Genomic DNA, 72,089 nt, shown 5'->3' on the forward strand with positions numbered 1-72,089 from the left:
AAAAAACAAGAGAATACATTGAGAAAGCATATGAGAATACATTGACAAAGCATAAGAGAATACATTGAGAAAGCATATGTTTATGCTTATGCATAAGCATATGAGCATATGCTCATGCATAAGCATAAGCATAGGCATAGGCATAGGCATATGCTTATGAAAAGAAGAGAAAAAGAGGAAAAAAGAAGAGAAAGAAAGGAGAAGGAAAAGGAGAAGGACATGCATAAGCATAGGCATAGGCATAGGCATATGCTTATGAGCATACGAGCATAAAAGAAAAAGAGAGAAAGCTTAAGCATAGGCAAATACATATGCTTATGAAAAGAGATCGAAAGAGGGGAAAGAGGGGGAGAAAGAGAGAGGAAAAGAGGAGAAGGAGACATATGCTCATGCATAAGCATAGGCATAAGAGAAGGAAGAGGGAAAAAGAGCATAAGCATAAGAGATACGGAAAGAAAGCATATGCTTATGCTTATGCATGAGCATATGAGCATAAAAGAAAAATAGAGAAAGCTTAAGCATAGGCAAATACATATGCTTATGAAAAGAGATCAAAAGAGGGGAAAGAGGGGGAGAAAGAAAGAGGAAAAGAGGAAAAGAGGAGAAGGAGAAGGAGACATATGCTCATGCATAAGCATAAGCATAAGAGAAGGAAGAGGGAAAAAGAGCATAAGCATAAGAGATACGGAAAGAAAGCATATGCTTATGCTTATGCATGTGCATATGAGCATAAAAGAAAAAGAGAGAAAGCTTAAGCATAGGCAAATACATATGCTTATGAAAAGAGATCGAAAGAGGGGAAAGAGGGGGAGAAAGAGAGAGGAAAAGAGGAAAAGAGGAGAAGAGGAGAAGGAGACATATGCTCATGCATAAGCATAAGCATAAGAGAAGGAAGAGGGAAAAAGAGCATAAGCATAAGAGATACGGAAAGAAAGCATATGCTTATGCTTATGCATGAGCATATGAGCATAAAAGAAAAAGAGAGAAAGCTTAAGCATAGGATACATATGCTTATGAAAAGAGATCGAACGAGGAAAGAGAGAGGAAAAGAGGAAAAGAGGAGAAGGACAAAAAAAAGACATATGCTCATGCATAAGCATAAGCATAAGAGAAGGAAGAGGGAAAAAGAGCATAAGCATAAAAGAAAAGGAAAGAAAGGATATGCTTATTCTTATGCATGAGCATATGAGCATAAAAGAAAAAGAGAGAAAGCTTAAGCATAGGCAGGTAAGTCAATGCTATTTGAGTTCGTGGTTAATATTGGATACCATTATGACACGAAACCTTGAGACAAGATCTTATATTTACACGAAATCTTGAAACAGGATGAGGAGAGTGACGAGGGTGTGCATATACCTTCACACTTTGAGCAAGACTATAGTCTCCCAAATGATGACGAGGGTATGGTGGACATGATGGATTCTATTTTTAGGGGCACTACATCACATGTACACGTGATGTCAGAGTCTGAGGTCAAAATGTGAGAGTTGCAATCAACACAGTTGTATGAGGGTGCTAGGATGTCTAAACTACAGGCTTGTCTCTCAATCTTGAATCTGCAAGCAAAGTATGGGTGGTTGGATACAAGTATCTCGGCCTTAATGAGGTTAGCTCCTGCATTAATTTGACTCATTATTTGGATATTGTTTGTTTTGAGAATCATCATGTATGTTTGAGAATCATCATTATTCGAAGCCTTTGTATCCCCACTTTTTCTCTCTTTTATCCCCACTTTTTCTCTTTTCACTTTCTCTCTTTTTCTCTCTTATCTCCTCTCTTTTTCTCTCTTATCTCCTCTCTTTTCTCATTTTTCTCCTCTCTTTTCCCCTCTCTTTCCTCCTCTCTTTTCTCCTCTCTTTCCTCCCACGTGAAGCTTCAATAGCCTACTATTGAGCAAACAGATATAGACTTTTGTCACTCTTATTTAAAGAATGTAGGAGTCTATAAATATTTGCTCAATGTCAGGTTGTAAGATTCTAAGCTTGCTCAATATCTTACAGGGATTCTAAGCTATAGGATTAGTGTACCGAATCATCATTATTCAAAGCCTATGTATGTTTGAATTGTGATAAGTTGCTCCAAAAGATGTTGCCTGCACCAAATACCATGCTCGCATCAAGAGATGAAGCGAAGAAGATGCTAACAACAGTGGGTATGGATTATGATACCATCCATGCTTGCCATAATGACTATATTCTCTTTCGTTGTGAGCATGGATATTTGGCTAGTTGTCCAAAGTGTGGGGAACAATGATATAGAGATGACTTGCAAGGTGAGCAGATACAGGTAAAGGTCTTGAGACACTTTCCCATCATTGCAAAAATACGTCACATGTTCCGATGCAAATCCATAGCAGAGTTGATGACATGGCATGCATCTCATCGGTCCACTGATGACACATTGAGGATTCTCGCAAATTGTGCAGCTTGAAAGCACATAGACAATCAGTCGTCGGACTTTGCGAGGGAGCCACGCAACTTACATCTTGGGCTCGCCATGGACGTAGTGAATCCTTTCGGGTTGCACTCGACATCTTGGTCGACATGGCCCATAGTCTTGGTGAATTATAATATCCCACCATGGCTAACAATAAAGGAGGGTCACCTCATGCTTGCACTACTTGTGCCAGGAAAGTACAAGGCCAAAAATATGAACGTGTACATGGCACCTTTGATAGAGGAGTTACAGATCTTATGGAGAGGAGTGCGGGTCTTTGATATTTCCAGAGCTCCTAGACATACCAATGATATTTTGGTCAGGGGTATCTTGATGTGGACCATGCATGACTACCCAGGATATGGAGAGTGCGCAGGTACGTGGTTGTGTCTTTACATGTATAATATAGGATTATGCTTTTATGACTCTCTTTTGCATGCATGTCTTATACTAATACATTCATGCACGCGTGCAGGACTTATTACAAGTGGGTATGCTTGTCCTGTTTGTGGACCGGATTCGAAATCGCTTGCATGATACTCTAAACATATGAGGAAAAATGTTTATGAAGGTCATGCTCGATACCTTCCGCTGGACCATCTCACGCGTGGAGGTTAGCTTGATCCACCACCACCATATTTGAAGGCAAGTGACTGGATTCACGCTTGGAGGGCGAATAGAGAGGAACCTCCTCCTGGTATGAAGAGGCTATCGATCTTTCACGAGCTTCCTTATTGGGGTCAGTTACAAATCAATCATCTCTTGGATCCCATGCATATCTTCAAGAATGTGGGGGCTACTATTTGGGCACACTTGGTTGGTTCCAAAGACTCGAGAGAAGTGCGAGAAGACTTGCGTGCTATGAATAGGATGTCTCGTTTATGGCCCCAAGTGCATGCTTCGGAAAAAGTTATCCTCTCGAAAGCAACACGGATCCTCTCTACGAGAGAGGAGGTAGCGATCAAGGCGGACATTGCCTCTTTTCAAACACCCATAGGGTACATGCGTTGCTTAAAAGGAGCATTTTCAAAGGACAATAAGATTAGTGGGCTCAAGTCCCATGATTGGCACAAGGTCTTACAGGTATTCTAAGCTGTAGGATTAGTGTACCGATAATCGTGATGCGTTAGCATAATTATGATTATGTTATATTGTTGACATGACTTCTTTGTTGCTTTGATAATCTGTAGACTGATTATGAATATATCTTACATGGGCATGTAAAATAGGTGGATATCTCAAAAAGAGATCTCCATATCGAGCATCAAGAAGGCTAGGGTGGAATCCATTGAAGCTATATGTTTGCTTGAGAAGCACTTTCTCTCAAGCATTATGACAACTCAAGTGCACTTGCTTGTGCACATAGTTGATGACGTAGCCATTACAGGTACCGTTCATAATCGATGGATGTTTTTTCTCGAGCAGTTTATGAAAACTTTGAAGGGATTTGTAAGACAAAGAGCAAGACCAGAAGCAAGCATGGTAGACGGATGGCTTGTGCAAGAGTCATTAGTATATATCATGGATTTTCTTGCATCCACGGATCCCGATATGCCACAAGCTTGGCATAACAAGGATGATGATCGCATCGTTGGCGAGGTTCCCCACGGAAAAGGGATTGAAAGAAAGATGAGCAAAGAGCAAATGGAGAAATTCAATAAGTTTTGTATCCTCAATAGCAAGGAGATGCAGAAGTGGATTGAGAGATATGAAGTGGCCAAAGCAGAAAGAATAAATGCAAGGACAACATTCAGAGTAACGTACAGGCGATTGCAACCATATCCATGGGATCTGGCTCTTTTCCCCACTCCCATGTCACTTAATTGGCTACAACTGGCTCTACGTAAAGTCGAACGCGATGGAGAGACAATAAACGAGTGTGAGCAAGAGTTATCATCTGGATGTATGATGCATGTAAGTTTCTTACTTCTTGACGTAATTAAGTAATTATTTGTGGCAATATACGCTATAAAATAGATGCATCTTCATTGTTTTAATGATGCTCTTTTACAGTACAAAAAGTACAGTGTATTATGGTCATATGGATGACATTTTCACGTGGAACGCATCAATTCAAAGAGAGTCACATATGATTGTGGAGTCATGGCTAACTTCACACAAGATAGCTGAGCAAGTGCTTCAGACACCAATCTTCTCTCCTCACAGTTGGATTATTGTGGAACCATACGCGAAATATATGAAGTTGATTTCAGACGATTCTTGATGTAAAATGGTTTAGAACTATTTACAACGGTCCCCATGCAACAGTGAGAAAAGACAGTAGCAGTTTCTTTGCAATAGACTCCACCAAACTTTGGACCGATGAAAGTGATACTTTTGTTCTTCCCGAGCACTGTGAGCAGGTGCATACTAATGATTTTAATTAATCGAAGCTTTCGTTTTTAAAGATCCATTGATACATGTACTTAAGCATAATTCATATATATAATTGATGGCATTTGGCACCCATCTTTAATATAGGTGGTTTTTTATCCGGATCGTTCTAATCCAAGATGCTGGTACATGATCCAAGTTGCACCACGAAGTAAGCAAAATTTTAAAGATAGAGATGTGGATATGGAGATGCCACTACCAATGCCGGATCCAATTGATCCAGATGAATCTAGCAAACAAGATGAAGATCACAATATGAGCCAAGAGGAAGATGCACATAATGATATTGTACGGGAGGAAGATGGAGATCACGATATTGAGAAAGAAGAAGACGATCATCAAGAATCACCACACTTTATTGAAGAAAATGATCAAGTACTCTTAGGTGAACGTATGATGCTAGAGTATGGTGATGATATAGGAGATCACCTCGGTATAGAGTTAGAGATAGACTTGTTTGGCGCGTTAGACTTGGCTCAGGATGAAACCGTTGATGTAAATGCTCTTCATTGATTTTTTTCATCTCAAACTTGGACATGAATATATGAGCTTCAAAGGCTTGATGTACATGCTCTCGTACTTTTATTCTCTCAAAAGATCAAACATGCATGAAAATTAAAAAAAATGTAATTGGAAAAAAGTATCTTTTAAGGTCGGTATGGGGAAAAAACTCTCTCTGTAAAACATCGCTATAGAAAACTATCTCAGTGTCGCTATATAGCGACCATTACCAATCTGATAAAAGTCGCTATATAGCGACTTTAGCAAACGTCGCTATATAGTGACGTTTGACTAAAGTTGCTATAGAGCGACCCTTAATGAACCCCATTTCCAATACCGATGATTAGTGTCCCATGCACACTAAACGTCGGTACTTAAGCGTCGCAATAGGATCCGTGTGTAGTAGTGAATTTTTCAAAAAGTTTGCCTTTTCAACCAATTTAGAAAAACTTATTATGTGTGCCCTCATTGGTATGCATACAACGACATCATAGTATTAAACACCCCTAAACCATAGCAAAGATTCTCACTTGGCTTTGTCCTTTGGTTTGTGGGAAGCTCACATAGTGCACTTTCAAAGGAACAATTGCTTCCATATATTTGTATAAAAATTATTCAATGTTTTTGAAAATATTTTGGATATCCTATACACTCCAAAATGCATGCTTTATAGACATTCTAGCATTTGTAACAGTTTAATGATCTCATTCGAGATGCCAATTGTATAATTTTTTGATCTTAGATTCAAGTTCAAGTCCAGAATGTGTAGACTAGTTTAGACACCAAGTTTGTCAATTCCATTGAAAAATGCATAAGTTATGTGAATCAAGTAAGTTACCCATGTGCAAAATATTCGTGGAACTTCATAAGCATGTATTGGCCCTATTGGGTCTTTAAGTGCTAAAACTTGTCCAAGAGCTACCAAATTAGACTACACGAATTTCATATATAGACACTAATTGAACCTTAATGTTTAAAGCCATCAACTATATATTGATATTTTTCTCCAATTGAGAAGCCTCTTGAAGGATTGAAAAGGACATGATAATTTGATATTTTTAAAACAAAAGCAATACATAGGAAATCAATCTTGCATATGCATATCAAATCTTCATAATAATCTCATTGTTGAACTATTAGATTTCAATGCTATTTGGTATCAATATATTTTAAATCAAATCATAATATCTTGAAGCAATATTTAATCATTTGTGATAATCAATCCTAATTGTTCCACTTGTAATTTATATGTTTTGTAGTTTTTGTCTCAAATGTGTCATAGTAATCTCTTATAGTGATGAGGCATGATTTGTATAATGTCTTGGGAGGCCCTTTAAAGCATCCCCAAAATGTAATAAAATACCTTGTGGCCCCATGTGCCAATGCATTCTTAATATATGAAGTAACAACTAACCTCTTACAAGTCTTTATGATAAATATATGAAATAATGACTAGCCTCTTACAAGTCTTTGTGATAAAATTAATTTGCATGGTAACGAGACCTTGTGTGAAGTTATGGTGAGTACTAGCATAAGGACGTATTTAAAGCATAATAATTTGTTTTGGTACACACTCAAATCATGAACTTAATAAGGTTGATGGTGCGTCAAGGCAATGAACATTGCAAGTACTTTTTTAAAGTGTGTAGGTGATTAAAAGAACCTCCTTATCCACAACAATCTAATAAAGAAAAGGGAAATAATATCGAGACTCCAACTACACTTGATGTCATATTTGCCTTGAGGGTAGGAGTTTGAGTGTAAGAGAGGTGGAAGGGATAAGACAATGATTTGATAAAGGAGGCATGCTTTGAAGACAAATATGATTGCTTATTGGCTTTGGGGAAAGCAACACATTGAATATTTATGTGAATTGACATAGCATATTGTAGGTAAGAACTAACATCATACAGTTTGTGCTTATTTAAAAAAGTATGAGGGAAAAACTTAATGGAAGCAATGAGCATGTTCTGGCCACAAGAGGCTTGAAAGCAAATGATTAAGAAACCACGGGAGTCCGGAATGCAAAGGTGGAACTTTCAAAAGCAACATAGAAAACGTACTTAAAGGTTTGGAATCTCGACTTAATCTCATGGTTGATTTATACAAATGTTGCAATGTTACTGGGTCAATGAAGAGCATCTACAAAAAGCTATCGACCAAATGTAATTAGGAAGCTCGAATCCTTCTACCAATCCTTGAGCCTAAAGACTATTAAACAAAAGTAAATCCAAAAGAAATCATTCAATTCTACTTGGAAGTAAGGGACTAGAAAATAAGCCTCGTGGTTATTTGAGACGAGAGTTGAGAGATGGAGAAAGAATTTGAGGATTACAGAGATTTCTGTGGCCATCTCAGCCACTCAATGCTGCAGGTTTACGAATGCAGCTGAGAGATGGAGCTTGAGAGATGGAGGTGAACTTCAAATGAATCTAGCTGAGAGATGGAGCTTGAGAGATGGAGGTGAATTTCAAATGAATCTGAGAGATGGATGTGAATTTTAAAAGAATTCGAGGCTTACAGCGATTTATGTGGCCATCTCAGCCACTCAATTGCTACAGGTACTCACGAATGCAGCGTTTTTAGACGAGATAGATGGAGGTGAATTTCAAAAGAATTAGCGGCCTGCAGAGGTTTTTCTGGCCATTTCAGCCACTCAATGCTGCAGGTTCACGAATGCAGCTTAGTAGCTGCACTCCGCAACCTGTGAGAGTAATCAAATCGTGGAGGTTTGGAGAAGAATCACAGACACTTTGCCATGAAACGGAGAGTGGGATTAAGTAAGCTATACACATCACAAAAGCGCATCATTGCAGCTTTCTGCATATGTTTGCAGTAGAGGCGATGCTGTGTGTGCAATGTACACATGTAATGATAGGTGGGAACGTGCCCCCTGCATGAAAAGTAGAACTCAGCATGTGCATCGGTGAAATGCAAGCTTGTTCTGCTGGGCTTGGAAAAGGGCTACAACGGAATAAGATAATGTGGCCGCGAGAGAGCGCGCGAGAGAAGAGAGGTAGGGAGTTGGGCAGCGACGGCAGGATAAAGCTTCCGTCTACGTACTTCAATTGTTTTAGTTAACAGGTTACCCAGCTTGGTAAAGTAGACTCGGGACTCGGGACTCGGGAGGCTCAGGCCGCAGGCTGATCAGACCCTCGCTCGAAAATTGTGTTGTTGTGTTGTGTGAAACCTTTGATCCGTAGCGCGGCGTAGCCTTAACCTATACAGTGTCAAAGCAGTACCGTGTCAAAGCACTGAATGTAGCCTGCGGGTTTGAGGGAGAATCCGTTAAAGCACAAATCGATGCACGTCCGCTTGCAGTAGGCAGCAGATAGGCGGCACTATTTTTTAAGGCGAGAGCTTCAACCAGAATCTTCGATCAGTAGGTCGCAAATAACAAAATAAATAAGCCAGGAAAGTAGATTCGTCCTGTGCTGTTGGGCAATGGAAACATCACAGGTGAATGCCGGCAAAACATGCAACTTGTGGGAGGAAGGGTGAGTGGAGGCTGGAGCTGCGTACGCAAATCGTGAATACGTGAAAAAGGAGGTGCCAGTTCCAACGTACGTGACAAGGGTGAGTTCTGAGTGTCCTGAATCCGACTCCTGAGTTGTGGTGAAGAAAATAGATACTCTTTGGTCAGAGGGGGCAGCTGCATGCCAGGAGGCTCGTTAAAATAACCGATAAAGTAGATCAACGAGTACAACGAGCTGAAGTGACAGTAGATTTCGGCTCACACGGTGATATTTGAGGAGACAAGGAAAACCCAGGAAAGCTACCTGGAAGGAATTCTTGGAAATGGAGACAGAATAGAGAGGCAAGAGAGGGAGAATTCCCAGGGAGGACAACTTAGAAGCATGTTTTAGCAATGACAAGCGGTTTCCAGGAAGGTGAGATCATAGAACAATAGAAGGGCTGTCCAATGTACACTGTACAGGTAAAAGAGAATAGCCAAGGAGAATCGCTGTCAGGACTGGATGGACACATAACACCGAGGCTCTGAGCTTGCCTCATCAGCCTAAACTACGACTCAGTCAGTTATAGGGTGGGAGAGTGGCTCAGTGGGGCTCTCTGACCTGTTGTAGAAAAACAAGACGCTGAGCATGATAGCTCACCCTGATATAATTGTGAAAAGAGGACAAAAACTGTTGCTTAGAAGGAGAAATGGCATGGGCAAGCTTTGTACCAGAGAGAAATTCAATCGGGAAACCTGACCCAGCCGTTGTGAGATGGAAGTTAAAATGGCAGCTTTTGAAGATTGCAGCCTTGCAGGCGAGGAGAGTTGAGATAATGTGGAGAGAATGCCATGTGCACGGGCCAAAGCTTGAGTGAGGGTAAGGGACTGTTCTGGAAAAATAAGCATGGCCGAGCCTTACTATCGTGCAATCTGTAAAACAGAGTTTGCATCTAAAAGCAGGCGTTGCATGGATAAACAGAGTATGTAGGGAAAGACAAAACTGGAATTGGAGATGGATTGATTGGGGGACAAGGGGAGTAAGGTGGGGAGCATTGAGTTGTCCAATGGGGGAGGGAAGCCTTGAGATGATGGAACACTGAAAACAATAAAGAAAGCTGGGAAGAGAAGTTGGGTGATCTTCCAAAGTGATGCATCATACTGATGGTCCTTGGTCCTTTTGGGGAAGGGAGTATAATGTATGTAATGGGGTGGGGGAACAAAATTCAACGTAACGCAGGTGAGCTGGCGCACACAACTTACAAGAAACAAAGAAAAATTGCATGGTTTGTCTGACTTCCTGCTCGTGACTATGCTATGCTGCTCTGAAGCAGTTGCAGAGGTTTTGGCAGAAGAGAAGATGCTGCATTGCTCAATGCTGCTGCCTATTTTAGCTGCTTTTGGCCCCTGCCCTCTCAGCTTTCATGGAGCCTCGTACCTTTTCCCAGCATTTCATGACTTGAGGAAGACACTTCTATACATAGATATGCACATCTTGCAATGTCTCGTCTATGGTTGCATTTTACTCTCCACGTGGTTGCGCTCCCTTATCCAAGATCTTAGCTCATTCCCACGCATTGGAAATACATGAGCTTATTTAGCCTTAGTGAAGGCTTCAGTTTTGAGATGGAAAATTTCAAAAAATCTTAAAGTTTTTATTGTGAATTGTTGATTGGTCCACTTGTGTGTTTTTTGTTTTTTATGATTGATTATCTCCACTTATTCCTCCCTCTTTCTCTCTCTTTCTATTTAAAGGCAAACCCACCCCCTCTCTCTCTCCCCCTCTTCTCCTTCATGCACATTGAGGTAGTCTCTCTCTCTCTCTCTCTCTCTCTCTCTTCCAAGCTACTCATTTGAGGCAGGCCTTTTGAATGCTTTATGAGCATTCATCTTGTTTATTCTCCACAGAACCTCTTCGAGACTATATGGAGGCAATGCGGTTCTTTGAGACTATATGGAGGCAATGCAAAATGCTTTTTAAAAAATATCTCCATGTAAAACAACATTGTATTAAGCAAAAAAGAATAGTGGTCAGAAAGTCGTTACAGTTTTCGTTGTAATGTAATCACAAAGGTTGTATATACTCAAGTATTTTAGTGGTAACACATGTAAGGAGCTACGAAGTGCTTATCGAGCTCTCTCTGATGCACTTGAAGACTATGGGGTGTTGTGATCCTCCTCTTGTATCTTTTATTAGCACTGCCGCCTTAGAGGCAGTGTTATAGTGAAGGATTGAAACTCTTTTGTGAATTTCCTCATGTAATTTTAAGAAAAAAGTAATTAAATTATATGTTTCAAAATGCCATCTATACAAAAATTGCCTTTTAATAGCCCAATTCCCTTTATAAAATCGGTCGCCTTCTCACTTACATCCAAAGCGCTTGCTTTAACACTATATTAGGAGGTAGTGCCTACATGCACTTGTGAACTCTTATTTTATTATTAATAAAATATTTCTTTTCCTTGCAAAAAGAAAAAGGGTCTCATGCACATACCTAGCTCTCTCAAAGTTGATATAGGAGGTGAAAGTTCCTCTACTATCATCATAGATTCGCTCGATTTTAAACACAAACATAAGGAGAGTTGATTTTCGAGCATCTCCCTTCGATCTCAGCAATAGAGGCTTTGTTAGAAGCTCAAATTGGCTGATTTGAGGAACTGGATGCAAATGGTGCAATTCGTGTGATTGTTGGCGAGAGTTTGACTACCTTAAAAGTCATCAACAATGTCCCTAACATGGGAACACACTCTAACCAACACAAGGTTGGTTTACCTAGTGAGAGGCCTATTATAAATATATGAACATTTATTTCTCTTTAAAATATTAATATTTTCTCAAGAAAAATGGTTGAGTTCATCAAAGGCCTCTTATGGACTCCTTTATGAGTAGACAACGGCTTAATCCTTTATCAAACATATCACTTTTGATACCTAGTGTCATAAATGTCATAATATACGCTCATGTAAGATGTAGTTCATAATTGGATAAAAGGCACTGATCCTATCATTGTGCCATCTCATGTGCTCTACACAATGTCGATGAACCATTGGCATTGATTGTACCACTTTCGAATGATCCAAGGACATCCACAGTGTTCCACCAACAACTAAAATTGAGTTGAATTTTGAACCCAGTAATAAACAAATTACTAATTTTCTTCCATTCCCTCTCAATCACAAGTGGAGAGAATGTGTCCTCATAGGATCGAGCTTTCCTACGGGTTTTGACAAGTAGTAAATTTGTCGAGGTTGTAGCAAATAGCAACGTTATACGTTACCAAGTATGGGGTGCTTGGAAAAAATTGTACTCTCTTTTCCTCGATCTTGAGTATTGTAGCTTGTAGCACTATGCTTGACCTTGCCAATGTGCTTAAAATTTTTTGGTCTTAAACAAGATGAATGATATGTATCATTCAATAGGCTTGCCCAAGAGGAGGAACAAAGAGAGAGAAAGGAAGAGAGGGAGTCCGGACTCGGAGGGAGGGGGGCAAGGAGAGAGAGAGACGAGAGGAGAGGGGGGGGCTAAAAATGTGGAGAGATAGGAGATCTCTAGATTTCTACCAAGTGTCGCCAATTCCACCAGAAAATGAGCTTTCAAGAGCCCCATTGGGTTTACTTAGGCCTCCACCTGTGGTAGGCCAAAAAGTGCTCTATCTTTTTGCATTTTTGGAGTCATAATCTCTCTCTCTCTCTCTCTCTCTCTCTCTCTCTCTCTCAAATAGGAGACCTTTCTTGGACACGAATCGGCAAATCCTATTTTCAAGGCTAACATCAAGCTTTTCGGCGAAGTTGGTTAGAATTTTAGTGTCATCTCCACCTATGAAACGTGGAGTGTGAACTTGAGATTGCCAAAGGAGATGGCGAGGACTTATGGAGGATCCCAGCGAGCCTTGTTCCCATGTCTGCTACTGTTTTCCAGCCGAGTATGGAAGATTCCAGCGAGCCTTGTTCCCACATCTGCTATTGTTTTCCAACCGAGTATGGAGGATCCCAGCGAGCCTTGTTCCCATGTCTACTATTGTTTTCTAGCCGAGTAACTCTATAACAAGTACTCATGATTTTATGGGGGGGAAAATAGATACAGTAATTTGAGAAACGTGTATAATACGATGGTTTTTGCGTGAAAAAAGAGGTAATTTTTATTACTCAAGGAATCTATATAACCGGAGCTTATCAAGGTGTCTGTATAATACGATGGTTTTGGGGAAGTTGGACCCAAATTCGGAAAAGAGTGTGCAAGACTTCAGGCAAGATGGCGGCAAATGTCTATCTTGGGATAATTCAGTCCAATCATATGGATTATGCATGCATGCACACGAGTGACACGACCTTAAAACGAGGATTTGTCCAAGTTTTAAGATAGTCTCTGCGCCAGATTTGTGTCCATGTCCAGCGTCACTCACCTGATCCCACTAATTTTGTGAATGGCCATCCTTTGACTACCCTTCTCACAGTCTGCTAATTTTGTGAATGGCCATACCTTGCATTGACTCCAGTTTGCCGACCATTCCATACTTACTAGGCCTATTGCAATCACATGTAATTGTGGCGGTTGTTATATGAGCTGAGGAACGGATCGGACAAGCTAGTTGAGCTGATTTCATTTCTTTGTAGGATTATATTTCACTTCAATTCATCAATGCATTATGCATTTTTTTTGGGGGGGTCTTTTTTGCATTGAGTGATCCGCCATCTTAAATTGGCACTTAGATTCCCATAAAACCCTCCCGAGTTTCAGCTAAAGTTTAAACGGTGAGGAGAAGGGTTTTGATGAGTCTCGGAGTTGCAGACCCACCATGTGTTTCACATTTTTTTTTTTGGGGGGCGTAAGTGTGGGTTGCGTGAGAAAGATGATGGTCTGGCAATGACACAAGGGCCCAATTCTGTTGCTGGATTGCAATAGCCCATCGACCGTCTTCTCCGTTGGTGAAAGGGGATTTTCTATTTGCAATAAAGCAGCTGGCAGAGGGGTGGTGGTGCTGTCAGAGCTAATGGATAGACAAGAACAACAGCAATACAGGAGGATTTTACAATTTGAAGTATTGACAAATTGTGCCGAGAGAACAAGACAGGAGATTGCCGGTCTCAATTACGTGTTGAGATCAGATTCTACGTTCTACTGCGAGATCAAGACAGGAGATTTCCATTGTGTTGATCCAAGACCGGAGATTTTACTTTTCCAAGGAGAGAAGTTTGATCAGGACAGTAGATTTCAGAGTTTGATCCAAGACAGGAAATCTCCATTCGACAGTCTCCTGGTTTTTTTTTTTTCCCCAATTCTGATCCAAGACAGGAAAACTACATTCTACTAAACTCGGACATATCTGTTTTCAGAGATCAAATTGATGAGGACAGGAGATTTCAGAGACAGGAAAACTACATTCTACTGTCTCTTTTTTTTCTTTTCAATTCTCCTCAGAGTTAATCCAAGGCAGAGAAACTACAATCTACTGGTGATGCTGACATCACCGTCATGAAAACAGACCCGAGAATCATCCCGCAAATCTACCTCAAATAGGTTACTTTTTTAAATCTGATCTATTCAAACAGATTAGAGAGTGCCCCGTTTGGTCTGGACGCTGGAGTCAAACAAGCAAGCTAATCATCAGGTCAGAGATTGATGATGGGTCATGGCGGGAAGCGAGCCATCTCACTCATGCACAGCAAGAAAGGTGGAGAGAGAGAGAGGATCCGATGTGGGAGATGGTGCAAAGCTCAAGGAGCAGGGCAGAGGAAAAAAGCTTCTTGTGATGAGAGCAGGAGCTATTGAGAGAGCAATCAAGCAGCCATTGATTGAGATTCGGATGGAGCTGGAGCCAATTGTGCAGAAAAGCCATAGCCAAAACTACGTAGAAGCCATTGATCTGTTTGTGCAATCTGTGCATCTTCATCCCTCTCTGTCCCTCTTTCTCATGATGATCATGTTTGATAACACAGTTTCCTTTCATTCATCTCTGTTGCTTTTCTCGTCACCTCTGTTTCTCCCTCCCTCTCAATGTCTCTGTCTCTCTGGCTATGGTAGCCGTCCTTCCTTGACAATCTCACCATAGCCATTCTAAATTCCCCTCTCCCTCTCCTTCATGATTCATCTCTGTTGATTCTAGCCATCTCAATGTCCCTCAGAGCTCGGTAGCTTTCACCCCTCCCTCCCTGTCTGCTTGTCTCTCTCTCTCTCTCTCTCTCTCTCGCACGACTCTTGCCAGAGATATCGTCGCACATCTCCCTCTCATCGTACCATTGCAATGTGGGTGACAATTCTCTAGTCCACATTCATCTTCCTCGCCTCACATCACCTACCTTCGAGCATCCCACGATCGGTTGCCCGCAGCTTGCTTCCCTGGGACACTCTCCCACCTCACCCACCCATCCTGCAGCATTCCTCAGCTCTCATCGGATCTGCCCATCTTTGCCCGCCGCATTGTACCAGTATTTGCACTGTGCAATCTCTTTCGTAACGTGCTGCAGGAACAACGACGAAGGTGGAGGAGAAGAAGTCGACCTCCCCCTTTCTCTCCTAGCCCCCACACATCTCAACCTCCCCACGATCCTCGCTTTCCTTCTAAGTGACAGGACTAGCTTGTGTGTCGTCGTCAACCCCTCGTTTGATCGCAGCTGGGCCGAGTATGTCCAACGAGAGAAGCTCCTGTTTCTGTGAAGGGACGGTGAGTGGGGCTTCGAGCAGGTGAGAAGCCATGGTAGCAGTAGGAGCTGCAGCATCACCACCAGCATTAGGAGAAGGGGAAACGAAGCTTTGCTGGTCATCTGGCTGAACGAAGACGACGAGGAAGAAGACGATAAAAACGTAGCAACGCCATAGAAGAAGAAGCACGGGTCTGCATCAAGTCAATGCGAAGCCTCCTCTCGCTGGCGCCAATCCATCGCCAGCAGCTCGAGCTGTAGCTCAAACAACGCAACTCACTGCATCATGCCTCGCGAATTGTCCGCGAGCTCGCAGCATTTCGGTCATCAGGCATATTGCCCGCATTGCTGGATCCCAATAACCACGTTAGCTTGCCCATCCCTGTTCCTGCTCGCGCTCACTGCCGCCTCTACAGCTCGTCGTTGATCGCTGCTTTGGCTCCACGCCCTGCGGACCCGGTTGCATGGATTTGCGAGCTTGATGTGCGTGGAGATGAAAGCGTCACAGATTGCGGAAGTTGTAGCTTCGTCGTGAGCTCATCTCTAACAGCTGTGAAGAGGATACCGTGCATGCTTGCGTGCAGCGAGCCGCATTGCCTGCGAGCTCCCGAACCCCTCGCCAGATTGCTTTCGCTAACGTGCAATTGTAGCTCGTGCGTTGAGATCATCTCCGACAGTCCGCATTGTTAAGGCAGAGGAGGCGGAAGTAGATTCTGTTGCTGTACGAGGAATGGAGGAAACATTTGCGCTTCCTCGCCGAAGCAGGCCAGTCCGACATTATGCAGTGGAGCTGGTGCGCAAGTGCGTCCAGCATAGTGTGGATTTCGCGCTGGAGTGAGCTGCGTCGCACTTGTGCGCTTCGTTCTGCCCATTCCATCGACGAAAGCCCAGTTTCGCTGTGAGCTTGTGAGGCGATGAGGAACCAAAGCCCTCGTCGCTCCTCGGGCACGGGGCAGCTCAATTGGGGACGCAACGCGGAAAGCTGGCTCCGAGAGAGCAGAGAGGAGGACCTGGCGTTGTTTCAGGACGTGCGGAAGCGGGAGCGGAAGGACTTCTTGCATCCGTCGAACGACGACATCGAAGCGTCTTTGTGTGAGTTTTCTGGAATTGTGTTGTGTGCGGAAGGCGAGTGTGAAAGAGGGAAAGCTTCGGCATAGAGGAGATGCAATTGTCGCGAGTTGATGCACAGAAAGAGAAAGAGAGAATGTGTGTAATTTGTGGGTGAGGAAGAGACACTAAACTCGGAAGGATTTTGCGGTTGCAGCAAGCAAATTTGGAGGACTGACTGGGTATCGCCTCCCTTCCTCAACACCCCCACGGAAAGGCCAGAACGATCTCCTCACAGTCGACGCAGAGAAAAACGATTACGACTGGTACTTCTTCCGAACCTCCTCGATTTTCCTGTCATTCTGTGTAATTGCAATTGCTCCTAGCTCCATCTCTGAAATTTGCAATTGCTCCCTGCCTTCATCCTGCTTTTCTTCGCTTCAATTCATGCCATCACCTCCTGTCCAAATCCGCACGCTAGCCGATCCATTTTGGTACTTCTTCCCAGATGTTTGGTTTGTGGGCAGATCCTTCTTTCGTTGCTTTAAATCTACCCAATTTGCAGAGCTCGCTTCGTTACCGATCATAGAGTGTTTTGCTATTTATGTAAACAAATCGTTACAGCCTCTCTCCACGCCTGAGATTGTTTGTATTGCTTATTTTTGTAGAAGTGCGTCCCGTCTTGGACAGATTTCGAAGGTTTCATGTATGATTTAGGATCACTTACCCAATCCCCTGTGAAATGTAAATTCTTAAGCGCTTGCTGTTTAAATTTGACCTACCATGTTGGCTTTTGTTACAGGCTCCTTACTCCACCAGGAACACCCCTCTTCCCATCCCTGGACCACGATACATCACTTACACAGTTGGACCCGGTCCGGAGTGCCTTTGGGCAACCACATTCTACATCTAGAGTGAGTAATTACTGTTTGTAGCTTATGATGTATTGTCAAGCTTTTGGGAGCCAAGGAAAGGGGGGGGGGGGGGCGCGGTGTGACAGCTTCGACTCACAGCTATACTTCTTCCAGGGCAATAGAAACTATCAGATAAGGGTGGCTATCATGAGACTTAATGCATTGACACTTCTTTTCTTTTGTACAAGCCCTTGCTGTTGTGTGAAGGGTTGCTGACATTGATGCCATGCGAGAATATGAATCGATATTTCTTTTCTGTGGCCAACCCCTTGCATTTGTGTAAATGGTTCGGTTTCCAATTTCAAAATGCGCCACTCCTGTAATATTTTTTATTGAAAATGTGTGGAAGCCTTTGGTTACTCTATCTCCATTGCATGTGCAGTTACCATCAGGTGCTAGGGAAACCCATGGTAAAACTATACGTGGAAGCCCAAGTCCTCGCAGGCCCATTGCAGCCTCATCTAGCAGCACCACAAACAGTTTTGCGAGGGGGAGAACATCATCTCCTTCACGGATAAGCTCAAGTCCTACTCCCAGACCCTCAACTCCCTCACGAACACTCGGAAGGGCATCAACAATGCTGAACCGGGCATCTACGAGGTCTTCCCCACCAACATTGAGAAGGTTGAATACATCTCCAACTGTACGAGCATCTTCCACAGAAAGAAGTGGCTCTTCGAAAACAAGGAGTCGAGGAACCTCAGTATCCCCCAAACTGCAAGCTTGGCAGCCACCAGTATTGGATCTTTCCTTAGAACCACCCCCTAATCTTCGCACTTCCATTTCTGACCACCCAGTGCCCACTTCCAGGAGTACTACTTCAGGATCAAGACATGGAATGGCCGTCGAGGCTAGGCACTCCTATTCTGAGCCAGCAGACACTACACGATATAAGTGGCGTAATGCCTCCTCATCTGGTTCTAGAAGCTCGATTTCGTCAATCAGTCAAGATCGCTGGAGCAGTAAAGGTTCTATTATTTCTTCCTCAGATGATGGCATGGAACTCATTCAGCCACCTTTTCTAGACTGTACAACTGTGAGCCCAAGTTCCTCACTCGGGGATCTTAAGGTGCGGTCCAGGTTGGAGGATGGAATAAGCAGCAAGTACAACCCACAAGGAAAGCGTCAGATCAGATCAACATCCACATCAGTAGAGACTTCTGCCTTCTCATTTGCTATGACAAGGAAGTCACTGGAACCCTCCTTGCGGCAAGTGGTATGTAATTGAACTGGTGCTTCTATCTGATCATTCATTGTGATTTCATGCATTAATCTGTGATAATCATGGTGATCTACCTGTTGTGTGCAGGACCATCGCCACATTCCAGAGAATAGGTTTCGACCTCTGCTGTCAAGTGCGCCTGTGTCTTCCTTTTATAACAGAGGGAACCTGATCTTACAGAACAGGCCAGCAAGCCCCATACCAGCACCTTCCATCACAGCTAGTAGCAATGCAAGCTCAGAGCAGGGCGTGAGGATTGTTCCTGGAGATGAGAGCAGTGATGAAGGGGACATAGAAAATGGGAGTGAATGGGACAGGAGCTTGTCTCCTGGGGCTGCAATGAACAAACTTGCAGTAGAAGAAGTTGACATGACTAATCAAGAATGTATTGATAGTGTAATCGGTGAGTATGCCAGACATGATTATACTGACTATTTTGACCAGGATGGTGACAGTCATTCAAGCACAATGGATACAAGTCATTTCAGCAGGGATGATGGATTCGAAGTGCACACAGGCATGGTTGGCAACACTCCTGATTGGAATGGGCAGGAAAGATTTGTTGAAAGAAGCTGGAAAAGTTCTAAAGAAGGTGATCATGATAGGGGCAACTCTCCAGTCGCTACCAAATTCCCAATTGCAGAGTTTGATTATGGTTCTGTGGATGATGATTCAGTGTGTCTTGATTCCCAAAGAGACGTCGCTTTTTCTCCGCACAGTGAAGAAACAACAGATCAATTCTTTGTGGACATCCAAGAAGACATTTCTGTGCTACATCATGGTGCCAAATTACAGGATTCTGTCTGTAGCCTGCAGCATGAGTCTTGTTACGGTCCGCCTGGGTCCGAGACATCACATATCAGCCAGGGCTCAAAGACATCCTGTAATTTGGACCTGGAAATGGCTAAAGAGGAAACCCCTGCAGCAGAATATGAGTCAGTCATCTTGTCTCCTCGGGGACAGATCGGTTCATTGTTGCAAAAGGAATTAGAGAATCTCTCTAAGAGTAAACGAAGCCAATCATTCAACATTGGCACAGTCCATCCAATAGACCCGCTTGTACAGGGAAGTAACCCCCATAGTCATATGAATGAAGAGTATACTGACTGCATGCAGTCTGAGTCAACAGCTCAGTCAAAGAAGTGGTCCAAACCTTGTGTAACGATGGGTGGGACCAGACTCTTAGAAGGAAGAGATCTGGAAGAGGTTAGTGAAGACACATTCCCCGTTTTGGGCCTTGCCAAGGAACCAAATCTTCCCATACAGAGAAGAGTGGATGGTCTGCTTTTAGAGGCAAGACCACTAGCAAGAGGGGAGCCTGCCACTGGAAGCATGGGTTCCTCACCAACACTCTCACGCCCTGAAGGAATGAGTGGAAGCGCTTTTGTTGCTTCTCCCAGAACAGAAAACATAGAAAGGATTCTTCACAAGGAAGCAGATCCTGATGGATACAATGATTTGGAATCTTTGGTTAAGAGGGATCATGGGGATTTCACACCAAGCACACAAAGACAAGAAGGCTTGCTCAATCAACCTGAGCTTAACTCCGAGGAAAGTTGTCGTGAATATTTTATTGATATCATAGAAACTGCAGAGAACTCAGTGTCCCAAGTTTCAGAAACCACTGGATCTAGTGGGCCACCTGGGGAACTCTTGCTCGCTGACATGGATATGGCTGCCCATACATGGAACCCTGTTTCCATCGAGAAAAGTGAAAATGCTAAAGATAATGACTGCATTAACTCAGACTGGGAGGTATTGGAACATCCCTCAGAGGTTCAAGTGGTAAAGGAGGAGAAAGATTGTCACAAAGCAGAAAATATTGCAGACTCTGAACTTTTGTTATTGGATACAAATCGCATACAAAAGGATGTGTCAGTGACGTGCAGAGATCATGTGGATGAAGCTGATTCGATACTTGGAAACTCCATGGTTGAGAAAGCTGCCTCAGAAATTTCTGATGCAGGGTTGAAGGAAGAAGAGTTAGAGCCTAACACATATTTGGACTCCAGAAAAACAGATGGAGAGTCAGAGGGGATTCTCCTTGACTCTGGGGAGATGAAAGAATTCAGCAGCTTTGAATCTAATCTGTCTAACGTGCAGAGCATGCCTGCAAAACATACAACAGATGGAGGTCAGGAAGACAAAACTGAACATATAGGTGTACCATTGCTTGGAGATGTCAAGGAGCAACCTGATTTCAAAGGTAGGATAATTCTGACAATATATTGCACGTTCTTTACTCTGCTTGCATACGTGAAAGCCTAAACACAACCACTTTTCAGATCAAAATTTATCAAGGGGACTATTGATAGATCAAAATTTATCAAGGGGACTATTGATAAGCAATCAGTCTAAGCTTTCAATAGCTTTGTAAGTTAGATTGTTGCCTTTTTTCAACCAGTTGGAATTGCAATGCATTGTTTTATATCATCAAGATTGGTGAGAAAAAGATCTATTTTCTGATGTTTTAGTTACAGACACTGAAGTTAGGGTGGACAAAGTAGAGAGCTATCGTAGATTAGGAGAGGATAAGATGACTAATCGTATGCCAGCAGCCAAATCATGAATCGGGCTGAGGCATATGTAGTCCTTCATCACATCCTCCTTTGCACCCTTCTCTTGCGAAGATGACTGCAGTGCTAAGCCCACTGAATGACCTTATTTTCTCCCTTCCCTACACTCCCTTCCAAAAGAAAATTCCCTGAGAATCATACATGGTGACTATCCAGCAAAGAGAGACTGTGGTATTGAATGCTCTCATCGAACAATCTGCCAAAAGGTGGGGGTGCTCTTGCATGATGCTCCTTGGCTGCCATGGTTTCTCATCGTGTAGGTCCTTCCTCCTCATGCTTAGGTGCATTTCGAAAATGACTTAATATTCTGACCAACACACTTTTTGGGAAAGAGAGATGGAAAAAGCGGGGGGGGGGAGGAGAGAGAGAGAGAGAGAGAGAGAGAGAGAGAGAGTTGATATGATATGATTGTATTAACGTCCTCGTGAGACCCTTCAGGATCTATGGGACAGTGATCACTATCAACAAGTAGTGAATGTTTACATCCATTGAAAGAAAATAGCATTTAATAAAAGCATAAATGTGCTATGCAGTGAGTACTTGTTGTGCTAGCCTATGTGCTAGACCAAGTACTTTGTTGCGATATTCTACAATTTCCTTTATGTAGTTGCCTAGCTCTTTGGCTGGCCACTCCGATTTGCGCATATGCTCGACATGTTAGGAGTACATGCTGCTCATTTTGTACTTCTCCTGGGGGGCAGATTTTACATACTCTTTCCTCTCTTGGTACCCTGGGTCTTGCCCATCTTCCCCTCTCCACCTCAAGATCATGTGAGCTGGTTCTGATTTTGCAGATTAAATATTGATATGTCTTCCCCAAGGTATTTCCATAGCTGTCCATTGGATTGATTTCCTGCTTATAAAACTGCATTTTTTCCCCGGTTCTTGCCATAGCTTATGTAGCATTCTCTGCGTCACTAACTCCCTGATTTCCCATTCATCTTCGGGGATATCAGCAGCGGTTATACCCCATAATTCCATCCATTTCAGCCCCTCTTTGTGCCATCCAGTGATTTGCCTAGCTTCCATTGCTTTGTGTGGTATCCTATCGGCATCCATCTTTCCCAGTTTGTTGAGGTATGCCATGAATTGGCACAATGCCTCTCCTTCGAGAGGTATCATACCTGTCTCAGCCAACAAGATGGGATATGGTGTTTGTGCCTTCACCCCTAACTCCCCTATGAGAAATCGTTTATGTAAAGTCTCTATTCGGTTCTAGTAGGCCCTAGAGAGCCCAGGTGCCTAGGCTGGACACCCGTAAAGGACCACTGTTTGTACGAGCATGGTATTACTTTCTCATTTCCCAGTTCCATAAGTGTGCCTTTCTGCACTTGTTTGGGAAGCTATTTAAAGCTTTCAAACCACATGCATTCCACTTGTAAGTGTCTGCAAATTCCAGCCCCAAATATTTGTATGTAGTGACACTGTCCAGAGGCTCCCCCTCAAAAGTGAAATCAACCTGTTTATTCCGAGTCTTGGATATGTTGACTTGCATTCGTGAGTGTTTGCAGAATTTTCCCAGTGTATCCAAATGTGTTTGCATCTCTTTCTTGCTTTTTGTGAAGAAGACTACATCATCTACGTAAATAAGCAATAAGAGGGCATAGCCTGCAATCTGGACACCTTCGCTGCTGTGTGTTCTCATCCACTCTTCCAATTCATCGCTGAACAGACCAAAGAGAGTTGGTGAGAGGGGGCAGCCTTACTTGACTCCTATGTCACTGCTTAGATGTCACATCTAAAGTCCCTACAAAAGTGGTGGGTTAGACAAATGTTGGAGGGGTAAGGAGAGTAAGAGGATAGCTTAGATGTCACATCTAATTTGCAATCTCTTGTTGTCTAGGGCCAAGTCGCGGTTGGGTCTCATGAGTCTAGACCTGAGTCGGGTGGCCATCTCTGGTTTGACTAATCAATGACTCGGCCCACCTATGGCAAAAGCCAGTGATAGCTCCCTTTGGATGTCGTAGTTCTGGGGCATCGCATCAGAACATGCTCTTCTGACTCCACTTCATGTGTGTCACAAAGAGTACAAAGCCTCACATCTCCATAATGTCATGGCAAAAATCTTATCTCGCTCAATCTGGAATCTATGGGCTAAAGTATTGAGCTGGCCCCTGGTGATCCGTATTGCATGGGAAAGTTGAATCTGTAGGTACCCTGGCTCCTATATGTGTGTGTGTGTGTGTGTGTGTGTGAGAGAGAGAGAGAGAGAGAGAGAGAGAGAGAGAGTCATACTAACGTCCGCGGGAGGCCTCACGGGCCTATGGGACAAAAAGCAAAATGTCAAAATGACTTACAACATCTGGATAAACCAAAGAGTCAAGGAGTGCACATGGCATCTCAGCTCGAGGTTATTATAGCATATATCTAAATTCTAGTCCTATCATAAATGGCCTATATTACACCAATTTGCATGAGAGAGAGAGAGAGAGAGAGAGAGAGAGAGAGAACATTGAGGTTGGACGAGGAGTCAAGGTAGATTTATGATGAGTCGTCAAATCAATACATCTCTACAAATGAGTGATGTGGGGCTTTTAAACTCCTCCAACCTTCTCCTACTTGGTCCTTTCACTAATTTTCTTTTGTGTTAGCCCCGCCCTAACTTAGCCTAATTTGCCCCTTCATTATAGCCATTCTTTCCCAAAAAAATTTGCCCTAAAAACTAAATGTAATGGCTGTCCATAATGAGCATCTAGGATACCAAATGCTGCTCATCAATCAGCCAAGAGGTGAGGGTGCTCCTGCACAATACTTGAGGACTTGGTCCCTAAAACCCATAATACGTTCTAGGATGTGGAGGATGTGGTGCTCTCCGGTTAGCTTCAATTGATAGGCTAATTCTCCAGCTTTGCAGAAGATTCTGTAACATCCATAATACATACGAGCCAGTTTGGTGCTAGTGGTGCCCTTCAAGGAGGCATATCTTTTTTTTTGGAGTTATAAGTGAACCAGATCCCCTTTTTTAACTCTAGGCAGCTCCTACCTTCACTGGCATTACTCTTTTGCTATGCATGAGCATCCTGCATGTTTTTTCTGGCGAATTGCAAAAGAGCATCCATCCTTACCAGATCATCCCTTGCTTGCTGATTTTTCACAGCCATGTCTTACGTCCACACATTGCCTCAAATGGGAAGATCCAATATTTTTCTTGGTGCTATTGCATGAGAAATCAGCAAGATCAAGCCATTTATCCCAAGACCTTTATATGTCATGGCACAAGTGCCTCAAATACTCCTCCCCCCATGTATTCACCCTTTAAATTTGGCCACCATCAGTTTCGAGACTGGTATGTTGTATTGGCAGTGCATAGCAAAACTTGTTGCAGCCCCTACCCATCTCAGAAGGCAAATGGACACACATAATCATAGCTTTTATTACTGGGCTGTCTTCTATAGACTGGGTGTCGGACAGCATTTATGTTGTGGTTGGCATGCTTACCAAATAGGCCCACTTCATCCCCACCGAGACACAATATTCAGCAACTTAGGTTGTTTGGACTCCTGATAATCTTTAGTGAAAAGATATGAAGTTTATGGGTCATTCTTGGTTGGAATTATTTATAGCGATGGGCACCATAGCGTTGCAAGCATTCATTTATACACTTCACCGCATTTCCAATAGAAACTCTACTGCATCTTATCATAGGTCTTTGTGATCCCTATATAACCTGCCATAGGAGCAAAATGCATCTTCTTAAGATCAACATCCTATATTGTGAGTTTGGAATAAAGAAAGTTATGTTCTAGGGCAAACCCACGTTCTGGACAAGGCATCCACCACCCCATTTTCTTTGGTCCGAGTCACATGACTGCACTGAAGCCAACCACATCGTTTGCTTGGCTGACAAGTCGGGCTGCATCAGAAAGTGTACGAGTATCCTGTGGTCATCAACTTTGATCTTGCTCCCATACAGACAGTGTGCCACAATTTGAAGGCATGCAGGATTGCCAACATATCCTGCTCATGAACATCGATGTGAACTCTCGTCATTGAACTTTCTGCTTTTAAAGTCTATTATTCTATGCTCTTGCCTTAAAACAGCCCTCAATCCTTTTCCATTGGGAATCTACCTTCATAATGAATGACCGTGAGAAATCCATGCATACCAACACTGGGGCATGAGTCAATGCAAATTTCAAATCTGTCCTGCACTTCTTTTGATCACTCAAAGGGATCTTCTGTGAGAGGGGCTGCCCTTATGTATGAACCTCCTACGGAATGAAGCAACGTCCAAAGACCCTCTCAGCTGAGTGGGATTGTGTGGCCGGGCATTCCCTCAGACATTTCACCTTTGAGGGGTCCACTCAGATCCAATTCCTGCCCTAATATGCCCAAAATATTTGATCTCTTATGCCTTAGCATAGAGCTGATGCAGCCTCAAGATTTCCAGTACTCGTTTGACATGCTCTATGTGATCCTGCTTGCTCTGTGTAAGTGAGGATACCATTAAAAAAGACCAGCACATGTAGGACAAGAGGTGACTGCAACATGTTTTTCATCATTGCCTAAAAGGTGACTGGTGCATTAGTCAATCCAAACAGTACAGCCCTAAACTCATGTGAATGGATTTCTTGTGCTCATCAGCCTTTCTCACCCTAATTGAGTGGTCTTCTCACCTCATATCTGTATTACCGTTGTTTTCACCCTTTAAGTAACAATCCTAGGGACTGGAAAAGGCGCAACTGCTATGAGAAATGGAGTTCTTCAGCAGCTTCTTTACCCGCTGTGCTAGTTACGTCCTATACCACCTTAGAGAGACGATATGGGACCTTGTTGATGGGCTTGCTGCCAGGATCCAAGACTATGGCATGGCATTCATCTGTCTTCACAGATGATGGACTCAGTATATCAGATAATTCTAAGAGCTATTGCTGCATATCAGCATCTCCATAAGTGGACACCTCCTATCTGTGGCTCGGTCATCTGCGACACTTTCGTTTTTGAGTTCTGTAGCCAATTGCTTCACTAAAATCAGCTACATTTTTGGGTTGTCAGACCCTGCAACACCATGATTTTGCCTGTGTGTGCAAAGTGGAGAGTACTGGCATTCAAATGGATACTCGAATGACTTCATCCAATCATGTTTGAGAATAAGGACCCATATCCAAGGCAAAGGGATGTCCTGTAAGGCTGTAATCATGTGGGAGTTGGATCCATGCATCCTTGCAACATAGTCTGCTAATCATGTGTTGTCCGTTGGGAACCTCAACTCTCAATCCATGGTCTAAATCCATGGCTAGAAGCCTTATTTTTTGCACATAAACATACGAGCAATCCTACCATCAATGTCACCTCTCAACCTGAATGCCTTGGCATTTTTAACACCCATAAAAGCATCAAGGGATATTCAATACAGCTTGACTGGCATCCCAATGCGGCTCCTTATCCACTATAATATTGCCTTCAGCCTCATTTCGTGCGTGGAATCACAAAGCTTGTGGTGCGTGGCTGATGCGAGTTAAGCCTCTCATGGTCCTTGATCCCATGTGTGTTGTGTGCATACACACCTAGTTATGTGGTACTACTACCTTGGTCAAAGGGGAAAAGGATCCATCCTCTTGAGTTTGCTCTACATCTTTAGTACCATCTGTTTCCTCGTGAGTCACATCAAGATCTCAGGAGCATCCACAAGCTCCCTCACAATCATGTTGATGAGCATGGCTATCCTACTGTTCCTCACTTTGCATACATCCTGAGTCCATTCCTCATCAGATTTGAAGCATGAATTGACCCGCCTTTTACTGTCCGTCACCTGTGATGGCCTTCAAATGCTTCTTAATTTCTGTTTTTCTTGTTCAGCCTTTCACTTGGCTGCAAATCAGAAGCATTTCTGTTTGTTCTGGTTCAGCATTCACTTGGCTGCAAGTCTGGCAGTTGGCGGGTGATATGGCTTGAAGGTGTTCTAGACTCTAGTGCATGTTACCATCAGATACTTGGAAATGGGGCTATGAAAACCTTTCTATCATGCTGCTCAAGCATTTTGGGCTTCTCCTCAGTCTCCAATGCATGCCAAAGCGCTGGCCCCAGTTTACTTGTATTTGCTAGTATGCTCTGGCTCAAAGACCTTAGCAAGCTTGGCATCTCCCTGCATAGATTAAGGAATGTATTGCAAGCCACTTCATCCAACAGATTGAATTTTATGCTTTGGCGGGTGTTGATTTGCAAATTATCAACCAAAGATAGAATTGCCAAGTGGAAGGATATTTCACCAATATGCTCCTTCTGCAATGTTTGTTTTTAGAATTACTTTCATTTGTTCTAGGATTGTTTGGTGATTAGATCCAGATCTGAGAGTGGTTACTCAAAGCACTCATTCTCATCCCAACAAGATCAGAATGCACGCTCTTAGGTGACAAGGGAAGTCTTAACGACATTGAGTTTCGACTTTGGAGTCTTATCAGGGCAGAGGTCATTTATTTGATCTGGAGATATAGGAATTTGGTGGTGTTTAAAAGATTCAAGATCCCAAGCGACTTTACTCAGATAGTGAAGTTGGAAGCCTTTAATATTGTGACTTTCTTTGCCAAGAAAGATCGGCACCTTCCATTTGCAGTTAGGGTTTTTAGTGATGCTTTGTATAAGTTTGGAGCTGATCAAACTGTAATTTTTTCTCCTTTAATTTAATCTTCTTTTTTGCTCGCCCAAAAAAAAAAAAAAAACCTTGGCAGCTCGCTCGATGGTTTGGGGCTCATGGGCCCTCACATCAAATACTAGGAAAGGTTGCAATCTCTAAATAAATGGCCGCAATTTTCCAGTCTCTGATATGTCATACACAAAAAAGGATAGTTTCTAGAACTTCTTTATATATACTCTTGAGATAATGCACAGAAATCATCCAAGAACTGCTCCAAGTTGAGCGAGGAAACAAAGTGGTGATCATCAAGGGCTTAAATTGTTCCCACATGGTGGGTCTATTAGGATAATCTCACATGTAATGCCATCAAGTCTAGGCATAATCATATCAATGCCTACTTGCAAAGTTGCTTATCATCCTTGGGATAGAAGTGGAAATAGTCTTCCAGCTTCATGATCCAGTGCTTGGGGTCATTGAGGGTTTAAGTATGCCCTTTAGGTTTATGCATGGTGAGCTTATTCTTGTCATCCTTCACAACATAATTCCTAGATTGACCTTATCCAACACCTTTGGGCATGATCCTTCGTAACCCAGTTCCTAGATTAACCCCCTCCAAACACCTTGGGCATCATCCCTCACATAACGGTGAAATGGCATCTCATAGACCACAAAATGCCCAGGGAGCGGACAGCATGTCATCAATGTCAGGCTTGCCACTTGTGCCTTTTCCTTTCTAGAACATTGAGCCTCCCGTTTGAAGCACGGTCTGTATCTAGCTATGAGTGCTCACCTATGATAGGATAGGGGCTTGCATAGTCTTGCTAAACGTATCATGATGCAGAAATTGTGAGACCAAGGCTGCGAGGAGGATTGTCATTTCTCCTACTACCACGGATTTTCGCAAGAACTCAATGTCTCTCTAAGCATCCTAATTGGTGAGGTGAAAAGACCAATGGTGCTAATGGCAAGACTCATTGGCATTCCCATGCCAAATGAAAGATGCACACCAGTTGGTTGATCAAGAACAGATAGCTCAATGTGCAAGGGTGTAGAAAGTTTGTACACTAGATGGTTGCCTCATGTCTGCCATGGAATATCTTAAGAGGTGTAGAAAATGCACCATCAGCGCCAAGGTATTCCCATATTCGGTGTAGATTGCTCCAAAAATGATTCACTTCGCAATCGATTTGCCTGTTGTCCCATATGCAAAATGCCTTTTAAAATTGGATATAAAGCGGGCCTCTATGAGCAGCCTCTTCCTGTGTATCACTGCCCAGCAAAGAATCACCTGACAACGAGGTGCACTTTTCAGTGCCATAGTATCGTGTCAAGAAGGATGCCAATGTGTGGCTAGGTATTCCCAAGTTGAGTCTCCTAAAATGACCGACACAGCTCCCCACAGTACAATCAAGATGCAAGAGAATAGATGCAGATAAAATGCTAAATCAAGTTTAAGGGTTTGCTATGTATACACATTTGGTAGTTACATGCGATTTAAAACCTCCAATCGATGAGAGAGGAAGCCCAATAGCTTCCTTAAGAATGTCAAATACGAACCAAAGTTGCTTCCGAAAGTGGTCTTAGATCAGCAATGACACGTAGGACACCTAAGACACCCAAGACATTCAAGACTCTTGGGACTGAGGTTTTAGCTAAGGCAACTAGGATACCAAAGGCCGGTTGTTACACCTTGGTGAATAAGAGGGAATTTTAAGTCTAGGAATTGCAAAGTGAATTCAAGCCCGAATCCATTTTCATTATAGAAAAGAAAGGAAAGCTTATCCTACGTCCTTACCCTTCATTGGGGCATGCTGTCTATGTTTCATTGGTCTGCTGCTTTGCCATTCCTTTTCTGTTTATTAGGGGACATGAAATTAATATCTTTTTTGTAACATTTTGAACAGGTAGATCATGTTAATTTTCACTTGACATTCTGATAAGGCAGTGCTGTTCAATATTGTTCCGAAAAGTGATTTAATTCAATCATGACAAGCCAAGTTTTTTTTGACAATGCATGTCTTGATGTTTGATATTGTGTGATGCAGATTCGTCTCAGAAAGCCAAAGAGATTTCAGGTCGGAAACCTGTCACTCGCAGCTTTACATTGGAAGAAGCAACAAGCACGATTCTTTTTTGCAGCTCTATTGTTCATGACGTTGTGTACAGAGCTGCATCCATAGCTGCAGAGAAGGAAGCATCTGTTCTAGCAACATTGTCGCACCCCGTAGGAGCACAGTTGAAATCTGGATTCTCAAGTGCAGATCATAGGAGAAGCTCTATCACAGGGAAAGTACCAAAATCGAGAAACTGGAAAGGGCGGCCAAGGGAAGATACCTCTGCTATTCGCAAATCTCTGGGCCACCAACAAAATAAGGACGAAAAGATCAACGAAATTCCAGCTATCACAGTACATCCAGTCCCTATCGATGGAATGAAAAGTGATGAGAGGGAGGACGGAAAGTCATCGATTAATGCGGCTAAAATAAAAGATGAGAAGACCCAAGTGAAGTTCTCAGTAAATTCCAATTGTCAGTGCAGTATTATGTGAGGTAAGGTATTGGGTTTTTACCCTACCGCTGTAGCGGCATTGTTCCAGTAACGGGCCACTCCTGCTTGTAGCCCCCATGCATTCATGAATTCATGATGTTGTGCAATACTTAGTGTGTGTTCCTTAGAATCACATTGGTTTATGTACAGTATTGGATGACTTGTTTGACGAACAGTCACTCACTGAAATCCAGTATACAACTTTCCCTTTCAGAGTATCGCTACATGATTTCTGATTTAGGACCACTCTAGGCGGTAATGGGTGTGTGGGATGATCTTTGTTGCTCATAGGCTGATCATGTGTGTGCCTCAAACTAGTATGCTTGGCCAGGATTAGTGAGTAAGAGATAACCAGCCAAACCGTGCATAGATGTGGATATTGTAAGTACGATACGTGAAAGCACTTGTAACGAATTTATGGGAGACTTACGGAATCGAACTCGTTAGTTTCGTGAAGAGTCAAGTAGTTTTCAAATTCTAGAGCCCATAGGTTGATCATGTGTTTGTGTAAAAACATCGAAATAATAATCATGGCACTATTGTGGAGCACATCATGTGCTCTCTTGTCTATTTCCCCCTCACACACAAACACACTCACACATACATGGCCTTATCTACGAGGGGTAACATCGGCGGAGTATATTGATATAGGATGATGATGCTTTGGGAGAGGGAGAGGGGGAGAGGGAGGGAGGGAGAGAGAGTACTCATGCCAAAAATGGTTGGATGGCATGGCAAAAAATATTTGCAAGACAGTTTTTTGCAAAAGTGAAGGTAGAGCGCTACCTAGCTAAGGCAGTGCTAAAAAGATTCTTGGGAGCCCTAAAATATTAAGTCTCTAATTTGTCAAGTTTAATATAGCTTTCATAGGCGAGTTTTTTAGCTTTTCATAGGAGAATTCTCTATTGACTAGCTACTGACCTACCCACTAGTCTTAACCTTCTTGAATTCCTTAATATCTCTAAAGAGCATGTTCTACGGTATCACCACACTTTGCTTATGATTGTTACAACAATATGGCCCAATGGAAAGGACCACTATGGCTTAGTTGGACACCACCCTAAGGTAAGGAAAATTAAGAAAATCATGCATGGTTACAAGAGACTCATGACTGACCGAGATGAAAGTAGCCTATAGATCATCATTTGGTTTGTACCCCCCAGGTTGGTTAGCACTAAATAAGGTATTAGGACCTCCAATTGTTTCGTTTAGAAATGCTTCATTGAAATGTTTGAAATGATGCACCTGTAAATGAAGCATCTAGGGACCTCACACCTAGAAACTATTAGCAAGCTTCTTTTCACCGGTTGTTTTCAACTCTAGTTTGCTCCTGCTAAAAATCATACAAAGAGAGGCATGAATAACAAGGTCAAAGTAATCTATGGATCATAATTTGGTTTGTATCCTTCGGGTTGGTTAACACTAAAGAAGGTCTTAAGGCCTCTAGTCATTTCAGCACAGTTCCGATCTTTGAAACCTTAACTCAAACTCCCACAATCAAAACTCAGCTTTCATCTGAATTTGCAACTTAGGAAGACGTGGCCAGAACTAGTTGGAAACCAAATCATAGCAAGGAAAGTCAATTCATAGCCCCCCCCTCGCGGGTCTTTATTGCAATAGACATCTATTGTACAAGGTCGCTCACGAGGGAGCAAGAGTCTTGAGTACAAAATCTCAACATGAGTTGAGAGCTCAAAGGCTCTTTTTTTATTAGACTAGGATAGACAATTAGAAAGTTGTGCTTTCCAAGAGTTGGCCTGCTTTCTTAAGTGGAATAGATAGCTTTCCCATAAATGTGAGGTTTTTAAAAAAGCAAGCACTTTAATAGGCTTTCTCCAAAAATAGGTAATTTCTCCTAAAAGTGGGACGCCTATTATGGTTTTAGCTCCGGTGGGCTCTTTATTAAATAAGGCACCACTTGTCTTGTGCTTTCCCCTTAAAAGTGGGGGAATTAAGCACTCTCCAAATTCTTGCACCTTACACAAAGAATATCCAACACTTTAACCCATTACAGGTTAGCCAAATGCATGCAATCTAGTTCTTGGAATAATTCTAGTCCCTTGTGTGCATCTCCATAGTGTTCTTTAACCAATGCAATGCAAAGGAAAATGAAGTTTGTTCTATTTAACTGAAGTCAACTTTCTTTCAATATAAAAGATTTCTCTTTATTTGTTGGGAGAAGTACAAATCCCTGACATCCCCTTGGCTTCTAAAGAGTTGTACAGAATTGAAATGCTTCTTGATATAACTGTAGAACTTGGGAGTACTCAAAGAAAAACTCCTCATCCACCCACTTGGCATCAAGTGCCAAGTGATTCTTGAACTTGACAAGGTGTGTGTGGGTAATGTTTCCTCTAGTTCCTTTCTTCTGAGTCTGATACACGATTTGCTTTGGTTGAGGATCTCCTTCGTTTCTTCCACCTTTGGTGGCTCTTCTTGAATTGGTTTTGTGGGTTTTGGTCCTTTATATGTCTTTAGTGGAAAGCATTGTGGATCTTCAATTCTCTGGTAATGCTAGTCAATAACCAAGTTCATTTATTGGCTCACTGACCCGAAAAGGTCCATAATATGTGATCAACAGCTTTGGATATCCCTTTTCTTTTCCTTTCATTTTTTTGAGTCGGGAATCCTCGAATTTGAGGAGTACCCAATCCCCTTCTTGGAGATCCATCTCCCTTCTATGTTTATTAGTTGTCTTTTGTGCTTCTTTCTTGATCTTTCTATGGCTGTCCAAACCTTAAAAAAGTTGTTTGGAGGTCTCGAACATACTAGTTAGTAGCAAAAATCTCATCCTTGATCCTGAGAATGGGTAGTAGAATCACCTTCCCATAGATCGCTTCAAAATGAGTTTTGTTGTGGAACTGTGGTGGTGTTGTACGCAAACTCCACTAAAGGAAGGTACCTTCCCCATTCCCCTTTTTGCTCAGACACATATCATTTTAGGAGACCTAGGAATGTGTAATTCGCAATCTCACTTTGACTGTCCTTTGGATCTTCCAAATCACTGATGTCCCTCCACAATTTGACTAGTTCTTAGATTGTTGCCACCAAAGAAATCGGCAAGCTTCGCTCTAATATCACTAAATCCTTAACCTAACATTAACTCAAACTCCCACAATCAAAAAACACCTTTCTAGCGAATTTACAGCTTGGGAAAATGAGACTAGAATTAGATGGAAACCAAATTGTCAACAAGGAATGCCTTTGCAGTAGCCTAGAGTGAATCATAATTATAGAAGGGAATTGGTTTGGACCCTGGGAACTCCGAACAACAAATTGGAAACCCAAAAACGGGGCTGTAAAATAAATCAGTGTAGAGAGAAAATGTGGGAGAAGGAGGGGGGGAGACAGAAAATAGCACTAAGGACCAAAAATAAGGTCTGCTCTTCCTCCCCCCCCCCCAAAAGGTCTTTTATTGCAATAGAAATTTATGTACATGATAGCTCACAAAGGAGCAAGAGTCTGAGTAAAACTGGCCTGCTTTCTTGAATTGAATAGGTGGGTTTCCCAAAAAGCTGGGATTTCTCCAAAAGGAAGTGCTTTCATGGGATTTTTCAAAAAATAGGTGATTCTCCTTAAAGTGGGATGCCTTTATGCTTTTAGCTCAAGTGGACCCTTCATGAAATGAGGCATCACTTGTCTTGTGCGTTCCCTTTAAAAGTGGAAGAATTAATCACTCTCCAAAGTTCCAACACTCAACCCATTAGAGGTTAGCCAAATGTATGCATTGTAATTCTTGGACTAATCTTGCTACCCTGTGGGCAACCCCACATTGTTTTTTAACCAATGCAACACAAAGGAAAATTAAACTTGTTATAGTTGACCAAATTATGCTTTATTTGGCCAAAGTCTAGCTTCTCTAAGTCCAATGTGGCTGTTTGAACTTGGACATCCACTTTCTTTAAGCTTCACATCTCAACCCGCCTATATTTTTCACTCTTTCTCCTCCTACTCTCTATATAATTGACAGGATTTATATATTACTAAATTGTGTATACATTATTTTACATATTATTACTATTATTATTTATTTTATATATGTAAACAGAAGGATTTCTTGGTGAAACTCCTATCAAAACTACAAAATGTTTCTTTCAAAAGCTACTAGACTCGTGTGTTCTTGCTCCTTCCTAAAAGCCCATTCTACAAAAGTAGCATCCATCTCTAGAGACTACTTCTTCATTTTCTTGAATGCCTCTTGAGTCTCAGAGAATTCCATGGCCATCCCCCAATCTATGATAGTATTCACCATGTAGACTTTTTTGTGAATTTGAGTAGGATGTTGTTGGGATACAAGTCTATGTGTATCCATCTTGCCAAGTGCAATCTTACTAGTCCATGCACAAATGATATGCTTGGTAGAAGGCATTGATCTTGGGCACCTATTCCTTTTGAGGGCATATTGGAATCCACCACTTGTTGTGGCTATGAGATCTAACCCTCCCCTTAGAATCTGGTGTACACAATGTGTGAGCACATGGAATGAACAAGTACTGTAGGTGATGAAGATACATCAATGTTTCTCCCCTTGCCTTGGAACTTGGTGCACATATTATGTGAGAACATGGAATGAGAAAGCATTATAGGTGACAGAACCATATCAATGCTTCTATCCTTGCCTCCCATGTGTGAGTTCTAATGTTGCCCTTGAATTATTTTCTAGTAGAGTCCAAGTTATGTAGCAAACTTTTAAAAACACACTCATATGTATGTAATCCTACTTTCTCGCCAACCTATATCTTGTTTGCAATGACATACATTAAACAAAACATTGCTACTTTTGGTAACTTGGTGTTGGACCCTTTGCAAATCATTTCCCTTCAATGGCTAAGGATATCTCCAGTAGCTACATGTCCTTCTTCGACTAGTAAGCAATGTGATGGTAGCTCATTGGTTTGATTTAAGGAACTTATGCCTATTGTTAGCCCACACAAAGGTCCACAAAATTAGCTTTTCTACAATAAATTCTTGAGCAAGAGTTGGGTCTCTACCTTACATAGTAGTTCTTGGCATTTCCTACGAAGCTACCCATTTAAAGGATCTTGTCGTTCTCCCACTACACAACATTGATGAGGTACTCATGGGCTTCAAATCTCAAAATGTATTTGGAATTCTCAAGCGTCTGCCTCTTCTTACTATTGACTGCATATTACCTTTTCTCATGTCCGATACCCTCCCAAATAGTCTTCATAACCAACTTATGTTATGTTTTAGTTAACCTTTTTCTTGCTTTTGAATTGGTCCCAATCACAATAAAAGTCGTCATGTGCATGTAGAAATTTGGAGTGTAGGTGTTAAATGCAAAGAACTGCATCTGTCAAGCCATAATATATACATGTCAGTTCATTACAGCGTGTGTATGCTCTACATTTACTTTTCTTAGATTGAAGACACATGCATGCACTTAAAGTAGACAACAAAAAATGGATGGGAAATGCTTGGAGGTTTCAAGAAGAAATATGTAAATGGCATGTGCATTCAATAGAAGCGGATTTTGGAGATTTACAAAAATTATACATATTTAAAAGGGTTTTGAATTCAAAAAGTGAAAGTTTCCATATAGAAGAGGTACTTTTATCATCTAAAAATTATAGAAGGGTGTATATAAATCCATAGATAGGGGTTTTCTTAAATACTTCTTGAACGCACATGCTATATGGGGTTTTAACATAGTGAATTCCTTGAGGGAAAATGCAATGTAAAAAATGACAAAAATAATCTTCCATTGGATAACACATGGATCCATCATGCCACAAATGCAGCAAAAAAAAAAAGGCAAAATAACCACTCCTCATCGAATTGACATATGAAATAGCTAATTTTGATGGAGATGAGAGATCAAGTCGATTTGATTTGTGTAGCGATAGGACAGTCAAGGGAAATGAATGTCCTCCTTTATCCTTATTGAAAGTGAGACTTCCAATTCACCTAGATCTTAAAAAAGGGCAAAATAGTCCCTTGTTGAAATTGAGACATCCAAGGGACCTAAATCTAGATTGTGGCCCCTACTAGTCCCATGTCTTAAGAGTACATGACCTAAAAATAGGTACCACTCCTCGGACCCCAACCCCTTGGCCTTGGAGAGTATGGGTATTTAACACTTTTCAATCCCTTTGCGGTAAGAATGGGCATTAGTAAGTTTTAGTATTAGCATTAGCATGATGCCTACTCAAGGGGTGCACCAATAAGAAACCCTATCTATCACGTGCGTTCAAGAGTGATTTTAGAGACCCCTCAACTAAAATTTTCCCCCAATAAAAACACCCCTCTTTACTTATGAACTAATGATTTTTTTGTAAAGTTGAATTAAAGAACCCCTCTTGTTATTGTAATCTTGTTAAGTTTTTTCAAAAAGTTGAATTAAAGAACCCCTCTTGTTATTGTAATCCTGTTAAGTTTTTTCAAAAAGTTGAATTAAAATACCCCTCCTTTTCAATGCTTGTGGTACACTAAAATTTTGTAAGGTGAACCACCCAAGGATGCCTATTACTACTCATAAATGTTTTTTCCAAACTACTAATAGTAATTGTTAGTACAATTAGTAAATACTTGACATTAGTTTTGGTGTTACCATCGATAATATTGCTATTATTGTTGATAATGCTAAGAGCACCATTGGTATTTGACTTGTTGTAGGTTAGCACCATTGGACAATGCACATGCATGATTGGGTCAATGATCGTGTGAACGGGGTATTAGTCATGGTATGTGATCATTAAAAGAACGTGTGATTACATAAATATGCAATCCCTAGTGTGCTCTATTATTTTAGGTTTGTATTCTAGTCTCTTCACTTTTTCATTCACATTGCCAAAAAATTTATTCATTTCAAAGATGTTCACAAGCTTGAACTTCCATAATTGTTGTCATCAACTTACTATTTTGCTCAAGGAAGATACTATCATCATGCTCTTTTACCATAACTTCGTAGTTGATCTACAAATCATCCACTCCATGCTTTTGAGGCATTGAAAATGTAAATTTTACTGTGTGAAATCGGCTTATGAAGAGAGAATTAAATTATGTTAAAGGATGGCGAAGATATGTCTAAATTAGTGAAATAGAGTGTAGAATTTCTACAATCACTTTAGAGTGATGGAAAAAATGATGATACTTCCTTGAAAAATGTGCCAAACTGTTACATTTTACTCCTTAAAGTGTGGTTGATAATTGAGCAATTTTGAATCCAAAATGAGAAAAACGTGGTCTCTAAAAAATACTTGAAAATAGAGCTAATTTTTATCTTTAAGGCTTAAGGAAATGTGTAACTGCAATTAAGAATAAGTTCCTTAGGTAAATAACCTTAGACTTACAGTTTACTTAGGTGTTATTAGACCTAACTAGACTATTTTGATCTCCTTACCCTTTGGTAATTTGGTTAGTTACTCAAGGTCGAACTAAGATTAAGGATCATCAATGTTTTAACCTAGGTTAAGTTAGTCTTAGGTCAACCAATGTTGACATGGCTCTTGACTCCATCAAGCAATGAAATGAGGGAGAACTAGCACTAATAAGGATTTGGTATATAGTAATGAATTTGTATGTGTTTGATCCCTTTCCTGATTTACTTTGTTTTCTTGTTTGAGCAATAGCAGGATTCTCCAGTACAACTTCTTCATCTGAATCATTAGGTTTTTTTGTGAGGATGGAGCACTCAAGCCATGCCCTCCCAAGGGTGCACTTAAACCATGAGAGCCTGAATAAGAAGGGACTCTAAATCCATGTGAACTAGAAGAAACAAGATCTCTTAATTCATGACTGCTTGTGCCAAATTTTTCAACTTCATGAATAGAATATCCTTTTCCTTTTGACATGGAAGACCCCACTCCTTTGATTGGGGATGTTGCAGTATCCTCTTCAAAATCCTCCTCATGCTCCTTTGAAGAACTCCTAGAAGTAGATACCTCCATCTCTTCAATTGTCTCATCCACCTCCACAATTTGATTAGTCAAGTGGTGAATAAGATCTTGAACACACAAAGAATTAAATTGAATCACTCACTATTCTAAAGGAAATCTACACAAAAAGAAGAAATAGATAATTAGGTTTGGAAAATAGCTAACCTTTCCTTCTGCCTTGACTTTTTTCAAATTTTCTCCTATAGTAGGTGGAGTTACAGCTTTGTAAGAAAACTTGTCCTCCAAGATGACACAAACAAGAGGTCTCCTGTTGTTATCAAGCCCTAGCATTTCAACTTCTCCAATATTTGACTCACTTTCGGCTATGTCTTTGATCTTTATAAATTGCTTGAAAATAGATCTTCCATTGGGACGTGTCTTTGGAAGCATCAATGTCATCTCTTCTGTATCGGGATCAACTTTGATGGACCATTTCAAATCTTGAACTTTTTGTACTTCAACATTGTCCCATATAAGAAAACTTTAATATGAAAAAGCAACTCATGTTGCTCATTATTAGAATATGAATTTAAATTCCCATTTAAAATAATTTGAAATAAGTTTCTACACCTAATGATTTTGGTCAAATTTAAATTCCTATTTGAAAATTTTTGAAATATGTTTCTAAACCTAATGGTTTTAGTTAAAATTAAACAACAAATCGCAAAATATGGCAAAAACACAAAATATTTAGATTAAAAAACCTAAATTGCAATACAACGAATATGGAAAAAACTACAAGTTTTAAGGTTTAACTCTGATTAAACCTAACAAAAATTCTTCTAAAAGCTTGCAAATTCTACCCTTATAGAGGTAAAATTTCCCAATTTTTCATGTTGGGAATATTTTGGAGCTACCTAAGGCGGCTAAGGATTGTTAGAGCTAAGGCGGCTAAGGCATATGCTTTTGCATGCAAGTAGGCTAGCTAAGGTGGCTAAGGCTAGAGCTACCTTAGGCAGCTAAGGAACATGCTTTTGCATGCAAGCGAGAAGTGACTAAGAGCAAGCGACAACGAGCTAGCATGGGTGAGACAAGCAAGCAAGCAAGTGGTAATGAGCAACGAGCTAGCATGGGCAAAGCAAGTAAGCAAGCAAGGGGCATCAACCAAGCGAGCAACAAGCAAGCATGGAGCAAGCAACGAGCAACCATGCACCTTGCATGGCTTAGCAAAAGAAAGTCGGTTGATGATATCATCGACCCACCACTCGCTAGGTCGATGATATCATCAAATGGATAAAGAGAGGAGCTTGAGCATGCAAGCTAGTCGATGATATCATCGACCCGGCGCTCGCCAACTTGATGATATCATCGATTGGCTTAAGAGAGGAGCTCATGCATGCAAGCTGGTCAATGATATCATTGATTCGGTGCTCGCTAGTTTGATGATATCATCGACTGGATTATTCTAGGGGCCTTTGTTGTTGCCATGCTTTGCATGCTCTTGCATGCAAGCCGATTGATGATATCATCGACCTGACGCTCGCCACATTGATATATCATCGACTGACTAAGCCATAGAGCCACCTTGGCTCTAAAAAGTGAGCCACCTTGCAACTCCATGGCTCTAAATAGCGAGCCACCTTTGCATGGCTGTAAAGCAAGGAGCCAGTCGGCTCTAAAGAAGCTGCTCTAAGTCTCTAAAAGGTGAGCCACCTTTGCATGGAGCAAGGTGACAAAAGAAAAAGTATAATATATAAGTTTTTAACTATTTTACTTAAAGCACAATGCTTTTTCAAATACATTCATTACTATTTTTGGTATGTTGCTATCATTATTCATGATAACAATGTTTTCTCCATAAATCGAACACACCTAATTAGAAAACTTATAAAAAATTCTTGGAGCACGCCATAAATTGTAATTTCTTGAATGAATTCAAAATATTAGACACTAAACCATTAGAAAATGCTACATACCAGGAGACTTCTTGAACTCGTTGGCGCAATCCACAAACAATGAGAATACAATGTTGGGGCCTCATATTTATAGGAAAAAACTTACTATTTATAGGAAGTCATCTTTGGTAAAAAAACCTAATCACAACCCTAAGTCTTGTAGTGTGGCATATAATATGATCTTTTCATTCTTGCATGGGACTTTTGGGATGTCATCGTCATTGAGGTTGAACAGATCAGCATGGTAGGCTTGTTTGACACTACTTCTATCTCAATTTCATCTTGTCATAGTTCTAGTGGCACTTCCTTTGCTACAGTGGATGTATCTTGTACTAGTGCCAAAACCTCTTTTGCGACCTTGGATGTGTCTCCCACTCCTTCACCTGAGCATGATGATCATGGACACATAATCCCAAGAACTTGTTTCCATGCCCCGGACGTTCCCATTGAAGATAATGAAATAATGGATGCCATTGCTTCAAACTACACCTCGGCAACAAGCAAGAGAGGTCAACACTGTGCCAGCTGGTATGTGGTCCATGTGTAATTACATTTATTGGTTCCCTTTATTTTAGTTTTGAAGATGAAAATTGTTTTTAACAATGGACTTCTAATCCAGATGGTTCATGACTGTCTTGGATTTCACATGGAAAGTGAAACTCAATCTCATCTATTGAGGATAGACTTATGGGAAGACCAACAATGAATGTGGACCTCTAAAATTCTAGCTACACAAGAGGGATATCTCTCACAATGCTAGACACTCAACATCTTAAAGAGACCTTCAATACTCTTTGTTGTAGCAGAATGTGCTTGGTCACATTTGGGGTTGCAAAATTACAATAGTTATGTAAAAAATATGTTCAAATGAATAAAGATGATCAAAACTTCTATTTAGCATGGTCCGTAAGACCAAGGGCAAACAAGATGAAAAAAACTAATGTTTGAGTACTCATCTAGTTCAAGGATAGTTTGTCACAAAGCATATAGACTCGCACTGAATAAAGATGATCAAAACTTCTATTTAGCATGGTCCGTAAGACCAAGGGCAAACAAGATGAAAAAAACTAATGTTTGAGTACTCATATGGTTCAAGGATAGTTTGTCACAAAGCATATAGACTCGCACATTGTCTTGGAAATGAGAGGCTGAGAAGATTACAGGCCCACCTCCATAAAGACCCCCGCATTTGTACAACAGGACAAATGAGAGTGCTTGGACCACATGGCAACATGTTATGTTCTTGGTTGCAAGAATTTGTGGAGAAACATGCCTATGCTCTTCCCAATAGTGACCAATTGCACTTACCAAATAATTTCTCTAAACGTGAGATCCATTCCATGTATAAGGAGGCCATGGTTCATGCATGTGATGAGTACGTGACCTACTAGCACTTGTGCAGGATTTGGAAGAATGAGTTCAACAATGTGAAGATACCAAAGCTTTGTCGATTTGGTATGTGTGCCACATGCGAGGACTTGAAGGCCTTATGTAATCAAAGTCAAGGGCAAGAGAGAGGTGCGTATAATGACGTCATGGACCTTTGTTCTTCTTCTCGAAAATAGTTTGCTTTCAAGCTAACATTATTACATATTTGCACAAGAAGCAATTCCAGAGTTGCAAAAGCATCGAGATATGCAAGCTTAGAAAGAAAGAAGTTAGCAAAGCATCGCAAGAAGAGCTATCAAGAGCTCGATAAATACCCAATCATCATCATTGATGGGATGGATCAAAAGAAGACCAACCTTCCTCACTTCAAGTGAGTGCCCAAGGATTTGAAAGAGGAGAACTTCATGACATATCACGTGGTTTGTTGCATGATCTACCACGGTGAATTAATCCCCAAGGTTTATTTGACAACACCAAATGTAAGAAATGATCCTAGTCTCACACTCCCAATTTTAAATCATGCATTGATGAATTAAACAAAACCTCTTTCGAAAGTGTTGTATGTCCAGCTTGACAACACATCAAGAGAGAATAAGAATCAAGTTGTGTTAGCATAGCCAATTCTTAGTAAAGGTTAGAAGGAAAAATCATGGGATGGAGATGCAATGATCCGCATTTTATAGGATGCATATGTGCCAAAACCAATAATTGCAAACATTAAAAAAAAAAAAAGATTTCAGACGCTTTGTGTTTGGTGACCACGTTGGTACTGATCGATGTATTGAGAAGCTGAATGAGCTAAGTTTTTCGAATGAAGAAAGATCTACAAGGCACGACATTCTTGTGGGGTAAGTTCTATTCCACATCACCAGCTTGGGTTCCATCCGAAGGATTGAAGTCCTTGAAGTGTGTTCTAGAGCGTGAGTTGTATGTTGCACCCTTACAACCTTTACAATCATTGAAGGAGGTGCAACGAGCCACAAAGGAGGGAAGAGATGTAAACCCATTAAGTTTTGTCAATGAGATTAGAGACACAATCTAGCATGTTGTAACACATTTTAAAGATGTGGTGTGGACATGGGGGAATCCATTCTTTGCAGCCCAATATTTCATCAATGACCTCATGAACGAGCCTCAAGGTATATCAGATTTTAGTTGGGGCCACAATGCACTGAAGAAACTTTTGTAAATGCACGTATGAATGCCCCAGCAAGTGCACATTTGCTTGCACTACCAAACAAGAATTGCCATGGGGAGGAGACAGAAATGTACCTTAGAGCAAGAAAGTCCAAAAAAGCCAGGGAAAGGGTTCAAGAAATGTGGAGTGGTAGTGTTGAGAACTTGGCAGTGGGTATGATGGTTGTTGTGCTAGCAATAGATGATCCTAGTGGATTTCCTTTTTGGATTGCTAAAGTATTGAAAGTCCAAAAAGAGGTTTCACAAAATAAGTCAATAGAAGTGCATTGGTTTTTCAACAAGTCCAAAGATGCTTTCACAAGTCGATACAACCTAGAGATGGTGTGGTAACAAAGAAGCGTGGCCAAAAAGGGAAGAGGGCGACAAAGAATTGTCCAAGACTTGATACTCTACAATTGGATGAGGTAGATATTTTGGTATATATGTTTGAATTAACACAAGCCGGTAATTTGCCAAAGGGGACACAGCACATTATATTCCAAAATATTCCAAAGACAATGATTGGATGCAGTACACAAATGGAAGCCAAGACACGACTTGCAAAAATGAGGGTTGTGGGGCTGAACTTGCCCAGGTTGACTCAGAGAATGTTCTAGAGGACGGCTCCACAACTTCTACCCCACAAAGATTTGGCTCTAGTACATTGAAGTACATTGAAGGTGTAGGATCTGAGGATAAGTATTATTCTTTGTAGGATCAATGGCATGCATGTTTGTGCAGCAATTTAATATGTAGCTTTTAAGGATTTTGAAATGTGCTTTGCCATGGCCCTTTTATTCGCATTGGATGCATAGGACCATACTGTAATGGTTTGAGAAATCAATGTATTTTATGCAATTTTTGTATTCTAGATGAAGGTTTTTCTTCTTGTTTGCCAAAAAAGATTGCTAGCAAAATTTCCAAAAAAACATGGTTTTTAAGTATTTTTTCAAATGCCATCGCGCAAAATGGTCATCTTTTTCTAAAAACTATAAAATTCACATGAAAATAAGGGAATCTTTAAAAGATTACCATAGAGTTCTCTTTTTTAGGTTATAGTTCTCAAATTAGAGGTTACATTGTTTAATGTGTGTATGATGTGCTCATCATACTTCTTGTGTCCCCTCCACACCCCACATATGTCCTTATTAGAGAAACTCTTGTGCTATTGTGGTAAAGAAATATAAATGCTAGAGATATGACTTCTTTAGTTAGGATTTCTCTCCTTTCTAGCATTATGGCTTGTCACATTGGGTTATCCTTCTAATGAAAAACATCTTTGACAGAGTTCACCCAAGCCAGCTCTTATTTATTTTAGGGAAAAATAGCATAGTGAATGTCATCCTCCTTATATCTATCTGGTCTAAGCTGCTATGCACCCCTTCATGTTACCAAGGCCATCTCTCAAGCTAGTCTAGAGTATGGTCTCTTGGGTTTTAAAGATAAAAAATAGAAGAGTATGTACACCAAGTTTGTGTGGTTCGGTGGTGACTCACATGTTGTGGGGATCTTGAATGAATTCCATTGGAGCCTCCTACTTGATGCTACTTTTGGTGGGAGCAATGCAAGCACATATGATCCATAACTGTCATGCAAATGGCTCTCAAAGTTGTTGCATTATGACAAGGAAGCAATGTATGTTCCATAAGTGTTACACAAATGGCTCTCAAAGTTGTTGCAAAGTGAAGCCTCATGAGAAGAAGGGGGAGGGGAGAGGGTGACAAAATATGAAGAGGGGAGAGCAGAAGAGTGGAGATGAGGAGAGAGGGCACAGATAGAGTGTACACCACAAATGACTAACTGTACACTAGATTTAGTTGAAAATGTAGAGAATATACAAACCCATTTAGGGTTGGGGTTAGGCCATCTAACCCTTTCCTTTATAGCACTCTATAAGTGTTAGTGCTATGCACATATAATCACAGGAGGATGTTGAGCATGATCTCTCAACACCCTCCCTCAAGATCAACATCATGAAGTAGGCCTTCCCTCAAGATGATGATTCTGGGGAATCGAAGAGGGCCTGAACATTACATTCCATCACACCCCTTTAATGGGAACGTCCTTCCTCTACGTCAAACCAAGAGCTTAACCTCTTTACCGAGTGGTTTGGAAAGGATGTTTGCAACATTCTCTTTGCTATCACAATGCTGCAGTGTGATGTCACCAAGTAACACTCTTTCTTTCATGAAGTGCTCTCTGACATCAATGTGCTTTGTCCTGGAGTGATATACTAGATTCTTGGCCAATGCTGATTGATTATCACAATATATTGTTGTTGGCTTTGAGTCATCAAGGTAATCTGTTTCTGACAATAGTCTTCTGAGCCATATAGCCTCACATGCACCTCTAGTGAGTGCCCTATATTCTGCTTCAGTTGAAGACAAAGAAACAGTTGGTTGTTTGTTTTACAACCATGATATAGCACCTTGACCAAGGAAAAATGCATATCCCTATGTGGATCTCCTAGTCTCATGATCTCTGGCATAGTCATTGTCACAGTTTCCATGCAACTGTGGATGACTTCCTCTGTATTCTATCCCAGACTATCTTGTACCTTTGATGTATCTCAATACTCTTTTGGCTGCATTCCAATGAGACTGTTTTGGATTTGCCATAAACTGTGCTAGTGAATTTACTCCATAACAAATATCTGGCCGTGTGATAGTCAGATATATAAGAAATTCGATGAGCTTTCTGTAGTACTTGTCATTGATTGTAGGCTTTTTTGAATCTTTAGTAAGTTTCAAACTCTGTTCCATGGGAGTGGCTACAATCTTGCAATCTGGCATATGAAACTTCTTCAGGAGACTGCCAATATATTTGAGCTGACTCATAAAGGTGCTTTTCTGAATCTCTCTAGAACTCAATTCCAAGACAATAGTGCATAAGTCCAAGATCTTTCATGTCAAACTCTGTAGATAAGTCTTGTTTTAGCTTTCTGATGAAGCTATCCTTACTTCTGGTCATAATCAGATCATCTACGTACAAAAGTGCAATAGTAATGTCTTCCCCTTGAACTTTGTAGTAGAGAGTATGATATGCATTGGACTTCATGTATCCCAGATCAGAAAATGCTTGTCGATTTTGCCGTACCAACTTTTGGTTGCTTGCTTTAAGCCATAGAAACTTTTGTTAAGACTCCTTTCCTGGTTCAACATAGCTTGTTGGTTGTTGCATGGAGACTTCCTCGTCTAGGTAACCATTGAGAAATGCATTCTTGACATCGAGCTGATACACATTCCATCTAATGAGTGTGGCTAGTGATATCAAGAACTATATGGAATCCATCTTTGCTACTGGAGCATGTCTCATCATATTCTTGACCATAATGCTATGCAAATCCTTTTGCAACTAGTCTGGCTTTGTATCTTTGAATACTTCCATCTGGATTGTACTTCACTTTGTATACCCATTTGTTTGCTATGGCCTTCTTTCGTGGTGGAAGGGCCCATAATTCCCAATTATTATTTTTGTACAAAGCTTCCATTTCTTCATTCATAGCAGTTTGCCATTCGGGCTTGTCTACTACATCTTCAAAGTACACTGGCTCTTTTGTAGCCATGATGGTAGTCATAAGAGCATAGTTGGTGGTTTCAACCTAAATTGCTCTGCCTTTCTGAGCATATGTCAATCTGGCTGGTGGTCTTCTTTCCCTAATAGATCATCTGAGTTGCTGTGGCTCTGCTTGGGGTGTTTCTGGGCAGCAATTCTAGCTCTTCTTCATCAACCTTTTTTGTAGATGATTGTGAAATCGGTGTGTCTATCTCCTATGTATTTGAGGTTTTCCATTATGATTCCTCATCAAAGATTACATCTCCGGAGATAATGACCTTGCAGTTGATGGGATCATACAACTTGTATGCTTTGCTTTCTTCATTGTAGCCAACCATGATGCATTTATGTGACTTCACATCCAATTTCTTGTGATGGTCATCATGTATGTGGGCATATGCTATGCAACCAAATATGTGGAGATGCCCAATGTGTGGCTTATGTCCAATGAATGCTCCATAAGGTGTCATAGCTTGAATCGGTTCTGTAGGAAGTTGATTAAGCAAATAGTTTGCAGTGGCTATTGCTTTTTCCCAATATTGATTCGGAAGATACTTCTCACTAAACATTGCTCTAGCACTATCTGCTAAAGTACCATTCTTCCTTTAGCTCTTGCATTTTGCCGAGGAGTATCTACACGTGAATTGTCTTTAAATGCCGTGACTTTTGCAAAAGTTCATGAATGCTAAAGACATGTATTCACATCCTCTTTTTTATCTCATGTCTTTGATCTTTCTACCTGTCTGGCTTTGAATTCTTGAAATCTGGAGAACACTTCATATTTCTCCTTCATAAAGTAGACCCAACAATATTTGTTGTAGTTGTCGATGAAAGTCAAGCAGTAAAGTGAACCATTGATGCTGTGGGTCTAGGCATAACCCCATACATCTGTGTGAATTAAATCAAGGATACCTTGTGCTCAAGAGGTACTTCTACCGAAGTCGGTTTGCTTTTGTTTGCTGAAGTAGCATGCTTCGCAAACTTTTCCCAAGAAACTATAGCTTAGGAATCCCGATTACCATATCCGGATTCCTGAGATCTAGCAAGCTCTTGAAATTGACATGACCATATCTCTTGTGCCATTTTGTGAATAGTGGCATCTGTTGTGGTTGAGCTGACATGGCATGCAAATATGGTATTGTAGCTAGCATTCTTTGCAAGCGTCCTTCCTTCACTCCTTTTCCTACTAGAGCTGAAATCTTTTGGATTTGTCTCTGATAGTGCATTCATCTCCGTCAAAGATAACTCGGTAGTTGTGTTCCGTCATTTGACCTACTGATAAGAGGTTCTTACTAAGCTTCAGAACGTAGAGTACATCTTTCACCAATCCTTTCATACTAGTGAAATTGTTCATAGGGATAATGCATGTCCCTTCAACTGAATTTGGTGTATTATCTACTATGTAGATGACATTCTTTTGACCTTCTAATGGTTTCAACTCTGTGAACCATTCCTAATGATCTATCATGTGAGATGATGCACCTCTATCGATTTACCAAGGATCCTGACCTGATTGGTTGACTTGATAGATGAAATCCTCTTTTGAATTGCAATTAGTGTCTAGTACACTGTATCAATCTTCTGCATTTCCTCATTTGCAAGAAACATATCCCCATGTTCATTTGCAAAATGACTGTGACTAGAATGTCCACCATGATGATTTCCTCTTCCGCGAAAATTCCCTCGATTGCTGTTGGGGATTGACCACCTTGGTCGTACTGCTTCTTGCGGCAATCTCTTTTATAGTGTCCAAACCTATGACAGTAGTTGCACTGGATGTTTGACACATTGGTGGATGCATTCCCTCATCCTTTAAATCTTCCTCCATTGGAATGATTTCCTCTTTGCTGATGCTGATGTTGCTGAGGATGATGCTGATGCTGATGACTTTGTTGCTGATGATGACCACTTCTTTGGAATGAGAAACAAGACAGAGAAAGGTGGATGAGAGCCATTCACAAAGGCAAGAGCAAGAAGAACATAAACAACACTCTTAAAAGAAGAGAGGGCTTGTATTCCTCAAAGTTGCAAGTAATAACTAAAGAGCGAGCTTGTATTCCTCAAACTTGCAAGTACTAACTAAAGACCAAAGTTTGAATTTTGTCCTTTTATACAAGTCAGCTTTTGAAGGGAGGGCCAACCCTATTTATAGTGCATGGAATTTCTTTGCAAGACTGTGGTCAGAGGGCTTTTGCCCATGACAAGGAACATTGGAGCGATTTTATTATTTAATATATGTAATCTTGCTCCCCCACCGTGGGTGGTGATTGGATGGACAATTTCAGGTGGATCTTTACCTCAGTGGTCATGTCATAAAGTACAAGAACAACATTCTTGTGAGGTACATTGGCCATGTCATAAGGAACTAGAATTTTGATGACCTCGATCCAGGCTGATTCAAAGTAAGGCAAGAACACATGTAGATCAAGGTTCTATGCTTGCTTAGATGTAGCCATTTTTGGTGAGGTCCAGGGCATTTGTTGTATAAAAGTATCTTGCCTAACCCATAACGCTCAATAGAATTTGACATACTTTGTCTTCAACTTGTAGTAAAAATTGCAATATTAAACACGAGACCAAAAAAACATGAAATAAAGATTTGGAATGAGACCATTAAAGCATTACAAGTGCTATGTTGCATGTGAAACATGCAACATGAAGCGTATGGGATATAACAATTTCTTCAAAGACATCAAAATTTATTCTGCACATACATGCAACCAAGTAATCATGCAAAAGTACATTACATGAGCTTTGTCTCAACCCAAGGACACACCTAATTGAGAAACTTAAGTATGGTTTAAGGGTCCTCCAATGTTGTGCTAAAATTATGCACACCCATTCGAGGGCACACTCCATAACTTTTTCTTGATTTGTTGAAAACCAAAATGGTCGAGAATTTGGTTTACATCTTTTACTCAAAATTCAAAAGAAAAAATATAAAAAAGGATTGCATCATATCAATATTGTGAAACTAAAAAAATGGGCTTCATAAACTTTTGCCAATATTTTATATTAATATATAGGCATAGCTTCGATAAAAACATCCATGGAGAGTGCCCTTTGAATAGTCAACACTTGTGGGATCCTCTAATCCACATCTCTCCTTGTGGATATCCTTGATCCACATCTTCACATCACGTAGTCCACATCCTAGTGTGGCTACTTTAATTATTTCCTTATCACATACCTTTGCCTCTAATTCATGTGCACATGGCACCATGTAAGAGATAGAAGACTGAGAGTGGAAGACGTAATGTGATGTTCTTGTAGAAGCTTATCTGATGATGAATACAATTCCAACTGCTATGTATCCTGCACATTATGTTTCCATTACTATTTCTCTAAGTGTAATGTTCTATCTATTTCCTTTTTTCCCACTTTAAACAATGTAGGAGAGAAGCATATTATGTCCTGTAGTGATAATATCTTGAATAACTTGTAGATCTTAGTTCTCTCCTTTAGCAATGCACAATTAGTGTAGTTCTCTGTTTTTAAACCCCCTCACCTGTAATTTAAGCCACAGGTTTGCAAGATATGTGATATAAAATTTATAACATTTTGAGCAAAGACTAATTTGGAAGGCGACAATTTACATACCTCAAATGAGCCCAACCACCATACGTGCTTTTTCGATTGGACACTGAAGTACTTTGAGCTGGACTTTGTGATCGATTGATCAAGTGCTCGATTCATCAAAGTGATAGAAGCTCTCTCTATCTTTTTTTCCTTGACAATTTCACACTCATCAAGCTTCACTACGAACTTCAAAACTCCTTTACATTCTTTAAATGTGATATTGTAGAACTCAACCATTAGTGTTTGCAAATGTTTAAGATCTACAAAAATATTATTCCATGCATTATATGTAGTGCTTCCCTTTTCACTTTTATGTACACTTTCAATATGAAAGTACTGTCTAATGAACTTATCAATTTCTTGGTTGAGATGACCTCGTTCCTTCCACACTTGTGTTGGTGTTGGTAACAACACACGTTTTATCCGTTGATCTTTTAATGTTGATGACACAACTTTAAATATTGAAACATATCCCTTTCTGCTCACTTCGCTCACATCAAGAGCCTCTTCAATTTTCGTGGCATCAGCTTTACTTTCCGATACAAAGTCTTCAAGAACTTCACATTTTACCTTCTTAAACTTTTTTTCTTCCATCATGTTCTTTGCAACAACAATGGAGACTAAACCCTTCATTTGTTTGACGAGAATTAAATTAGGATCAACATTTTCTTTTTGAGGTCTCAAAATTTCCCTGCAACAAGTACACTTTGCAATATCACAGATTTGATTGGAAGAAAGACACACATATACAAATACAATGGCTAAACAAGATGTGCTCTTACCTTGCTTTCTGTACTTTGCGCTTACATCCTCTAGTGCTAGCTTTCAACTCTGCAATGTTTTGAATTCTCTTGCTTCGTTGTCTATCTCCAAGAACCGTTCTCTTCATTCTTGCTCTTCATAGCTCATTCTTTGTCTTTGAATGCTCCTCAATTTCCCTTTGTATAGCTGCTCTTTCAAGTCTGCATTTATCGACATTTCTTGCGCCTTCTCCATTCCTTCTTGACATACAATGTCTTGTACACTTCCACAGTTGAATGTTGAGCCAAAATGTATCCATACATTCCATTGTTCTCGTCACCTACAAACCTTAATAGCATTGTCATATTAGAAAATGGAGGGCTTGAATTTCTCAATGGACATTTTGGGTAAATCTGTCCATTGCACCATAAGTCAATATGCTGGGAGCCTGCTCTTCTCATGTTTTCCTTTTGCTCAGTATTTACAAGCAAAACCTTTCCTCTTTTCTATAGTGCCGCATATTGTTTTTTTAAATCAATGTGCAAATGGGGTAGTCGCTTCTTTTGAGGGTCTTCTTTAGTAGTATGGTTGACGTAGCCATTTCATGAGGGTTGGTTCTTCATCTCGTCTACTTTTTATAAAACTCATCGTTAATCTTTTGCGGTAACCATTCCAATATTTGAAAAAAGAGAGATTAGTGATGGGTTCTTTATGAGAGGCCATCGGAACGCCGTCGAAAGATATGCGGAATCTATATGCAGAGTTTAATGCAACGTCTTCTCAATTATTTGAAAGGACTTCTTTATTCCTTCTTGGACTGACACACCTATAGTCCTGAACTAACATATATCCGTATTTTATTGATTTCTCCACGTTTTAGAAGAGAGATAAAAGAGAAAGTAATGAATTTCTCATAGCGACCCAAAATGAGCACCCTTTTTTCCTAATGCTTTCATGGTGCATCTGTCTTTGCCACACAGTTTCGGCAATTCTGCATGACCAACCACCACCTTATTTTTAAGTGAGTTGTAGGATCAGAGTAATTGTAGTTCTTGCAAAGTTGACCTATAGGTCTTTGAATTCGAAATGGAACCTGCATAATAGGCTCTGAGTTGTTGAAGCGACCTGGTTATTTACTAATCTATGGGTGCCGTTGATTAGCTTTACAAGCTCTCTCAGTTGTTAAAAAATCTCATTGTTTGCTAACTTGTCGATGCTGCTGATGGACTTTACCACCTTATGTATTGACTTCTGAATAAGAAGTAGCCCTCATTGTGATTAAAATGCATGGAGGCCCGAGGAGTTTATTTTTGTCTATCATAATCTACCCTCAACGGCTGAGACAGTCCACTTAGCCTCCTTGCCTATATAGTATACCATACACACAACTTTCATTGATTAGCTCCCAGCTCCCAACTACCCAATGTTCATAGAAAACCTTTTTCTTTAGAGCTACATTTAAAAAAAAACTAAAATCACTTGAAATTTGCAAGTTTAAAACCTTCTATTTTCAAATTTAAAGGCTAATTTCCAAAATTTGCCATTGACTAGATAAAAACCCTCCAGAAACTTTAGTGAACATTGAACTAGCATCATTGTGCTCTTACTTGAAGTTGAATCGATAACATCATGCTCCCTATTGTTTTTCCCCCTTTTCATTAATAAGTTGCAAACTCACACATACCACACTCGCACCTATAAGAGGGGGGGGTCAACAAAAGCAAGCTATTGTTGATCTATGAGTCTTGATATAAAAAAGAAAGCATTTGTAATATGTTCCATGATAAACAAAAGTGAAATTCCTTTAATAGCATCACTTGGGGATAGTAAGGCAAGGACAAAAGAAAGGTATAGAGGGGTAAAAGGCAAGCTCATTAATGGAAGTGGGGTGGTGTGAATGCAAGTAATGGGTTAGGCTCCCAAAGATGATACTCAGCCACTACTTGAAAACTCAGAACCAAAAATTCCAAAGGAACTCTTGCTTCTAGACCAAAAGCCATATGGGAAGGTGTAAGGTTGCTTGATAAGCCCAAAGTACAGTTGGATCCTAATCGAAAATTATGGTTATTAAAACACACTATTCTAAAATTTTGGACTTGCGTACATTCCAATTTCAAAACTGGACTAAACAAAAGTCCAAAAATCATGAATACACTACTAATGCTATTTTGAAAGCTAACTTTTAAAACCAAAGTTTAGTGGAAATTGCTAATATTATGTAAATACTTCATATGGTGAATATTGTGCTAATGATGAATAGTGTGATATTGCTATTTTTAAAGATAACTTTCAATACCAAAATTTAGTGAAATAACCTAATACTTGTTGAGATTACTAAAAATTCAACACTATATTCTTTTAAGATTAACCAAATATTTCCTAAGATTAATCCTGGGAGGCCTAGGTACTGCCAATCCAATGCATCTATGAATGCAACAAAATCTAGTAATCCAACAGAACCAGGTAATTCCACTAAATGTGATTGGATCACAAAATTTGAGAATACAACAAAATTCGGTGATTCAACAAAACTCGATAATTCCACTAAATTTGACTGAAGGACAAAATGCAGGAATATAGGAGAATTTGAGAGGCCCAAGTATTGTACCACTAGCCAATCCAATTAATACTAATGCAACTAGTTTGAAGTGCAAGTTCATTGAATATAAGGGTCACAAGAAATATGATTTGGACAACCACATTGCACAATTTGAGATGTGATGGAAGGCAAGTGGCTTGGATGCCATGTTCGGGGATGTGGAAAGGCTCCAAAAATTTGTGGGTACCCTGGTTGGCAAGGGCATGATCTAGTTCAACCCATATGTGGTGGCTCACTTTACCAACTATGCAGATCTCAAGGTGGCATTCTTGGACCAGTTCTAGAAGAAGAAGACCTCGAATAATCCTCATTTGAACTCAATAAGAATAGTAATGTTGAGAGAGTAGCTTTACTTTTGACCATTCAGGTGACCACTTCATCCAAGTGGCTATGTTTTCTCTTCTTTAAAAAAGAAGCAATCATGAAATTAAGGATCAGTTGGCAGATGTCCTTTGTCATTTTCCAAAACATACCTTCATGGTCTCCACCAAATAGCATACATTTGTTTTATTGTTGTTTCTTTTGACATACTGTATGCTCTCCAGTGCCTTGTAGGATATCTTCCAAGTTTCATTTTCTTTACAAACATTCATGGTATACTCAAAATTTTAATTCTCATGAAAGCCAATGAAAGTATAATCCCTATAGCTAGGGAAAGAGATATTGCCGACCCTCAACTCACCATTGCCCAGTTAGGTTCTGACAAGTTGCTTCTAGAGCCACCAACTTAAACACTAAATCTAGGATCAGAGTAGTTCAAACCTAAAATAGTAGTCAGTAGTACTTATGTGGTTGATGATTACCACACTAAAGTTAAGAATCTATTCATGCAATATAAATATGTTTTTTCATGGATCTATATGGATCTGAAGGGAATTCCTGGAGAAAAGTTTCAACATAGAATGGGACTTTAGTCCCTGATGCCAAACCCATCAGACAACAGAGGTGTAGAATGAACCCAAACTATGCAAAGCAAGTCAAAGTTGAGTTGGACAAGATCATTCAAAGTAGGTTTCATTTATTCAATTGAAGGAGTGATTGGCTTTTTCCTATTGTGGTATTTCCTAAGAAAAATGGAAAACTCCAAGTTTGTGTGGATTATAGAAAGTCAAATTCTCCAGACCCTTTTCCTTTTCCATTCACAAATGGTATTTTGGATGAAGTTGTAGGACACCTCAGGGGGTGCACTACTAAGAAACCATATGTATCATGTGCATTCAACGGGTATTTAAAAAACCCCTCAACTAAAAATTTTACCCCAATAAAAACAACCCTCTTTACTTATGAACTAAGTGATTTTTTAATAATGTTGAATTAAAAAACCTCTCTTGTTATTGTATTCTTGTTAAAATTTTCCAAAAAATTGAATTAAAATACCCCTCCTTTTAAATGCACGTGGTATACTAAAATTTTCTAAGGTGACCCCCCCTGAGAAAGACACAAGGTGTAGTCATTCATGGATGGCTATAATGGATATAATCAAAATTTTCTTGAACCAAAAGATCATACCAAAACCACTTTTTTGACAAAATGAGGTGTGTATGCCACTAAGGTTATGCCTTTCAGCCTCAAGAACACATCTTTTACTTTCTAGAGAGTTATGGTGGTAACTTTCAAGGATTATTTTAACAAGTTTATTGCCATTTATTTGGATGATTTTCATGTTTTCTCGGATATCACTACTCATTTGCATTATTTGAGTAAGGTATTTGATAGATGTAGACAAGTCGGTATTTCTCTGAATCTAGCCAAAAGTTTTTTCTATGTCTGAGTTGGTGTACTACTTGGCCATCTCACCTCCAAAGATGGAATCAAGGATGAACTTGATAAGATCAAAGCCATTGAGCCTTATGCTTGAACCAACCAGTTTGACTTTGCATTGATATTTTGTTGGCGTCATCATATTTAACAAGTGTTTTATTCAAAATTTTGATAAATTGCTGCCCCAATATATGACCTCACAAGAAAGTTTGTTAAATTCCAATGGACTCCCAAGTTGTCCAAAGTTTTTCATGAGCTGAAATGAAAGGATTTGAGACACCAATTCTTAGACAACCAACATGGGATGTAATATTCCCTATGCATGTGAATGATTTTGGTTATTCTATTGGAATCATCTTAGCTCATCCCAATGGTACGATGGTTTATCATGTTTACAATGCTAGCAGACTCATGACCGAGCCTCGATGCAATTATAGCACCACTGAAAGAGAAGCTTTGGGAATTGTTTATAGTGTTTAAGAATTTCATCACTATTTATTGAGAAATTAGTTCATTTTCTATGTGGATCATCAGGCTTTATTATATCTTATCAATAAAGCTGTCATTCAAGGCAGGTTGGTGAGATGGATTCTTTTGATAAAGGTGTTTAACTTAAAAATTATACACAAGCCTAGTAAATCACACGCAAGAGCATATTTTTTATCTCATCTTGCATAGCAAACATCCGAGTTAGGAGTTACTATCTACCTTGATGCCAATTGATTTGTTGTTGATTTCAGAAAAACTGAGTATGATGACTTGCTCCAATATTTGTCTCAGGATACTTTTCCTGAGAAAATGCCCAAGGATAAGTGCATGCTGATTGCTATTAAATCCTAGAAATACAATATGATCCTAATGTCCTAATGGTATTAGGCCGCCGTTGGGTGTGTAGCGTTATAATGCACAAACGCTATGGGAAATAGAGATAAAATGATACATGCAACATCTACAAATAGAATACAAAGAATGCGAATAGAGAAACAAAACACTGTAGAAGTTTGTATTCCAGAGCAAGAGCTCTCTCAACAACTTCGTAAAGAACAGAGTCAGAATGCTAGTAATAGCATGCGTAGAAGAACCAACTATCGGTTAGAGACCGTTGAACCGCTTGGAGGATTGAACTACCAATCATTGTGGCTAACCTACTCTCACACACCCCTCATAGTCACTGCTGCTAACCCGCATGGTTATGCAATAACACATGGCACTCATGGTGGAATGTGTGAATCCACAACAGATACCCATCCCTTATGATAGATACAAATAGGGTATGTGCATTAGTGCAACAATCATTTTGGGCATAGCCTCGGCAAAGAACTAGGTGCAGTAAGTGTATCTCAATCCTTCACTTAATACACCTGAACAGAAGCATCTCTTTTTCGAATCTATCCAAAATCGAAAAGAAAGAAAGAAAAAAATCAAACTGTCATCAGTTATTATTAATGCCTTTTTGAATGTCCTATGTTGTCATTACTTGCTTGTGCAATAGCACACAGCACTCTGGGTACTTTTACCCTACCTGTGCAATAGCACACCGCACTCTGGGTGCCTGTAAGGCCACCCAAAAGCCATCGCCAGATCTCTACTCTTCATCCGAACTGGAAATGAACTGATCAAGTGCATCGGTTACTCCCACCTTGCTCGGGGTCCCACACCACTACTTTCATGACACTCCTTTCACAACTGCTTTGCTAGTTCTGCTCTACTTAGACTTGCACCAGCACTTTCCAACTGCCTCCTCCGCAACCAAAGCTTCAACCTTCGATCCTACTCCATATTCATCAGCCATTGCAAAGGATGCGGCTTTGACCAATCCACCGATTGATGCTTAGGCCATTGTTCAGTGGGCAGCACCTCCTCCATGCACCCTATGGCAATTGTTGTTGCTAGCCTTCCTCTTGTGTGGCTGGCCACTGAATTACCGTAGGCTCATATGAAGGAGGATTAGGTAACGCATGAAATGAATTGTGATTATTATAAAACTTCTCCAAAAAACGATTTGCTTCATTCCACCAAGGAGGGCGAGGAGGCAATGAAAAACTCAAAGAATGGGCACGCAGTTCTAACAAAAAACACAGAGAACACCGTTGCCGCTTTAGCACCTCAACTCTTTTGCCAGAGCGAACAATAGATTCCACAATGCCTTCAGCCAACTCTTCATACTTTGCATGCCAATCCGCCCCAGTAGGTACTGACTCCACTACCACTCATTTCCCCTTATCCGCACTACCTCTCCCACTTGCGGAATTACTGGAACGCATCGGCCCAGACACTATTTGCAGCTATGGAACACTTTGCGGTCTAGACCCCACACCAACACCCACATCCCCATCCATTCTAGGTTGGCGTTGTTGCAGAACCATCTCTCGACATGTTTGCAGAACCACACCAACACGCCAGCATGCAAATTGTCTGTCCCATTCCGCACATACATCCCCTTGAAGAGCATCAAGGAGCAAACCCATTTGCTCCATATTAACACTGATATTACTAGGAAAAGCCCGCAAATACTCAACTAGTCCATCGGTAGTACATTGGCATAACAATTCCTCCTGAATGCCAAAAACATACTTCGAATGTAACTGCTACTGAGTGGTCTCCAAGTGTGCTTCCACAACCTACACCTGTGCTTCTAGAACCGCAACTCTATCTTCCAGTTGCTGCACTCGTGCCTACTGAATCTGCAGGGATTTATTATCACTCCGCAATTAAATGACCTCAGATTCCAAACTGGTCACTCTTGATGGATCGCTCCTCGTCGCAGAACACTGCGTTGCAAGACAAGCGAGTAACTGCGCACAAAACTACAACTGCACATTCATTGGCTGCAATAGAAAAGACACTCTGGTCGAGGGCATCAAAGACACCACCCCAAGCTTAGAGACCACCGCCAGTTCTTATGCTGTGGACACTCGCACTACTTCAAACACTGCCACCACCATAGTAGAGGTTGCCACAGTGGTCGTTGCTGTGCGGTACTGAAGCTGCTCCAACCATCTTTGAGTGTCCCCCCACCAGCAGACTGCCTCTAGAACCCCCCATCTTAGTTGTCACAGGTGCTACCGACACCTTCACCCTTTCTGCCATGACCGGTGGTGAAGGTGGAGGCATAACACTGATCTAAGTTGAAGCTACTCCACTATAAAACAAACTCTCTGTCCCACCTACATGAGAAGGAGTAAGGGGTGCAAGAGAAGAAACCACTCCCTGAGTGATACAAGGCCCTTGACATTTCTACTTCTTGGGCGCCCAACCAGCTAAACCTTCAGCCTCCTCCTACAAAGGTCCTTTAGGCTCAAGTTAAGAATTAAGGCCGTATTCTGTCGAGGCGCAATAGACTCACTCTGTAAAGGAAATAAAATCTCAAGAATCAGACCAATATTTGAGTTCATAGCCTGCTTCTTATCAACTGTCGATGCCACCCTCTAAGCCTCTACATGTATGCGCTCCTTTAGAACATGTGCCCATGGCACTTTTTGCTGCTCAGCCACCACAATCATCCCTTGAGATTGGAGAGTGATCATATAAGTCTTTGCTTGCAAAAACATAGACTCCAAAACCCAGCGATAGAGGTCTCGAACTTGCACATCCTTGCATGAGGTGAGGTCGTACTCTCCTCTAGAAGGAGTCCCAAACTCAGTCAACATCCACTCTAGTGAACAAGTTGGCTGCAAGAAACATTCCTCCATCCATCGACAAAAATAGTCTCACTGTTGATAGATCAATTGAATGGTCATCTCCCGATGCTCACCCAAAAACTCCACCATTGATCCCATTGCCAACTGCTAGCAAAGCACCAGCACTGTTGGATGAACATTCACCCTCAGCCAATCGATGCTGCTGAAGCCTTGAAGGTGTAGACGTTGAAGATGTGCATCAATAGATTGCGAATCAATATAGACCAGCGGGATGAAGGGGTGAAACTATGCATGTGCCATCACCATAGCGATGCGAAGTAGAAGGAAGTAAAAAGTGTTGAATGCAGAGAAAAGCTGGAAGTTGAAAGAGCTCAAGAGAACTGCAAGTGCGATGAGGAATAGCAAGCATGCAACTGGTACATGCAAACAAATGCCCAAGAATTGCAATCCAAATTGCCAATACCCCGCTTTGATGATAGGTAGTTGGATGGCGGCGGCTGGGATAGGATCTCGTAAAAGACTACTATCATCATGCCTCGAATCCTTCTACCACATGTCCTCATGTGATTGATCTGCCACCTCCACATCAACCCAATAAATCTGCGCCTCATTAGATATCGAAAATGGGCAGTGAAGACTATCGTCATGATGATATGGACGCAGCCAAAAACCATTAACTAGATGCAGAAGTATGTGTCCTTACAAATCCGCAAGATAGAACGAAGTAGACCTGCAATCATGAAAAATCCAGAATGGACTAGACAATCGCAATTTCAACTTCCCTGGCATCTGCCAAGGCGAGTGTTGAACATAAGCACCAATTGCTTGTGCTTGAATGATTTTTTCTTTGAAGCCAAATCCACCCTTTGCTTCCACCTTGCTTGAATGTCCAGAGTCAGATAGTAGCTCTCTAGTTGCATATCATCCAATTGATCCAGAACATCCAACTGGAATACCATAGAATCCTGCGGAAGAAGCCTGTCCTCCACCACAATCCACAAACTCGAAATGATATGCGCGATTGGCATAGTTGCTTCTAGCCCAAATGCCATTTTGAAAGGAGTCAACCCAGTTGCCACCTTGAGTGATGTGCGGTAAGCCGATAGTGCTGCTAGCAACTTATCATCCCAATCCGTGCGATGCTCATTCACCAATAGCGAAATAATTCGCTTGAATGTATGATTTGTAGATTCAGCCAATCCATTAGCCTGCGGATAGTAGGGGGAATACTTCTTGTGAATCACCATATAGAAGAAATTAATCCGCTTAATGATCTTGTTGACAAAGTGGGTCCCCTTGTCGTTGACGATTTCAATTGGGCAACCAAACCGGGTGAACACATCGTGGTACAGGCATTTCACAACCAAATTTGCGATATTATCCCACAAAGCCCAATCTTCCACCCATTTGGTATAGTAGTCAGTTGCTACTAGAGTGTAACAGTTCTGTGTGTGGGCAGCTACTAGCTTGAATGGACCCATGAAGTCCAGACCCCACTTCTAAAATGGCTCTAGTGGTGGCAAAATGGGGTTAAGTGGCATTCGATCACGATTTGTGGGTTGTCCCAACCACTGGTAGAGGTCACAACTCTTTGCAAACCACCTAGCATCCTTATGCATGGTTGGACACACCATAAGCCTGCTTGCAAAATTTTCTTTGTGGCTATTTCCCCTACAAAATGACCACCTGAAGCCCCGCAATGGGTTTCCATCAGCACTGCCTCCTACTCATGATGCTGAACACACCGCAGCAGGGACTTTGTCAGATGTTGTCGATACAGCTGACCTAAGACTACTTCAAAAGATCAGCTTTGTAGTGCCAATCATTTCCTTTGGTCTCTATTCATGTACTTGGGCATTATGATTGTAGTCAAGAGCGAAAGCATCTCATCATACCATGACCGCAGGCCTTCTGGAACAACTTCGAACTCCACCTCGATCGGATCTGCTTGGAAAATAGCCGCCAGCTCTACATCAGGAAACTCATCTTCCACTCTTATTGGCAGATCCCCAGACTCCAGAGATAAGTAATCTGCTACTGCATGCTGTGAGCCCGGTCGATGAATAACATCAAAGTCACATTCCTAAAGTAACAACACCTATCGTGCCAATTGGCCCATAAGACTTTGCTATTTTACTATGTACAACAATGTGGAATGATCAACATGGAATACAAACGGTCGACCCAACAAATAATGATGGACTTTTTTGACTGAATAAATCATGCCTAGTCCTCTTTTCGTGATAGAGTAATTCTTTTTGGCAGTTGACAGCTATTGGCTTGCATAGTAGATTGGACGATACCATTTTTCTGCATGTTCTTGCATCAGGACACTACCAATAGCTCTATCCAAAGAATCAACAAATACGTGAAAGTTCTTATCCCAATCCAGAGACATCAGCACCGGTGCCCTAGAAAGTTGGATTTTGCTCTTATGTTCTCTCCACAGAAGTGATGGATGAGCAAATGATATTGGGAAGGGCCTGGTGTTACGTTGTGAATTTCCAAATCGACTGGAGGGCCAGAATAGAATCCCTCATTAAGAGGGGAAGGACTACAGTAACTCTGCTTCATGAACCTGATCCCATGCCCCCTATAGTACCACCACCTACTAGGGGTAAGGAAGTTCTAAATGAAGTGAGTCTAATGCCCCAGCCACCTCCAGCACTTTAGATTGTGACCCTCAGAACAAAGTCCAATCTCAAAAAGTACAGGGACCCAATTGCAGTGGTGGCTAGGTAACATTGCAAGTTACTCCTCCACTCTTGTCGCCATGGATGATTTTTTCATGTGAGTTTCATTAAGAAGCGAAACTCTAATATTTGTGTCGAAAGATTGTATGCCCTAATAAAGATAAATGTTTGAAATATTTGCATAGATTTGAAACTTTTATTTAAAAAATTTCAAAGTTTTGCCAGAATTTACATCGTCAATCCATATGCTTACATACGGTTTCACATCATTACATTACCTGAAACCTTACATTCATTAGTTCAGTGAGCAGACTTCAGAGAGTACACATGCATTGCAGATTGTTTCAGTGGGCAGATAGCACTTGATTTCACACACACATGCCACCATTATAAAGCCTATTTGGCTATCTCACGGCATTGTGCACATCATTTCAGCCTTGTAAAGCCTCTTGGCTATTCTCGACATCATTTGCCACAAGCCTTGTAGTACATATCATATTTTTTATATATTGCAGTTCTATCTTCACTGATGGTTCAGAGATTTCACTTGGCACAGTCTATGACTAGCAACCTCAATCTGGAGGCATTTGCAAAGTTAGACCACTCCAATTATGGTACATGGAAATACCAAATGGAGACCATTCTTGTACTTCAGGACAAATGGGAGTATGTCGATGGGTCTACACCTAAACCATTGGACGATCCAACTGTCAGTAGCTCTACTCCACTTGTTGTCACAACACCAGTAGCGGGATCTACAATGGCATCTACAACTACAAAAATAGTTTTTGCACCTGTACCAAATCCTACCATTGCCCAAGCTCAGGCAGAATGGGATAAGAAAGACAAGTACGCCTATCATCTGATCAAGCAGAATGTGCAAGATGTCATGCTAGGATAGCTTAACACAGTCAAGACGTCAAAAGAAGCATGGGATATGTTTGCAGCTCTCTACAAGTCCAAGAACACACCTAGGATTCTCACACTGAGAAACCAGATCAACCAGAGTTTCTGCAATAGTAGTGAAACCGGTCATGCTTATGTACTCCACATAAAAGACTACAACAATCAACTTGCAGCCAGCAGGAGAAATTATGAACCTCATAAAAATGGTTCCAGTCATTCTGAATGGACTAGGAGAGGGATACGAGAATCTAGTCTAGAGTATTGCCATCTAACGGCAAATTTTGACACTGGAACAACTTCAGTCAGCCCTACTTGGTGAAGAAATCAGTTGTCAGGCAATTCAAGCACGTAAAGGTCATTCTAAGGATCAGCCATTCACAACTTCAGATAGAAGTAGAGGCAGAGGCAACAGATCATACGAGAGAAGTGGTCATCATCAGCAATAAAATCAAAGTCAGCATCAACATCAGCATCAACATCATCCTCAACAGCATCAGAATCAACAAAGAGGAAATCATTCCAACCGAGGAAGATTTCAAGGACGAGGGAATGCATCCACCAATGTGTCAAAAATCCAGTGCAACTACTGTCACAAGTTTGGACACTATGAAAGAGATTGCCGCACGAAGGAGTATGATTAAGGTAGTCAAAGTAGTAATCGAGGGAATTTCTGAGGTAGAGGAAATCATTGTGGTGGACATTCTAGTCACAGTCATTTTGCAAATGAACATGGAAATGTGTTTCTTGCAAGTGAGGAAATGCATCAGACTGATACAATGTACCCAGACACTGATTTCAATCCCAAAGAGGATTTTAGCTATCAAGTCGACCAAGTGGAATAGGATCCTTGGTATATTGACAGTGGTGCATCATCTCACATGACAAATCATCAGGAATGGTTCACAGAAATGAAGCCATTAGAAGGTCAAAAAAATGTCATCTACACAGCAAACAATACACCGAATCCGGTTCAAGGGACATGTGTTATCCCTATGAACAATTTCACTGGTATGAAAGGATTAGTGAAAAATGTGCTCTATGTTCCGAAGCTCAGCAAGAACCTCTTATCAGTAGGTCAAATGACGAAACACAACTACAAAGTCATCTTCGATGGTGATGAATGCACTATTAGAGATAAATCCAACAGATGTTAGCTACTAGTAGCAAAAGGTGTCAAGGAAGGATGCTTATACAAAATGCTAGCTATAGTACCAGATAAGCATGCCATGTCAGCTCAACCGCAACAGATGCCACTATCTATAAAATGGCACAAGAGATATGGTCATGTCAATTTCAAGTACTTGTTAGATCTCAAGAATCAGAATATGGCAATTGGGATTCCGAAGCTACAGTTTCTTGGAAAAGTTTGCGAAGCATGCTGCTTCGGCAAACAAAAGCGAACCAACTTTGTCAGAAGTACCTCTCGTGCACGAGGTATTCTTGATTTGATACATACAGATGTATGGGGTTATGCCTAGACCCACAGCATCAATGGTTCACTTTACTACTTGACTTTCATCAACGACTACAACAGATATTGTTGGCTCTACTTTCTAAAAGAGAAATATGAAGTGTTTTCCAAATTTCAAGAATTCAAAGCCATGATAGAAAACTAGACAGCCAGAAAGATCAAGGTCATGAGATCAGATAGAGGAGCTGAATACATGTCTTCAGCATTCATGAACTTTCACAGAAATCATGGCATTCGAAGACAATTCACATGTGCAGATACTCCTCAGCAGAATGCAAGAGTTGAAAGGAAGAATGGGACTTTAGTAGACAGTGCTAGAGCAATGCTTAGTGAGAAGCATCTTCCGAATCAGTATTGGGCAGAAGCAATAGCCACTGCAAACTATTTGCTTAATCGACTTCCTACTAAACCAATACAGGGTATGACTCCTTATGAAGCATTCACTGGACACAAGCCACACATTGGGCATCTCCGCATATTTGGTTGCATAGCATATGCCCACATACATGATGATCATCGTCGTGCAGGAAATTGGATGCGAAGTCATGCAAATGCATTATGGTTGGATACAGTGAAGAAAGCAAAGCATACAAATTGTATGATCCCATCAACTACAAAGTCATTATCTCCAGAGATGTAATCTTTGATGAGGAATCAGAATGGAAAAACTCACTTACACAGGAGATAGAAGCATCAACTTCACAGTCATCTATAGAACAGGTTGATGAAGAAGAGCAAGAATTGCCAACAACACCCCAAGCAGAGCCACAACAGCTCAAATGGTCTACTAGGGAAAGTAGACCACTAGCCAGATTGACATATGCTCATAAAGGCAAAGCAATTCAGGTGGAAACTACCAACTATGCTCTTATGACTACCATCATGGCTACAGAAGAGCCAGTGTACTTTGAAGATGTAATAGACAAGCCAGAATGACAAACTACTATGAATAAAGAAATGGATGCTTTGTATAAGAATAATACTTGGGAATTATGTGACCTTCCACCAAGAAAGAAGGCCATAGCAAACAAATGGGTATACAAAGTGAAGTACAATCCAGATGGTAGTATTCAGAGATACAAAGCTAAAATAGTTGCAAAAGGATTTGCGCAACAATATGGTCAGGACTATGATGAGACTTATGCTCCAGTAGCAAAGATGGATTCCATACAGTTCTTGATATCACTAGCGACACTCAGTAGATGGAATGTGTATCAACTCGATGTCAAGAATGCAGTTCTCAATGGTTATCTAGATGAGGAAGTCTACATGCAACAACCAGTAGGTTATGTTGAACCAGGAAAGGAGAATAAGGTTTGCCATCTCAAGAAAAGTCTCTACAGCTTAAAGCAAGCACCCAGAAGTTGGTACAGCAGAATTGATAAGTATTTTGCTAATTTGGGATACATGAAGTCCAATGCAGATCATACTCTCTACTACAAAGTTCAAGGGGAAGACATTACTATTGCACTGTTGTACGTAGATGATCTGATTGTTACAGGAAGCAAGGATAGCTTCATCAGAAAATTGAAACAAGACTTATCTGCCCCATCCTTCTTGGACTTGAAGCTCTCTCGTAGCTCCTGCATCACTGCTATGGCTTCTACATTCTCCCTTTTTAGTTCCTTCATCATCTTGTCTTTTTCAATGTTCAATGTGTTTTGCATATTGCAGAGTCATTTGTATAGAGCCTCCTTTTTTGCTCTATGATCTTCAAGATGCTTTTGCATCATTGGTAGCTCTTGCTCTGTGATGTCCCCATTTGCTTTGATGTCTTCAAGTGGAGCTACTTGATGCAATTATTTTCTTCTTCTCTTCTATGACTTTCCATGTCGACCATTTTTTTAGCGGCCTCAGCTTGCTCTCGTGCCTACAAGGCCCTCGATTTTGCCTCCTCTACCTTCGCTTCTGCACCCTCCCTGAGCATTTTATCATGAGGCATTTCCTTTGCTACATCGGTGGCTTTCTCTTGTAGAAAAATCATCTTCTGAGACAGCTTCTTATCGTGTTGCTCAGAAATCCCTTTGAGGGTAGATGTCATCAAGTGCATTGCAACTCAAGTGGACTGAGCTGACAATTTGGATTTTCCATCCATGCAATCAAGTTGGTTATCACGCTCTTGGAGATCTCCCTTGAGAAAGAGATGTCACATCCTTTCAGTTGCTATACTACTGCTTGAACATGCTAGAGCTTCACGGTTCCTCTCGTATTAGGAAATTTGTGCATTGTCTTCTTCATCAATCGTGGAGGCCTATTGGCAAGATAGAAAGATTGACTCCGCCATCTGTACTAATCTAAGCATTGGGGTATATATCTAGAATCACATCCTATCTCTTACACTACTTCTACAAGAAGTGTGCTTGTAGATCTCCTCTAGGATTGTTGCCTTGCACATTTTCAATCATCCTTTCACTTATGTCAATCATTTAACCATGAAAGACTATGTGTCCCTCCTTCATGTTCACCCCCTATACCAAACTGATGAAGTTGGTGAGAGCATACGAATTGGGCTTTTCAAGAATGAGTGAGGATCTGCCATATGTCATGACTTCAAGATTAAGGGAGGAGAGGCTCTCTCACTATGCTACAAAGGTGGAGAAAAAATTGTGTGAGGAGCTCTCGGACTGTGCAAAGGGGAGGAAAGATTATGTGAGGAGCTTTCAAACTATGCAGACACATTTTGGAGCTTGATGTTTCTAGGGGGATCCATTATGAGAGGGGATAGAAGTTGCCAGGAAGAGCGCAAGGGAGAGAGGTTGAGAGGGATAGAAGATGAAAGAGTGAAGGAAATGGAATAGTGGAGGCTTAAGTTTGCAGTATAAGTGCAAGGGAGAAAGAAATGGTCAAGAGGGATAGAAGACAAAACAGTGAAGGGAATGGAATAGTGGAGGCTTAAGTTTATAGCCTGACCGCAAAAGGGAGAAAGAAACGGTCGAGATGGATATAATATAAAATAGTGAAAGGAATGGAACTATCAAGGTGAGAGCCACTACGGTGGTTGTCCTGAATTTTGATTAATTCAAGGCAGAAGTACTACCTTGCATGGTAATGAGTGATTCAGGTGATTATGCTTCATGATTTACATCTATGGTAATTATTGCCACCTTTCGTCGATGGTGGTGGCCAAGATTCCATCGAGGCAGCGATGTGATGTGGATTGATTGAGGGAATGTGATGTGGGGGGAATCAATAGAGGGAATGAAGAGATTCCACAAGAGCGAGCATTTTGAGTCCTAAAGAGTGCAACACAATGACCTTGTACGAGAAGGCATACAAGATTGGGATCACATTGCATCGAGGGGGGATAGTAGTAAGAGGCATGGTGAAAAGAGTGGGTGAGCAGTGCTGGAGTAGAGGAGCAAGGGAACAGATGAGTGGATCAAAGTTAGATGGGGAAGCGTGGAGCAAGGTAGAGCATGGGAAAAAGAGAGCTGGAGGAGGGTGTGTGGAGCAAAGTAGCAAACCAAGGGCGATTAGAGAAAAGTAGCCAAACGCCATGGACCTGATATTAATCAAATTTTAAGCCACCGTGGTGAATGGAGGCCTAGAGAGAAAGAGATGAGTGTGTTGTCTGGTGTGCCATTCAATTAATCATAAGCCATTTTAAACCACCGCCTAAATTAATTAAAATATGAGGAGGGTGCTACCCCATGGTGCCATCCAAATAATCATGACCATTTTAATTGCAGGCCATCGTGATGGCTGGTAATTAACTGCCAGCCCAGTGGAATCTTAGGCACCACCCCATACACCACCTCGGTGGAATCTTAGCTGCCACTGATGGTAATGGCAATTAATTACCCACCATTGATGGTAGTAGCAATTAATTATCCATTGCCAACATGGCTGGTAATCATGAATCAGATGCCATCAACATGGTAATTAACTGCACTCTACTAAGCATGCTAGCTTGGTGACTAGTAATTAACTGCATTGTACTGATCATGCAAGCCCTGTGGTGGTAACTGGCCCTGGTAACTGTGGTAGGTGAGTAACTGAGAATACAAGCTCCATGACCGGTAATAAACTACACTGCAAGCCTAGTGACTGGTAATTAATTGTACTCTAGTGATCATGCAAGCTAGTGGTGGTAACTAGCCTGGTGGTGGTAGCTGATAGGTATGTTATTACGAAGCATGCAAGCTCGGTGTTTAATAATTAATTGCACTCTACTGATCATGCAAGCCTGGTAATTGGTAGGTGAGTAATTGTAGGCCACTGCGGTGGCTAGTCTCATTAACTACCAGCTTGATGGAATCTTAAGCGCCACCATAGACATGTGGCTAGTAATCACGAAGGAGGCATACACCACCTTGGTGGAATCTTAGCCACCGAGGAGGCAGACGCTACCTTGATGGAATCTTGGCCACCACCATCGACGAAAGGTGGCAATAATTACCATAGATGTAAATCATGAAGCATAATCACCTGAATCACTCATTACCATGCAAGGTAGTACTTCTGCCTTGAATTAATCAAAATTCAGGACAACCACCGTAGTGGCTCTCACCTTGATAGTTCCATTCCTTTCACTATTTTATATTATATCCATCTCGACCGTTTCTTTCTCCCTTGCGGTCAGGCTATAAACTTAGGATGGAATTGATTGAGGGAATGTGATGTGGGGGGAATCAATAGAGGGAATGAAGAGATTCCACAAGAGCGAGCATTTTGAGTCCTAAAGAGTGCAACACAATGACCTTGTACGAGAAGGCATACAAGATTGGGATCACATTGCATCGAGGGGGGATAGTAGTAAGAGGCATGGTGAAAAGAGTGGGTGAGCAGTGCTGGAGTAGAGGAGCAAGGGAACAGATGAGTGGATCAAAGTTGGATGGGGAAGCGTGGAGCAAGGTAGAGCATGGGAAAAAGAGAGCTGGAGGAGGGTGTGTGGAGCAAAGTAGCAAACCAAGGGCGATTAGAGAAAAGTAGCCAAATGCCATGGACCTGATATTAATCAAATTTTAAGCCACCGTGGTGAATGGAGGCCTAGAGAGAAAGAGATGAGTGTGTTGTCTGGTGTGCCATTCAATTAATCATAAGCCATTTTAAACCACCGCCTAAATTAATTAAAATATGAGGAGGGTGCTACCCCATGGTGCCATCCAAAAAATCATGACCATTTTAATTGCAGGCCACCGTGATGGCTGGTAATTAACTGCCAGCCCAGTGGAATCTTAGGCACCACCCCATACACCACCTCGGTGGAATCGAGGTGGAATCTTAGCTGCCACTGATGGTAATGGCAATTAATTACCCACCATTGATGGTAGTAGCAATTAATTATCCACTGCCAACATGGCTGGTAATCATGAATCAGATGCCATCAACATGGTAATTAACTGCACTCTACTAAGCATGCTAGCTTGGTGACTAGTAATTAACTACATTGTACTGATCATGCAAGCCCTGTGGTGGTAACTGGCCCTGGTAACTGTGGTAGGTGAGTAACTGAGAATACAAGCTCCATGACCGGTAATAAACTACACTGCAAGCCTAGTGACTGGTAATTAATTGCACTCTACTGATCATGCAAGCTAGTGGTGGTAACTAGCCTGGTGGTGGTAGCTGATAGGTTTGTTATTACGAAGCATGCAAGCTCGGTGTTTAATAATTAATTGCACTCTACTGATCATGCAAGCCTGGTAACTGGTAGGTGAGTAATTGTAGGCCATTGTGGTGGCTAGTCTCATTAACTACCAGCTTGATGGAATCTTAAGCGCCACCATAGACATGTGGCTAGTAATCATGAAGGAGGCATACACCACCTTGGTGGAATCTTAGCCACCGAGGAGGCAGACGCTACCTCGATGGAATCTTGGCCACCACCATCGACGAAAGGTGGCAATAATTACCATAGATGTAAATCATGAAGCATAATCACCTGAATCACTCATTACCATGCAAGGTAGTACTTTTGCCTTGAATTAATCAAAATTCAGGACAACCACCGTAGTGGCTCTCACCTTGATAGTTCCATTCCTTTCACTATTTTATATTATATCCATCTCGACCGTTTCTTTCTCCCTTGCGGTCAGGCTATAAACTTAAGCCTCCACTTTTCCATTCCCTTCACTGTTTTGTCTTCTATCCCTCTTGACCATTTCTTTCTCCCTTGCACTTATACTGCAAACTTAAGCCTCCACTATTCCGTTTCCTTCACTCTTTCATCTTCTATCCCTCTCAACCTCTCTCCCTTGCGCTCTTCCTGGCAACTTCTATCCCCTCTCATAATGGATCCCCCTAGAAACATCAAGCTCCAAAATGTGTCTGCACCCTCCCTGAGCATTTTATCATGAGGCATTTCCTTTGCTACATTGGTGGCTTTCTCTTGTAGAAAAATCATCTTCTGAGACAGCTTCTTATCGTGTTGCTCAGAAATCCCTTTGAGGGTAGATGTCATCAAGTGCATTGCAACTCAAGTGGACTGAGCTGACAATTTGGATTTTCCATCCACGCAATCAAGTTGGTTATCACGCTCTTGGAGATCTCCCTTGAGAAAGAGACGTCACATCCTTTCAGTTGCTGTACTACTGCTTGAACATGCTAGAGCTTCACGGTTCCTCTCGTATTAGGAAATTTGTGCATTGTCTTCTTCATCAATCGTGGAGGTCTATTGGCCAGATAGAAAGATTGACTCCGCCATCTGTACTAATCTAATCATTGGGGTATATATCTAGAATTACATCCTATCTCTTACACTACTTCTACAAGAAGTGTGCTTGCAGATCTCCTCTAGGATTGTTGCCTTGCACATTTTCAATCATCCTTTCACTTATGTCAATCATTTAACCATGAAAGACTATGTGTCCCTCCTTCATGTTCACCCCCTCTACCAAACTGATGAAGTTGGTGAGAGCATACGAATGGGGCTTTTCAAGAATGAGTGAGGATCTGCCATATGTCATGACTTCAAGATTAAGGGAGGAGAGGCTCTCTCACTATGCTACAAAGGTGGAGAAAAAATTGTGTGAGGAGCTCTCGGACTGTGCAAAGGGGAGGAAAGATTATGCGAGGAGCTTTCAAACTATGCAGACACATTTTGGAGCTTGATGTTTCTAGGGGGATCCATTATGAGAGGGGATAGAAGTTGCCAGGAAGAGCGCAAGGGAGAGAGGTTGAGAGGGATAGAAGATGAAAGAGTGAAGGAAATGGAATAGTGGAGGCTTAAGTTTGCAGTATAAGTGCAAGGGAGAAAGAAATGGTCAAGAGGGATAGAAGACAAAACAGTGAAGGGAATGGAATAGTGGAGGCTTAAGTTTATAGCCTGACCGCAAGGGAGAAAGAAACGGTCGAGATGGATATAATATAAAATAGTGAAAGGAATGGAACTATCAAGGTGAGAGCCACTACGGTGGTTGTCCTGAATTTTGATTAATTCAAGGCAAAAGTACTACCTTGCATGGTAATGAGTGATTCAGGTGATTATGCTTCATGATTTACATCTATGGTAATTATTTCCACCTTTCGTCGATGGTGGTGGCCAAGATTCCATCGAGGTAGCATCTGCCTCCTCGGTGGCTAAGATTCCACCAAGGTGGTGTATGCCTCCTTCGTGATTACTAGCCACATGTCTATGGTGGTGCTTAAGATTCCATCAAGCTGGTAGTTAATGAGACTAGCCACCGCAGTGGCCTACAATTACTCACCTACCAGTTACCAGGCTTGCATGATCAGTAGAGTGCAATTAATTATTAAACACCGAGCTTGCATGCTTCGTAATAACAAACCTATCAGCTACCACCACCAGGCTAGTTACCACCACTAGCTTGCATGATCAGTAGAGTGCAATTAATTACCAGTCACTAGGCTTGCAGTGTAGTTTATTACCGGTCATGGAGCTTGTATTCTCAGTTACTCACCTACCACAGTTACCAGGGCCAGTTACCACCACAGGGCTTGCATGATCAGTACAATGCAGTTAATTACTAGTCACCAAGCTAGCATGCTTAGTAGAGTGCAGTTAATTACCATGTTGATGGCATCTGATTCATGATTACCAGCCATGTTGGCAGTGGATAATTAATTGCTACTACCATCAATGATGGGTAATTAATTGCCATTACCATCAGTGGCAGCTAAGATTCCACCGAGGTGGTGTATGGGGTGGCGCCTAAGATTCCACTGGGCTGGCAGTTAATTACCAGCCATCACGGTGGCCTGCAATTAAAATGGTCATGATTATTTGGATGGCACCATGGGGTAGCACCCTCCTCATATTTTAATTAATTTAGGCGGTGGTTTAAAATGGCTTATGATTAATTGAATGGCACACTAGACAACACACTCATCTCTTTCTCTCTAGGCCTCCATTCACCACGGTGGCTTAAAATTTGATTAATATCAGGTCCATGGCGTTTGGCTACTTTTCTCTAATCACCCTTGGTTTGCTACTTTGCTCCACACACCCTCCTCTAGCTCTCTTTTTCCCATGATCTACCTTGCTCCACGCTTCCCCATCCAACTTTGATCCACTCATCT

At 41.1% G+C, this 72,089-nt stretch overlaps 1 protein-coding gene across 1 annotated transcript; it reads left to right on the plus strand.

The window, feature by feature from the left end:
- Positions 1-14,580: 14,580 nt before the first annotated feature.
- On the plus strand, positions 14,581-30,466 carry LOC147885743 (uncharacterized). The gene is made up of 6 exons (XM_087396481.1): positions 14,581-16,516; positions 16,689-16,797; positions 17,274-17,385; positions 17,768-18,601; positions 18,695-20,813; positions 29,803-30,466. Exons 1-6 carry the CDS (start codon positions 16,339-16,341, stop codon positions 30,303-30,305), a joined length of 3,855 nt encoding a protein of 1,284 aa, XP_087252607.1. The 5' UTR covers positions 14,581-16,338; the 3' UTR covers positions 30,306-30,466.
- The last annotated feature ends 41,623 nt before the right edge of the window (positions 30,467-72,089 follow it).

The sequence above is a fragment of the Dipteris shenzhenensis genome, chromosome 25 (assembly GCF_047967505.1).
Source record: "Dipteris shenzhenensis isolate YYH24624 ecotype China chromosome 25, Dip_SZ_1.0, whole genome shotgun sequence".
Classification (NCBI taxonomy): Eukaryota; Viridiplantae; Streptophyta; class Polypodiopsida; order Gleicheniales; family Dipteridaceae; genus Dipteris; species Dipteris shenzhenensis.

Coding starts and splice junctions, on each gene's coding strand:
- LOC147885743 (XM_087396481.1), top strand. CDS start 16,339: ATGAGGAACCAAAGCCCTCGTCGCTCCTCGGGCACGGGGCAGCTCAAT. Junction 16,798..17,273: donor GAGAAAAACGATTACGACTG/GTACTTCTTCCG, acceptor CTTTTGTTACAG/GCTCCTTACTCCACCAGGAA. Junction 20,814..29,802: donor GGAGCAACCTGATTTCAAAG/GTAGGATAATTC, acceptor TGTGTGATGCAG/ATTCGTCTCAGAAAGCCAAA.